This window comes from Pinus tabuliformis, chromosome 6 (assembly GCF_031772625.1).
Source record: "Pinus tabuliformis cultivar Carrire ecotype Pingquan chromosome 6, CPIR1, whole genome shotgun sequence".
Classification (NCBI taxonomy): domain Eukaryota; kingdom Viridiplantae; phylum Streptophyta; class Pinopsida; order Pinales; family Pinaceae; genus Pinus; species Pinus tabuliformis.
In genome coordinates this window covers 1,728,092,513-1,728,164,601 of record NC_142292.1, presented here as the reverse complement: position 1 = coordinate 1,728,164,601, position 72,089 = coordinate 1,728,092,513, and positions in this window count along the sequence as shown.

Below are 72,089 nucleotides of genomic sequence, written 5' to 3'. Positions count from 1 at the left end.
AAAGGTTCTCCAATGTTATAAAAGAAGGAAGTGGTTGATCTCCCTAAGTTAAAAAAGATCATGGATAGAAGAAAGAGTATATCTTCCCAGTTAAGAGGGAGGGCATATTATGAAAATGAATAATTTGAAGTAAGAAAAAGTACTATCGATAAATATTCATGAAGTTGCAAACCAAATACTTGAGAAAGATCTGAAGACGTATTTGGTGCTGTTGAAGAAATGAAAGAAGAAGAAAGATTCCGACAAATTGTATATAACTTGATGATGAAAGTAGCATCAAAACGATTGAGGATCCTAAAGGTTTGTATTTACTTGTATGTATATTTGAAAGTTTATTATTAATTTGGGTTTGTGTTTGTAGACGTAAATCTATCCATAAAAATCTTGAACACTGGAAGCATGCTTGGACAAATGGATATATCTAGTTTGATAGGGAGAGTTAAAGCATCTAATGGTGGATGATTAGGAGGATATCTGGTCGACCTATGTGTTGATGTCTAGATCCTGAAGAGGGAGGGTGGCGTTGGTAATGGAGCTCCAACCTTGGATACTCACCTGGATCCATGGGTTGATGGTTAGCAAGTAAGCCTGATGATACCTAGACTGGCTGAAACCTTGAGTGTATCTTAGTCCCACCCAAATAGATTAACCTAGTCAGGTATCTAGTCTGCAATGCTGAGTGTGCTAGAACTCTTCGTAGTTCATTTTGGAGATCTTTCATGTGCCTCTATATATTTGTAATTATGAATAATTCCCTAGTTAAGAGGGAGTGTTGAAGAATGTAACTAGTGTCGGTCTTCATAATTGTATCTGAGTCATGATGTAATGTATTTATCAAAAGAAAGAAAAATAAATTTATTATTAAAGAAATTGACTTATTAAAGCATGGATTTCATGCTTGGGTAAATTGTTTATAGGTAAAAGCCTCCATTGTAGGCTTCTATGGTTTATTTCAAGTTTCCTTATCCATGTCATAATGTAAAGAACCTTGCTTGGGGTTTATTTGTCAAGAAAGAAAATTATTTTATTGTAAAATAGGTCAATTAGGCCTCCTCCAACAAGTCAGCCTCCAAATAAGGATTTTGACCTCACAAACTCACTATATATTGGAACAACTCGACTTCATTTGGGGGAGTCACTCAACAAGTTCAAATTGCAGTAGCTGGGAGCAGAAAAGTGCAAAATTCAAGAAGGAAGAAAGAAAAGAGTAGCGAAGGAGAAGGAGGTCATTATTTAACCAAGAAAATATATTTTTTCTCTTTTGTCTCACACGTGAGAAGTTTCTAGAGTGTTGCAGGGGGGCCGAAATTATGTAGTTGCTGGGAAGCCGAAAATCTAAAGTTGGGCTGAAATTATAGGGAACCTGCAGTAGAAATTTCTGGGTTGATGCCGGATTGTAGCTGTTGAATAATAAGATACTATTGAAGGTTGCTATAAGGCTAAATTGGTGGAGGAGGAAGGTCTTTGGTCCAAGGTCTTTGTCTATCTCATTTTGAATTACGAAAGGAAGAGTTATTGACCGGGTTTTCCCCTATATAAGGGTTTTATGCATGGCTGAGTGCCTACATTTGGTGTCCTTGATCTTCTAATTTTACTCTTGGTAATTTATTAATGAAACAAAGATAAAAGAACATACAAAAGATAATAAGAGCTCAAAGAAATCACAAGTAATTATCAACAATAGAAAATATTTTTGCCTTTTCGATTTTCTAACATTATTTTGTTTAAATCATAAGGATTAAAAGGAGACATAGTTGATTATACTAACTATGATCTCCTTAGATTTTTTTGTGGAGCCTTAAATACCCCCACTTCCCTCTCCAAACAATTTTTTGTTTTGTTTGTGAAATAAAAGTTCATAATATTCGTGAAAATAAAAAACATTAATCCAAATGGAGTAGGATGATGCTCATATGGAAAGTATTTGAAGAAAGAATAAAATACAATAACAAATCAAACTTTAACACTCAAAAAGAACTTTGCAATGAGAGCTTGAATTATTGCTAAGTTAGAGGAATGTATAGACTACTTAGAGAAAATATTTTTACTTACTACGTTGGAAAAAGTATATCCTTATCTACTTGTTGGAGTCTCTTTAAACATTGAGCCTTTGGAAAAACCTTAATTGCTACAACTGCTTTTTTTATCTTTTAGAGTCATTTTGCATTAGTTATTCCTCGATATATTCTCATAATGATGCTACTATTATCTCATGCTTGACCCGAACAAAAAACAATTCCTCCTCAATGTCCTTTAGTTCAAAGCCCATCTAGTGAGTAATAATTTCTTGATATTCATTTTTGTTAACAAAAGTTAGAAGCCATTATTCAATTTATTTTCCAGAGAAGTCTAAATGTATCCATGTATGCTTTCTTTTGGCCCTTAGCAAATATGTAATTCATTATCAAAGGTGGGCCATCAAGCTCTTTTACCAAGTTAACTATTTTAACGAATAATTCACTTCTTTTTGTTGTACTAGTATCACACTTAAAATAATCTTTTTGTTCTAATGGTATCACACTTAATGGTATTGACTCTCTCTAGTCAACATGCTTGTAATTGCTTATGCCTTTTCTTGGATGGAAATTATTGTTCTTCCATGTTAAGATCATTCATATTCAAAGCTATGAAAACAAAAGTACTCACACCATCTTTATAAAATTCTCATCATTCTCCAAATCATTTTGTATTGTATGAAAGATCAAACTCTAGTGGCAATGATAGTTGAGTTAAGAAACAATTGTTAGGCTTCAAAAATCACGATGACCATTTGTTGATGTTTTTCTGCAACATATTTCCTTATCCTAGTTAATAAGCTCAAAGATATTTTTATTCTTGAATTTGATTTAGCTGTTTCTTCATGGAGCTCATTAGGTTTCATAATGGATAATGGTTTTGAAAATAATGGTATTGAAAACAAATCAACTTTTTAGCTCATTTATCCTCTTTTTCAGTCTTATATTGTCTTTTCTTGTTCACTTATTAAATGTGTTAAAGCATCTCCAATGCCTTGGTGAAACGTTAAGACTTTTGAAGGTTTGACCTCTTTGATTTCTATTTATGAGTTCCAATTTTTAGTCACCTTTTTTTTTTCACTTTTCAAATTTTATTTGATTCATGATTATATTTAGCATGATGCAAAGTGTTTGATTCTTCCTCAAAATACTTGGTCCATTATGAGCCAACTCTTTAACTATAGACTTGCTTTCAATCAATTGCATCACTCTCCATTCAGTGACTCCAATTACAAAACCAATCTCCATGCCTTAGAATTTATTTCACATTCTTGAAAATCTTGAACCTCATTCTCCACAATGTCTCTTTTTCATTTGGAACTTCCTGAGACATTATGTGATCCTTCAATTTCTTTTGAGGAGAATCTTTATTAACTTCATCACCAACACTTCCTACGCATCAATATTACTATAACTCCAGTGATAAATTGAAAAAATTATTTGAGAACAATGATGGAACTAACACTATTAATGGTCATAGATTTTCATCTCCATCTGTGTTGTTTATTTGAACTTTTCAGTGTTAATATCGTCTTGAAGGATTTTTTTATGAATTTCAACATCATGAGACAATTCTAGATTTTCTTGGAAGTTTCAACTGTCCCCTGGTCTTTCATTTAATTGGAGTGACTTACTAGAAATTAAACCATAACCAAATAGAAATCATGTAAGTTGAAAAGATATGTTTTGGCTTGAAATGCTTATAAGCTTAAACCTCCATTTTAAAACTCAATTTTGAAAGGCATTGAGATAAATTGTCTTTTCCTAATGTTATCAAAGAGATGAGCTCAGGATTTGTATTGATTGTATATTTTTTCTATTTTTTATTATCAAAAACAAAATAAGGAAGAATGAAAGGCTTCCCTTTAAATCCAAATGACCCAATGTAGGAGAATTTTTCTTGACATAAGATTCCCATCATGAGTAGGAAATTTTGAGCTCTTGAGGGAATCTATTTGCTATGGAACTAATAATCATGTTTTTCAATGTTGTGAAACAAATTTGAACTTGATAAAAATAAAATGGGCCGTTGCGCTTCTATAATGATGAACACCATAATTGGAGAAGTTCCTGATTATAGTCAATTTTGTGATCAAGGAAAATTCTTGAATGTGTTACAATATGCCAAGTCATAAACCAAATAAAAGGCCATGAAGAACCTCTTTGTTTGGTGAAATTTTCCAACTAGTAGGAAATTTCATTTTAAACAACATGAACCTAGTTAAACATGGCTCCTTGATGTTCAAAATAATGGAGGATATAAAAAATATATCTTGGTGTGTACACAGTGGAGTTTTGACCAATAATTCGTGCAAACAACCATGAAAACTACCTATATGGGTTTGTCAATGAACATACCTCAATTTGGATGAGATTTGTAGAACTAGTAGGTGACTAAATAAGAAATTACTTAAGGAGATAACTCCACCACCTTGAGCATTTAGGAAATCATCTTCTTTAGAAAACTCGCGTCTTATCTAGAGTAGGAAGTCACAACATTTTCTTGAAGATACTCAAAGTTAAAGGAATAGGGATTTTGCCTCTTTCTTTAAGTTGTAACCATCTTTACTTTGTATTAAAATTAGCTGTGCACTAGAAAACCAACAGTTAAAAAAGAAGAAGAAGGAATGTAATCAACTTTTGCTATGTTGAATGCACAAACTTTTTGTCTCCACAAAATGAATCCTTTCTCCTACTCACCATATTTTATTTACAAAAGACGATTATTGGTGGTCATTATACACTAATATCTCATTTAATGAGGACACCAATAGTGTTAAATGTTACTAGATCAACCATTAATTCCATAATGGTGTATGTTATACATTAAAATTGCTAGATGTCATTTATTAATAACAACTACCACTTCATGTGGAGTATGGATGGGAAATTTGCAAAAACTGTGCCTTATTTAATGACAATATCTTTTGAATGTGAAAAGAATGTGTCGGTATTAGAATTTTGTTTTGATTTAAAAATGATGCTTCATGCGAAATGCAGGACATGGAACCATTTCCTTGTTAAATTTAAGTTCTTTGCTTCCACAAGCAAAATGAGACTTCGAAGAGTTATGAGGATACAATTTGAGGAGTGCAAAGGGAAAAGTGAGGATTGTGGAAATGTGGAGTGAGACTTTGCGAGATATGGTGGATTGGTTTGGTGCATTATGTTCTGCATTCCACAAGCATTTTACAGAAGTGACTGTGTTATAACATTGCAACGGTAGAGTTTTTTGGAGCTTGGAGGATGCAGATCCTACACATTCTATATTGAAAATTTTCTAAGTGTTGAGGAGTGTTGCAGAAGTGTATCATGTGGATTTTTTTGCAGAGATGTTTCATATGTTAACTTTTCCACAATTTGGAAACAACTAAGGATGATATAAAGGATAATACTTAGTGAAAAATAAACAAAAGGATATACATATATTGATCAAGGAACATTGATCAACACACCTTAATTAATTAAACTATAAAAGTTAAGGTTTTCATTACTATTAAATTTTAGAGTTTTGGGCAAATAAGACCTCTAATTTTTATTATTAGAGAGGTGAATCTCACTGTAATAAATGAAAACATTAATTAAACTATAAAAGTTAAGGTTTTTGTTACTATTAACCTTTAGGGTTTTGGGAAAATAAGACCTCTAACTTTTTTTATTAGAGAGGTGAATCTCACTGTAATAAATGAAATGGTTATTCATAATATCAATTTGTATTATTGTGTAATCCTTCACGTGTTATGTGATGAAATCCTAAATATCTAACTTTTGCAAGACCTTTGACTATGAACTTTTTTGAACTTCAATTCCAACACCACAATTAAATATTAAACTATTTGTTTTTAACTTTTTGTACAAGGCATGAAAAAGTTGTTTCAACCTTTCTCATGCCTCCTAATAGTGTTTTTTATTATTTTAACATATTTAGAAGTGTCTTTCCACTAAAATTTAGTATACTTTTAGAATATTCTTTCCTTAGAATAATCTTGTGAGAAAATCTAGGGGATGCTTCTCCACATTTCTGGATCGCATCCTTAGTAGCTTGTCGATGTGGATCAATGTACCTTACTCGAGATAATATTAACTAAATGACCACTAACACAGACTAGCCAAATACCCAACAACATTAGTGACAATTAATTGAACTAATCCCTTAAATTCTATGCTTTGTAAAATACTTACATAAATATATTATTGAATTTCATCACTCTTACCTATTGCAAAATAGATTGGTTTTACATCATATAAAAAATGTTTTTTTGTTGTTGTGACCATTATATTCTGTTGCTTTTAAATTCATTTTAAATTTATGCATGTATTGACTTTTCACTTTATTAGTATCATATATCATAAATAGTTTATTTATTTATTTATTTTTATTTTTATTTTAATTAATTATATCTATAAAACTTTTTGTAAGTGGTTTAACAGGTTTTGTTCATACTAATCTCCATGAGTTTATTATTTTCTCTAACCCAACCAAATGATCAATGTGCTAGTAATTTTTTATACGCATAAATTTATTTTTACTGAAAACTTGAAAAAAAGTCAGATCTGAAATCTATGCACACAACTTTTACCTTGGAAAAAAACAATGTGGGGAAAAACTAGAAAATAGGGATTTTATTAGGCTTCAGAGAATAAATCATGAAAATATTACAACAACAGTTCTAGAGAATTTACAGCCAAGAACAACCCTAGAAAACAACCACTCTCCTATGCACAATACGACCTAGCTAACAACCCCTCTCTTTTGCACAATACAACCTAGAAAACAACCTCTCCCTTTGCAACGTATGACCCATTTCTATTTAGTGAACTTAGCTTGGGAATGACTCCTCTCTTCAACATATGATGGCCTAAACACAACCCCTCTTTGTGAACTTGGTCCCTTCTCCTCAACTGCTCGACCTTTCTCCATCTCACCCAAATCGACTCTCTTCTCTCCCACTTGATGTGATCTTCAAATCATTTCCTTCACCACTCATTCCAACAATTTATACCTTCTCTCATAACCCTATTTTATCCTTGATATCTTCAAAGAAAAGATCAAAGGCCAAAATTTTATCTTATCACATTCTTTTGATTTAGTAAAAAAATGAAATATTAATTTATAAAGTTATAAACTTTAGAAATTGAGTTACAAAGCCAATAATAACCAATCAAATTAGTTATCTTACTTTTCCTTATTTTAAACTTAGAAAAAAAAACTGTTGAACTTAAGATATCTTTTACATGTCTAGACACAAGGCCTATGCATAGACACTTGTCTGAGTTACAAAGGCCTATGCATAGACACTTGTCCAAAATTTTATCTTATCACATTCTTTTGATTTAGTAAAAAAATGAAATATTAATTTATAAAGTTATAAACTTTAGACATTTGAGTTACAAAGCCAATAATAACCAATCAAATTAGTTATCTTACTTTTCCTTATTTTAAACTTAGAAAAAAAACTGTTGAACTTAAGATATATTTTACATGTCTGGACACAAGGCCTATGCATAGACACCTGTCCGAGCGACAATCTTAAGACTCCCTCTTAGCAAGGAAGGTGTTCTACACCAACCTCAATTTGTCCTTGAGGCAAACGAACTTGCCTTTCATCAAGGCCTTCGTGGGGATGTTTGCAACCTGCTTATCTATAGGTACATATTGCAACTTCACCTTGCATTTCTGCCCACAATCCCAAATTAAGTGATACCTGATCTCTACATGTTTCGATATTTCATGAAACAATGGATTTTTTGAGAGCTTGATGTAGCTTTGATTGTCACAATGTATCATAGTCAACTCCAACTCTTGATCAAACAACCCCATTGTTATTTTTTGAAGCCAAATGGCCTCACATGTCTCCAAACTCGCTGTGATGTAGTCAACCTCAACCGAACTCAATGCAATTGAATTCTGTTTCCTGCTGAACCAAGAAACATCTCCAAACCCAAAAATGAAATAACAACTTAAAGTAATTTTCCTGTCAAATGAATTTCCTTCCCAGTCAACATCCTATTAACCACTAGCTTCCCTCGATCTCCCCTAGACATAACTTAACTCATACTCTGTTGTACCTCACAGATACTTGAGTATGTGTTTCATTTCCACTGAGTGCACTTGCTTTGGCTCCACCATAAATTAAATGAGTGTATTGAAAACAAAACATATATTCGGTTTGGCGTTGACTAAATACATAAGAGAGCTAATCAACTTCCTCTATAAAGTGGGGTCCACTATCTTTGACTTAGAAGCATTAATTTTATTCCAATTGGTCACCATTAGCATAGCCATAGGTTTGCAGTCTTGCATCTCGAATCACTTCAGGGCCTTCACAACTTATTTACCCTATCCATGGAATATTTTCCCATCTCTCTGTCACACATATAGCCCCAAAAAATAGTGCATCAAACCCATATCCTTCATCTCAAACTCTGAAGCAAGATCCCTCTTGCAATTTTCAATGAGCTTCTCTAAACCTGTAAGATACAATTAATATACATATAACACAATAATGAGTGGCTCTCCCTTGACCAATATGTAGTACAGATTTGATTTAATGTCACTCTTGGTGAAGCCCATCCCCAACAGATAACTGTTTATCTTGGAATACTACACAGATGGTGCTTGCTTGTGTCCATAAAATGATTTCTTCAATCTATATACATGATAATCCCTCCCATGCACTTAAAATCCCTCCAACTACTCTATATATACCTCCTCCTCAATCACACCATTAATAAATGTCATCTTGACATCCATCTAATGGATCTTCCAACCCATCTCTATAGTAATACAAATCACGACCTTGATGGAGGAATAATTGGCTACAAGGGCGAATGCCTCATCACATTCAACTTTCTCTCTCTGAGAGAAACCCATAGTCATGAAAAACGCTTTGGACTTCTCAACATTACTATCAAAAACACTTTGGACTTCTCAACACTACCAACAAAAATGTGTTTGATCTTATAGATCCACTCAGATCCCACCATTAATTTCCCTTTAGGCTATGGCACAAACTCCCATACATCATTCTTCATGATGGAAGAGTACTCTTCCACCATCGAATCCCTCCATAATTACTATCTAGATGCCTCCTAAAATATGGAAGGCTTGGCCTTAATCAACTCACTCATAAGAGCTATGTAACTAGAAAATATTTGTGGTGGCCTTCTCTCCTTGACTAAAGTCCTAGGAGCATCAATTTTCTTCCAATTGGTCACCATTGGCATAACCATAAGTTTGCAGTCCTGAATCCAAAATAACTTCCGGATCTTCACAACGTACTTCCCCTATCTAAGGAAGATATGCCCATCTCTTTGTCACACCTTTAGCCCCAAAAGTTAGTGCATCAACCCCATATCCTCCATCTCAAACTCCAAAGCAAGATCCCTATTGCAATCTACAATGAACTTATCTAAACCTCTAAGACACAAGTCATCTACATATAACATAAGAATGAGTGTCTCCCCCTTGAATAATATATCATACACGTTTGAGTCAACATCACTCTTGGTGAAACCCATCCCTGGCAGATAATGGTCTCTCTTGGAATACGATAAACATGGTGCTTACTTGAGTCCGTACAATGCTTTCCTTAATATGCATACATGAAAATCCTTCCCATTCACTTCAAAGCCCTCAATATTCTCTATATATACCTCCTACTCAATCACACCATTAAGAATTATGTATTGACATCCATCTAATGGATATTCCAACCCATCTTTGCAGCAATGGAAATCGCAATCTTGATGGAGGAATACCTAGCTACAGGGGTGAATGTCTCATCATAGTCAACTTTCTCTCTTTGAGAGAATCACTCATCATAGTATTTTTCTAGTTCCCCTATAAACACACCCCTCCTAACCCTAAAACCAAACCATAGTTAGAAGGTGTTGGTTACTTTGATAACCCAACTCTCAAAGGACAGTTATGGGAACAGGAGATGCAATTTTCGACTATTTTCAACTTTTCCAGAATTTTAAATAAACAAAAGCATTATCTTCATCTCGTCAATCCAATTACAAAAATATAAATTTCACCTCAATCTCACTTATGGATCTAAAGTTATGGCCTTTAAAAGATTGACCACAACCACCCCGCCACATCATCATGACCTCCACATGGTAGCCTCATAAAGCCCCACATGGTAGGTAGTGGGGTTGTACACCACCATGGTCAGCTCATGTATCACCTAATGCACCCAGTGGTAGACCCATATAGCAGGTTCACGTGCCAGGCACGAACCCCTAGGAAGATCAGGGTCAACCCTCTCCCCGTGATGTGTTTTTTTAACAACAAGTGGGCCCAACCCTTTACCTCCGACCTAGGTTAGGGTTGGCCCCAATCTCCCAACGCTGTAATGAAATGGTTTGGGGTAGGTATGACCCCCATCCTCCTGACATGTGGGCATGGAGAGTCAGGTCAAACCACCAGATGTCGAGCCTATAAGGTCGACCTCCCAACCTCTGACCTACCCGACTTGCTGAACAAAAAATTGGATTTTTAACTTTGAAAATTTTCAGCAGTTCCAATGTTTTAACAGAGGTTGATTTTTTATAACTTTGCAGGGTTTTCAAGCACTACTTCTAGCACCTGTTGGTCAATAAATTCATAAGTAATTTATTAAAAAACTTAAGAAACAATCAATCATAGACATGATATAAAATTAACAACATTTTCAAGTGCATTTCTTCATAAAACTATAGATAGCTGTAACAACTCATTATAGAATAGAAAACTTATTTTCTTGGTTTATGCATGAAATAATGCAACCACAGGGAATGTACTCAAGACTTACTTCCCTTCCATTTAATAATGTACCCAATAACATGCAATAAATATTCCATTACTTATACAACAAACTAAACATGAAATCAACACAATATTACAAATCCTTTCCAAACTATCCATTAACACTGCAGAGCACTCGTTCCTACCAGTGCAACCCAATATCATCATAATAAATGATCCCTACAACCAAGATTTTAGTGTACAACCATGCATTCTATGTATCTATGTTTTCAATTCTTCATATACCTTGAAATTTACACAGTAAAATGCATAGTTCTGTAATTTAAATAAAATCATATCACTGCAATAAGGAATATTGCATGCTAGTTACTGTAAGAACTAAATCAATTTTTCCACATGCTATTCCAACACTTTTTACATAGTAACAAAAACACATTGGTCAATTCATAAAGTTAAAGAAATCATGAACCATGCCATTAATGAACATCATTTTAGACCAATAATGAAAAATAATCATTCATATATATATATATATTATTGGTTTCTTGAGAACATAAGAGATACTTATCTCAAAACGAATAGGGAATTGAGTCTGGGACTATGACTCTCCACCTAACCATAGACAACTACAACCAAGTCTCACTAGTAGATGTTACCTCGAGCCAGATTCTAAAGGTTAAGGGATCTTTGCTTCAGGGATCAAACACATCCATCAAATAAAATAGGGACACCAAATATTCAACCATCTCCACCCACCAAATAAATTTGAAACCAACAAAACACACAGGGATTCTAGAGACCAACTGTCCCCACCCTTAAAAACTCAACAATGTGGTTCCACCCAATGCAGGGACTCTAGAACCCAAATTAAAATCAACATACAACAAAAAAACATTCAGAAAATCCTCCAGGAATTTTCTAGGATTGATTCTTCCACCCCAACCCTTAGGAATTTCCCGAGAAACACCATCTCCACCCTCCAAGATAGCGCGGACTCAAGAGGCAATTAATTCCTCACCTGATAATTTCTTCCAACTCCTTTACCAACCAAAACTTCATTCCTTTCTGTTGTTCAACCTCTCTTGGTATTCAAATTTCTCTAGTTTCCCTATGTTTCTCTTGAAGTTGTTCTCTCTCTCTCTCTCTCTCTTCTCCAACACCCCCTTGTCCTCTTTTTTTTTTTTGTTTTTTTTTTTGTTTTTGTTTTTTTTTTTTCTCTTGCTATTCTATTTTTTTTTCTAGAAATTTAGTTTTCCTCTTCTTGAGTTTTCAAATTCCCTCGACCTTTCAAACTCCTCATTTGAATTTTCTATACATTAATATTATTTTCAGTAAGTAATCACCCCATCCCTCTAGAATTCATGTCTCGTTACTCAACCCATTTTGATTTTTTATCAAATATTTACATTACATACATACTATAGATTGATTGGGGCTATCACAAACCCCTCCCCCTTAAGGGAAAAACGTCCTCAGTGTTCTCGTTCCATATGAAACACCAAAACATGCTTAAAGATAAACACATACTCTTTATGGAGCTTTACAAACAAAACTCTACACAATATTTATATTTATATACATTTGCTTCAACTAGAAAATAAATAAGGATATGTTGCCCTCATTGAATCAACCATTTCCCATGTGGCTTCCTCGATCCTAAATTGCCTCCACTACAACTTAACTTCCTCTATTGTTCGATTTTGAAGCATGAGGATCCTCTAGTCTAGAATGAAAAGTGGCTCTGTTTGGAATTCTCCCTCTAGTTTCACCTGTAGCACAGACGAATCAATCACATGTTTATAATACTGTACATATCTTTTATGCAAAGAAACATGAAAACATATATTTTAACTGATGGAGGTAAGACCGGCCTATAGGCCACTAGTCCTGTCCTTTCGAGTATCTCGAAAGGCCCACAAAACCATGGTGCCAACTTGGCACATGATCCAATCGTCAAGGATATTTTCTTGGGTTTAATTCTCAAGTAAACATGTTCCCCAACTTGAAATTCTTTATGCACCCTATGTTGATCCGCACAACCATTTTTCTTGTCCCATGCCACCTTTAAATTATACTTAATGATTTGCACTCACTGTTCCATTTCCTTTAGCATATTAGGCCCAATAAGGACCCTGCTTACTATATCACTCCACTTAATAGGAGTATTAGAACTCCTTCCATATAATCCCTCAAATGGGATCATTTTTAAAGATTCTTGATACCCATTGTTGTATGCAAAATCTATAAGTGGAAGATACTCTTCCCACTTCTTTTGCTGGTGCATCACATACATCCTCAACATGTCTTCCAAGATTCTATTTGTCCTCTCTATTTACCCATATGTCTGTGGATTATAAGCTATATTGAAAGCCAATTTTGTCCCCAATCCTGCAAATAATTCCTCCCAAAACTTGGAAGTGAACTTGGCATTTCTATCTGAAATTATTTTCTTAGGAACTCCATGCAAACTCACAATCTCCCTTATGAAGATTTGATCCACTTCACTTGTTGAGTTGGTGGATTTTGATGCAACCTTAGCCGCAAATACCCACATTATGCAAACAAAATTGCATACCATATACATGCCTTTGTCATGTCCCTAGATTAATCCCCTGATCCATGGTGAAAAACTTCTTAAACCAAGGTTTAATGTTCTTAACTAAGTTTTATGCGGAAAAGTTATATTTGACTATTCAATAGTCTAAACCTTCATTAACCTTTCCAACGGAATTTTACCCAACCTTCGTAACTTTGGTTAATGCTTCTAACTCAACCCGTCTATAATCCCCCGCACATATTAATCATACCCATACCACAGTATCAGACTTTGGTTAATTCGGCTTAACTTTTTAATTCATTTTTATTTCTATTATAACCTCATATAATAGAAATATACCATAAACCCATTTAACTTTACCTTTCCTTCCTTTCCACGACCTTTGCACATTTTCCGATGCTCACCTTTATTGAGTTTAGCCTCCACCATTGATTTCACTCCACCAGATCAATGACTGTTGCACGATCTCCATTCACCCTCCAGAACTCAAACAAACTTAACTCCAATCCATAACCATATTGGGTCCGCGCAACGTATTAACCTGTGCACACCTTCTCCACGCTATATCCGTCTGATCAGTCCTAATCACTGGATCTCAACAAGATTTAATATTGTTGAATGAAAGCTCATCGGGTCCGTTTTTCAAATATTCCTCCGAACTTGCTTAGCACGCGATATCTGTCCGATATCGGATTCAACGGATGGTCCTGATCACCTGTGGACTTCAACTAATTAAGATATGGTTCATAAACCTCATCGGGTCCGTTTTCTGGAAACCACTTACGGTTTTGATGCCGTGCGAAAACCATTTCCACCTAAGGAAACCGCTCTTCTATTCCACTAACACTTGGGTTTAATCTCCGTCGTTCATTTCTCATTACTTAATCTTGGTTGCCCATCGCCTTCAACCTCATTCATCGATCTCATAGATCCAACAGTTCCTGTGCATCGTCACTTCATTTCTTCGACCTTCCCTTTACCTTGTTTTTAGACCATTTCTCAGTGTTTTATGTGGTTTCGGGTTTACTTCAGGGTTTCGGGCCTTTAGTTGGTTTGCAATACAATTCCCTTTTGGCTTAACTCTGTGTACTTTTAAGCACTGTCATCCTTGAACTTCACTTGGATCCTTTGATCGCATTCAAAAGTCAAACCCTGATCCTACATACGCCACTTCTTCTCTGTGTTCTACTTGAACCTCACTTGCATACATATACTATGTAGCATTACACTAATTACATAAAACTCATAACTTCATACACACCATACAATTCAGAAATCGAATTCTTCGTATTGATAAATAAATATTTACACAGTTTCTTCTCTCAAGCATGATTTCCAATATTAGTGGCCTCCGTTTCACAATTTTCCCGTAGGCTTACAATCAACCTCTTCACACTCTAACTCCCTAACTAAATAAATCTTTCTAAGCCTTTTAGGCTTACATTTATACAAAAGGCTCTGTGAACCAATTCTGGTTAAGATCCTTAATAATTTTCAGCTAAAACCTAGGAATCTTCTCAATCCTATACATCATGAACTAATTCCTAATTCAAGATCTACAATTAATTTTCAAAGCTATCAATCCCTATGAACTCTTAACTATCCTGATTCTCTCCTGTTCCCCTTCATTCAAGAACATTTACAATATCCCTCACAATACTTAATTAATTCCTATTTTCATTAAAATCACTCAAAAGCCTAAATAATACATTAATTTAACACTTGGGAAACCAACTTCCTTAAAATACAAGACCCCCTATGTCTACTAAAATACAATGTTTTTTCTTGAGCTGAATGCTCCTGCATCAGACTTCCAAGGTAGAAAACATTCATGATCTCCTGATCATGTGTCTTCATACGTTGATAGAAAACTGCCAAGGTCCCAAACTTTAGTTTGTAATTGTCTGAAAGCTCTGCACCTTTGTTGCTGTTGTATGTATGATGTCTTCTATTTCATCTTCCTCTCTTCGATCAGTTTCAAATTCTGATTGATCACACTTCTTGCTATCATTTTCCTCACCCGGGATTGTTTCATCATCAACTGCCATAGTTCTTCAATCTCCATTTCCAACACATCCTTGGGCTGGTCCATACTCTGCCATTTTCTGCTATCTCTTTCTCTCTGCTTCAGGTTGTTGTTGCTGTCCACTAACTTCAGCACCTTCACATTCTGCATCTCACTACACATTGTCCATTCATATTTAAACTTCTGATTACTTTCCTCAGCTTTTTCTACTTCAGCTTCTACTATTACTCTTGATATTGCTCCAGGTACTGCTGTAGATATTGCTTCCACCCAAACTTCCTGAATATCCTTGAAGATATCTCCCTCTGCAACATCTAATTTCTGTTCCTTGTTTGCAACAAAACCTGTAATCATAAAACAATTGTTAAAATAAAAATCTTAAGGCTTCTGTGCCTTTTCTTCCTTTCGCAACAATTCGGCTTGCTGCTCTAATTCTTCCTCCTCTATCAACACATTAGTATGCTGATTTGAATTCTCAAAAGAATTCACGAGACTGTCAGCTAGTCTCTCCTCCACACCATTTGTTTCAACGATGTCTTCTTGTCCTTGTCTACTGTAGTGAACTTCTTCATTCTCATTCAGTTCTGATTTTACAACCTGAACACTTACTTTTAGGTTTTCTAGCCTTTCCTCCAAAAGACTTAAGTCATGCCATAAATTTTCCATCTCACTTGGAATTTCTCCTAAAATCTCTGTATAATCCTCACTATCTTCTTCTTTGTCACAAGTATAACTTCTTGTTGACACTACTTCTTCATTCTTGATTTGAATAAAATTCTGATCTCCCATCTTTGTGATAGTTTTAGATGTATGTCCATCACTCTCCCTTTGGCCAATTAAGAAAATCAATTCCTTGTTGTTCTTACCAATAGAAAATTTCTTATCATAATACATAACTGCCTCACCTCTACTGAAGATATTTCCTCCACTAAGCGAGGAATTTATGAACTTCTTCTACTGTAGTAACTTAAATTGATCTTCATTTGAAAGATAGTCATCATCATACTTTGCTTGGCAACTTTCAGCTTCATTCAAGACAGTTCCATAAGATGGTTTGTCTTCTGCAATACCTACATTCACACACAACTTGTTAGTTGTAAAACCACAAGACCTCATGATCTCATTTGATGATTCAATCACCAAGTCCTTCTGCCATTCCAAATTCTTTACATGACCCAAAAATATTTCAATGTTCTTCTCTTAAATCTCATTAAGTCCTTCACTTGATTGCTTGATATCCTTCCTACTTCTTCTTGCTTTTGGACATCCTCATGAGTCCAACTTCCTTTGCTTTCAGTCCTTGCAATATGATGAAAAGTAAAACCTTTTCCCAACTTTGTATGGGAATTTACATGAGACCTATCTATCTCATCTTCTTTCAGAATAGAATTTAGATTCTTCTTGTCTTCTTCCTCCTTTATGACAATTTTAGCAAGTTGTCCTTATTCACATGTTTCACCTACAAACATACACAAATTATTAGATTTAAAATCATGTGACCCTTTGGTCTCACTTGAAGTTTCAGTCTTCAAGTCTTCATCTTCACCTAGAACTTCACCCTGTTCTGCTTCACAAATGGAAACTTCCATTTCCAACTCAGCTTCTCTGAGTTCTTCCACTAGGCCCTTCACTTGCCTCCGCTATAGCCTTCTCTGTAACTTAGGCCACTTTACTGAATTTTTCCTCAAGACCCAATCTTTTCTCTGGCTTTCCTCTAGTATCATCCTCAATACACTGAGTTGTTCTTTTAACTCAACAATCTCTTTGTCACGCTCCTCTTTACTCATTCTCTTGCCATTTGCTTTGGTATTCTCTTTCTTCACTTTTCTTCTGCTGTGGTCTTCCTCAGAACCTCCACTATGACTATCAGTAGTCATCTTCTTCTCCATCTCTATGAGTTCTTCACTCACTCACTATGAGCTACATTAAGCCTCTGCAATAGTAAGTCCTCCCTGCTGCCACTTACCTCACCAAGCTCCCCTCTATACTTGGTCTTTTACCAAGCACTTGGTTCTTTGTCTCTGGAACCTCTTTGAGCACTTATCTCTGCTCCTTCTAGGCTTCAACTCATCTGCACCTTTTAAGAACACAACTGTCCTCTTTATCCAACCTCTGTTGGAATTCTTCAAGGTTCTGCCACATTCTGCTTTCATTCAGAAATTTTTACTAGCTTCCTTTATCCCTTAGCAATTCTACCCACATCCTCTGTGGAATTTCCTTTGTGAGCTGCAACAATACCTCTACAGTAACAAGTCTCCTTCTTGCTACATATGCCTCACTAAGCTTCTCTCCTCTAAGCTCAGTCTTTTGGCATCTCTCTAGTTCTTTCCTCTGGAACCAATTGAGCACTCCTTGCTCTAGGTTGCTGCAATCTTCTCACCTTCTTATGCTGCTATCTTCAAGATCTCTGCATGATCTTGTTCTACCATTCTCCTGCACTTTGAATGGATTGTTCTCTGTTTCTTGCATCTGTAAATTTTGCTGCACTTTATCCCTGTGTGCCTATTACTTGTTAGATTTAAATATGGTCTCTTCTTGCCTGCATACACATCTTAAAACATAACTCTATTCTAAATTTCTCAAAGACCTTTTACACAAAATTTCCTTATTCTGCTCTGATACCAAATGATGCAGCCTTAGCCACTAATACCCACATTATGTAAACAAAATTGCATACCATATACATGCCTTTGTCATGTCCCCAGATTAATCACCTGATCCATGGTGAAAACCTTCTTAAACCAAGGTTTAATGTTCTTAATTAAGTTTTATGCGGAAACGTTATATTTGACTATTCAATAGTCTAAACCTTCATTAACCTTTCCAGCGGAATTTTACCCAACCTTCGTAACTTCGGTTAATTCTTATAACTCAACCCATCTGTAATCACCCGCACATATTAATCATACCCATACCATGGTCTCAGACTTTGGTTAACTCGACTTAACTTTTTAATTCATTTTATTTCTATTATAACCTCATATAATATAAATATACCATAAACCCATTTAACTTTACCTTTCCAGCCTTTCCATGACCTTTGCAAATTTTTCGATGTTCACCTTTATCGCATTCAACCTGCATCGTTGATTTCACTCCATTAGATCAACGACTATTGCGCGATCTCCATTCATCCTCCAGAACTCAAACAAACTTAACTCCAATCCATAACCATATCGGGTCTGCTCAACGTATTTGTTGGAAATATTGGGGGGGTGAATCAATATTCATTTTCAATTGTTATTTGTACCAGTTAACTCATTTATATTTAGAACAAAAATTGAACAATAGGAATAAATGATTTTATTAATATAATTTTTACAATAAATCAAGTACAATATATATAAGGCTCCAATTTGTTGCCAAGCACCAACTTGGTCTTTTGTGAGGATCCAACCTCTAGGGCACAATCCTATCTTCTCAAGGAAGCAACCTTGCGTTTAGGAGCACCAACTCCAAGGACACCAATCCTTTCAATTCTGAGGCACCAACCCTATCTTGTTAAGACACCAAACTTGTTTTTTTGAGGCTCCAACCTTTAGGACACCAACTCTCCGGGCTCCAACCCACTGCTATATTTTGTCAAGATATGTTTGATAGTAATTCTCTGCTCCCAAAATCTTCTTCACTAAATTATGTCAATCTAGAGCTTCAATGTAGTCTCCATGCTACATCATCAATGACAACCTATCTTCATATGAAAGAGTCTTCACAACTCTTCATATTGCCCACACAGAGTCTGCAATGTTACCTCATGATGGTTTCAAATAGCCATCATGATCTACAATAGTCTTCACACAACTTCAATGTGTCTACAATGAACTACACTAAGCTCTGCACAAAAACAACTCTCTATTTCAAGCCTCTATTCTCTCTGTCACAGTAAATGCTTCAGGAGTGACTGCTTCAGAAGTAACTGCTTCAGGAGTGACTTCTTTAGAGGAGTGACTGTCGCAGTTTCATATTGTGCGTTCAATTAAGTACAACCCTGTTCATACTCAGATAATCTTCTTAGATCTGCAGAGCGTCCTTTTGAAATGTTATCTGAATCACTATGAAACATTGGTCTGAGCTTTTCAATAACTAACCCAATCAACAGAATTGCTTTATCCTTCGACTTCCTCCTGTCCTGTTGGACCTTTGGCTTCTTTCTGTCCTGTTGGACCTTTGGCTTCCTTCTGTCCTGCTGGTCCTTCATCTTCCTCATGTCCTGTTGGACCTTTGGCTTCCTTCTGTCCTGTTGAACCTTTGGCTTCCTTCTGTCCTGCCATACCTTTGGCTTCTCGACCTTTTGACTTCTTCTTTCATTCACTTGACCTTCTGGCTTCCTATATTCCTTCAAGTTCACGAGTTGTGAACTGTTACCTCTTCTCTGTGATAGATTCCTGGGATATGTTACCCATATGGAGGTCCCACATGCCACATGATCACCTTTAATCGTAATCGCAACTTCCAGAGGTCTTCTCATAACATTGTCGATCCCCTACGATCGATGGATTGGATGCGATATTCAATGAACTGTTTTTAATGAATCCATCAGGTCCATAACTCTATCGCAATCAGAGGTTTTAAGATCTACGGATGCGATATTACATTAAACAATTGTTAATAAATTCGTCGGGTCCACAACCTTATTGCAATTGATGGTTTATGGGACTTCGACTGGCACATGGATTAAAACCGGCCTTAACCCCGACAGTTGATCATGATCTAAGGGTTGACTATGAGATCGACATCTAGGATTGAGTGTGGGACTTCAACCACGTTCAAAGAAGTCCGTACTTTCCTACCCCCGCTCTTCCGATAGCTATTGCTCCTGTGTCTTCTCTTCACTCTTCCGCTCTTCTGATAGTTTTCTTCTTTACTCCTGTATTATCATTGTTCAATTGCTGTTTAATTGCTCTTGTTCAATTGCTGCTCAATTGCTGATCAATTGACCTCATGTGTTATTTGATGTTCAATTACTTTTCAATTGACCTCCTGCGTCATTTGCTGTTAAATTGACCTCCTTCTCATCATATCATCATATATCAAACTTTCATCACTATGAGCATTATGATCAATGGGCATCAATGGGCAATCATGTATCAAATAATTTTCCATTACAAACACTGCTATATTGACATCAATGACAACCTAGATTAACAATATCCCCCTTTGTCATTGATGGCAATATTCTTCTTCTCTCCCCCTTTGACATCAATGGCAAAGGAGTGCACAAGGACTCCCCCTATTGAACTGCTTCCCCTATCATGCAACATCTTTATGAATAGTATATTTTTATGGGTATGTTACTCCCCCTGTCGTGGTGCTCTTATTTTTACTCAAGATAGAAGGATTGCTACCTCATCATCAACTAGCACATCATCCCCTCTTCATGTCTCAAAACTTCTTCATAATGCTTTCAGCAATGCTTAAAGATGCTTCATTTCAATGCTTCCAAATAGGCTCCAAATAGCCATACACCAAATGTTCAAGTCCAAGTTTTTATGCTTTTGCAATCCGAATTTTATTGTCTTCACTGTCATAATTAAGGAGTCTTTATAGTTTGAATCAGGAGAAGACGCCATTGAAATTGTCATTCTTGCTATATTTCTTCAAATCAGGATTCCTTCAAAGCATCAAACCATATTTTCTTTCACATGTTCATGTAGTTTCAAGCTAGTACAACAATTTTGATAAAAAATCGAAAGAATCATCATCTAAATCACAGGGCTCCCATTGAGGAAAAGGATGCCAATAACTGAGTTGTGAAGGTCCCGGCCAAACTTCTTCATTTGGAGTTCCGAGCAAGCTGAAGATCGCATGAAGAATCTTGAAATCATTCCATCCCACAAAGAGAGGCTCCCTTCTATATAATTCAGCAAAAATGCAGCTGACATTCCACATGTCAACAGAAAGACAGTAGGTATCCTGACCCAAGAGCAGTTCGGGAGATACGTACGAGTGCACCCCTACCCTCTTCGTATAAACCTTGCTAGATAAATTGATAGCTCTTCCCAGACAAAACCTTGTGATTTTTAGTGACACAAATTCCCCATCCTCCATTTCTATCCATATAGCTTTAGGATTTAGGCTTCTGTGCATGACACCATGGCCCTGCATAGAAGCAACGCCTTTCACAAGCTCACACATAATTTTCTTGATAAACAGGGGTGGTATTATGAGCAACCGTGTCTGATATCTATTGATGAATAAAAAAAGATTCAACTTCATATCATTAAATACTATATGAAGGCGAAATTGGCTGTGTCGACTCTTTCGGCGTTCCACATCTCGCAACTTAACGATGTGCAGGCGCTATCGGACAACATCCATAAAATTGATATCTCTCTGATGGAAGTGGGGGGAATTCCTTCCATAAAATGTATGTAAGCAACCTTGAGAGTCACCTCCTCCCCTATTTCTGCCATTATGCGCTTATAAATCCTTCCTTCTAGATCTTCCTCTAACAACTGACACCTCATATACTTCAGAATCGTATCAAGATTCATGTTACTACTAAAAAATTGAAAACTATAAGCTGATTTTCCTTTCAAACAAGGTCTATATTACTGTCCTTGATTTACCTGTTCTCACATTATATCCCTGAGTCGAGACATTCAACTTCTGTAATACCAACAACATAGCTATTAGCCCTGTTTCTCTAGCATTGGATGGCCTTTTCTGCTGCTCCAATTTCTGCTTAGTGATCAAGTGGAAAACATCTTCAACAATAGTCCAAAGAATGGTTACAAGATCATGTTCTTCAATGTAGTGCTCCTGAGAAATGATCTTTATCAAAGGGTGATTGTTAATATAGCTCAACACGGATTTCATAAGGACCCTTTCATGAATAGATTCTGCAATAATGATCAAGAATCACAAGCTCCCCCTAACTGTATGCATGGTCTCTTTTTGGCAGAATCCCATTATCAAACACTCGAAATATCAAGAATATATTCATGAATTCAACAACATGTGTTGTTGGTTGGAGGGTTTAGGAGATTTTCAGATTGTATTCGATTTCTTCTCCATACTTGTGTAACTTTCTTTTCTAGCATGGTTCTAGCTTGAGAAGGTGCCCAAATAAAGTTACAATTACGTGCCATATGACCAATGTTATGACACTTGAAGCATTCTATGTTGTTCATGAATAAGAATTCATGAATTATTCTTGTGAAATTACTTCTCAGAGATTGACGGGGATCATTATAAGCCCTACAATCTTTTGCCATGTGTCCAAAGTTTTTACAAGAATAACAATAACCAAGAAATAAACTTTGGGGGAGATGGAGATTTCCTTGATATACTTCTGAAGCCTTTCTGCCTTGAGATCCTTTGATGATAATTATTTCTTCTCGCATTCTTGATAACATTTGCATTTCTTCTTGGAACAAGACTTCCATCATTAACACCTTGACTCTTATCTTTACCTTTGCTGAAACTGGGAGCACCAACATTTATTTCTGACTTCCTCATATCCTTGTTGTTTGAAGCATTATCATTCTTGCTTGAGGATTCACTTGCATACCCAAGACCTGATTTATCAGATGGAAATCTTTGATGGCTGAGCCTGTCATCTAAGGCTTGAGAGCTCTTCAAGGTTTTTTCCATCCCTTCAACCTTTTTCCTGAGGGAGACAATCTCTTCTTCCTATTTTTCGCAATCATTTTTCTTCTTAGCAAGTTGTTTCTCAATCTCTTCCTTAATACGTATTGCTTCATTTGCTTCTAATTTAAGGGAGATGATATCTGACTTCATTTTGAAGATTTCTTCATTTTCCTTTGCTAGACTGCTCTCCATTTCTTCCTTGATCCTTGTAGCTTTACATGTTTCGGCCTTGAGAAGGTTGATGTTGGGATTTAATTTGAAGATTTCTCCATCCTTTGCTTTTAGTTGACATATCATGGTGTTTCTCTCCTTTTCTGCTTCATCAACCTGTCCTTCTATGATTGCCAATGCTTCCATTGTCTTCTCAGCTCCTTGTGCTAACTTTCTTGCTTCTTGTAGTTAATATTTGAGAGAGGAGACCTTTACCTTGTACTGACCAATATCTTCTTCAAGTTTGTTCAGGCTCTTGTGCCTTTGTTCAAGTTGACTTGACAAGGTATCTTCCCGTTTCTTTGCTTTATCCAATTGATTTGTCATGGATATGACTTCTTCATGATGCTTTCTTTTGCTTTAATGAAATTTCTTCTTAAGCTTAGCAAGCTATTCATCCCTTTCTTGTACTTGAAGCTTGACAAGGTCAACTTTCTTCCTTGTTTGGTCTTCGTCACGAGCTAGTGCTTTCTTATTAAGTTTCTTGTTTTCCTTTTTCAAATTGATAATCTCTTCCATGGAAGCCATAAGTTTAGTGAGGATATCTTCTACAAAGTCTTTTTCATTCTCTTCATTTTCTAGGTCTTCTTTAGCCTTGATGTCATCAATCTTATCTTCAGCTTCCTTAACGGGATCTGGATTTTCTTCTTGTTTTCCATCATTTTCTTGACTATAGATCATTGTCAATGCTCATTTTGAGTGAATGTCATGAAGTTTTTCCCATATACCCTTCACTGACGAACATTTTCCTAAATTTTTGTTTATAGAATATGGTAGCTCATTCAAGATTGCCTTCATTGCTTTTGCATTGTACTCCTTGGATTCTCCATTCATCATGTTATCAGTAATTACTCATTCCCATACTTCAGTGCCTTGAGTCTTTAAGAAATTACTCATTCTTGCTTCGCATATATCAAAGTTTTCATTGAACCATGGAGCCTTCACAAATTGATTGACTTCTATTTCTGTGGTATAGGGAGACACATCTTTAGGAGGATTGGAGACTTTCTTCCTTGGCTTTGCCATTTGTGTTCTAATGATCAACCTTCAATCTGTTAGGCCTTTGAGTGAAGGAACTTGACTTTGATACCAATTATTGGAAATACTGAGAGGGGGGTGAATCAGTATTCCTTTTCAATTTTTATTTTTACCAGTTAACTGATTTATATTTATAACACAAAACGAACAATAGGAATAAATGATTTTATTAATATAATCTTTACAATAAATCAAATACAATATATATAAGGCTCCAATCTATTTCCAAGAACCAACTTGGTCTTTTGTGAGGATTCAACCTCTAGGGCATAACCCTATCTTCTCAAGGAAGCAGCCTTGTGTTTAGGAGCACCAACTCCAAGGACACCAATCCTTTCAATTCTGAGGTACCAACCCTATCTTGTCAAGGCACCAAACTTGTTTGTTTGAGGCTCCAACCTTTAGGGCACCAACCCTCCGGGCTCCAACCCACTGCTATATTTTGTCAAGATATGTTTGATAGTAATTCTCTGCTCCCAAAATCTTCTTCACTAAATTCTGTCAATCTACAACTTCACTGTAGTCTCCATGCTACATCATCAATGACAACCTGTCTTCATATGAAGGAGTCTTCAAAACTATTCATATTGCCCACACAAAGTCTGCAATGTTACCTCATGATGATTTCAAATATCCATCATGATCTACAATAGTCTTCACACAACTTCAATGTGTCTACAATGAACTGCACTTAGCTTTGCACAAAAACAACCCTCTGTTTCAAGCCTATGTTCTCGCTATCACGGTAAATGCTTCAGGAGTGACTGCTTCAGGAGTAACTACTTTAGGAGTGACTTCTTTAGAGGAGTGACTGTCGCAGTTTCATATTGTGTGTTCAATTAAGAACAACCCTGTTCATACTTAGATAATATTCTTAAATCTGTAGAGCATCCTTTTGAACTGTTATCTGAATCACTATGAAACACAGGTTTGAGCTTTTCAATAACTAACCCAATCAATAGAATTGCTTCGTCCTTTGGCTTCCTCCTGTCCTGTTGGACCTTAGAATTCCTTCTTTCCTGCTGGACCTTTGGCTTCCTTCTATCCTGCTGGACCTTCAGCTTCCTTCTGTCCTGCTGGATCTTCGGCTTCCTTTTGTCCTACTGGACCTATGACTTACTTCTGTCCTTCTGCTTTCTTAACTCTCACTCGATCTTCGGCTTCTTTTGTACCTTCATCATCTGCTAGACCTTTGGATTCTCGACCTTTCGACTTCTTCTTTTGTTTGCTTGACCTTTTGGCTTCCTCTGTTCCTTTAAGTTGACAAGTTGTGAACCGTTACCTCTTTTCTGTGATAGATGCTTGGGATACATTACACATATGGAGGTCCCACATGCCACAACATTACCTTTAATCACAATTGCAACTTCCGGAGGTCTTCTCATAACATAGTCAATCCCCTATGGCCGACGGAGCGGATGCGATATTCAATGAACTGTTTTAATGAATCCATCGGGTCCACAACTCTATCGCAATCAAAGGTTTTAAAATCCCTTTGAAACTTGCGATACTGCAGATGCGATATTACATTAAACAATTGTTAATAAATTCGTCAGGTCCACAGCCTTATCGCAATCGACGGTTTGTGGGACTTCGACTGGCACATGGATTAAAACCAGCCTTAACCCTCATAGTTGACCATGATCTAAGGGTTGACTATGAGATCGACGACTAGGATTGAGTGTGGGACTTTAGCCACGATCAGGGAAGTCCGTACTTTCCTACCCCCATTCTTCCGATAGTTGTTTCTCCTGTGACTTCTCTTCACTCTTCCGCTCTTCTGATAGGTTTCTTCTTTACTCCTTTCTTATCACTGTTCAATTGCTGTTCAATTGCTCCTGTTCAATTACTGTTCAATTGCTGATCAATTGACCTCCTGTGTCATTTGCTGTTCAATTGACCTCCTGCGTCATTTGCTGTTCAATTAACCTCCTGCATCATTTGTTGTTCAATTGACCTCCTTCTCATCATATCAACATATATCAAAATTTCATCACTGTGAGCATTATTAAGCATGTGCATCAATGGGAAATCATGTATAAAAGAATTTTCCATCACAAATGCTGCTATATTGACATCAATGACAACCTAGATTAACAGTGTTAACCTGTGCACACCTTATCCACGCGATATCGATTCGATCAGTCCAACCAACGGACGGTCCTGATCACCTACGGACTTCAACTAATTAAGATATGGTTCATAAACCTCATCGGGTCCGTTTTCTAGGAACCACTTACAGTTTTGATGCCGCGTGAAAGCCACTTTTTCCTAAGGAAACCACTCTTCTATTCTGCTAGTACTTACGTTTAATCTCCGCCGTTCATTTCTCATTCACTATATGCTACGCAACTTAATCTTGGTCGCCCATCACCTTCAACCTCATTCGTTGATCTCATAGATCCAACGACTCCTGTGCATCATCACTTCATTTCTTTGACCTTCCCTTTACCTCGTTTTTAGGCCATTTCTCAGTGTTTTCTATGGTTTTGGGTTTACTTCAAGGTTTCGGGTCTTTAGTTGTTTTGCAATACAACTCCCTCTTGGCTTAACTCCGTGTACTCTTAATCACTGTCATCCCTGAACTTCACTTGGATCCTTTGATCGGATTCAACGATCAAACCCTGATCCTACATACTCCACTTCTTCTCTGTGTTCTGCTCGAACCTCACCTGCATACATATACTATGCAGAATTACACTAATTACATAAAACTCATAACTCCATACACACCATACAATTTAGAAATTGAATTCTCTGTATTGATAAATAAATATTTACATAGTTTCTTCTCTTAGGCCTGATTTCCAATATCAGTGGCCTTTGTTTGACAATCTGCCCGTAAGCTTACAATCAACCTCTTCACTCTCTAACTCCCTAACTAACTAACTCTTTCTAAGCCTTTTAGGATTACATTTATACAAAAGGCTCTATGAACCAATTCTGGTTCAGATCTTTAATAATTTCAATTAAAACCTAGGAATCCTCTCAATCCTATAAATCATGAACTAATTCCTAATTCAAGATCTACAATTAAGTTCCAAAGCTATCAATCCCTATGAACTCTTAACTATCCCGATTCTCTCATTTGCTCCATTCGAGAACATTTACAATATGCCTCACAATACTTAATTAATTCATATTTTCATTAAAATCACTCAAAGTCCTAAATAATTACATTAATTTAACACTTGGGAAACCAACTTCCTTAAAATACAAGACCCCCTATGTCTACTAAAATACAATGATTTTTCTTGAGCTGAATGCTGCTGCATCATATTTAATTGCCACAAAGTGAGCTACCTTGATCAACTTGTCAATCACCACCATAATTGCATCATGTTTTTTTGAGGTTGTTGGCAACCCGATGATGAAGTCCATGGAGATTACTTCCAATTTCCATTTCGGAATGGGAATGGGCCAAAATAAACTTGTTGGATGTTTATATTCAACCTTCACATGCTAGCATTTTATGCATTTTGCAACAAAATCAACCACCTCCTTTTTCAAATTAGGCCAATAATAAAACATCTTGATGGTTGTGAAAGTCTTTTGGTAACCTGGATGGACGAAATATGGTTTTACATGAAACTCATTCATTATAAGCCTCTTCAAATCATCATTATCTAGTGTATAGATTCTGTTTTTGAATCTGATTAGACCCTCATTTGTGAGATGATATTCCTCATCTTCACCATCTTGTTGTAGCTTTTCCTTGTTGATATTTATCATATGTTGTCTTGCATGGTTGATCTGTTCCACTAGATCTGTTCCATAAGAACTCATGATTACTGTGTGATTCAATTGGATTCTTCTACTAAGTGCATCAACAACTTTGTCTTGTTTTCCTTTGATGTACTTGAACTCAAACTCGAATTCATTAAGTACAGCTAGCCATCTAGCTTGTCTTGCATTCAACTTAGTTTGATCAAATAAATATTTAATTCCACCATGATCTAAGACTTTTGTGATCCATATTGTAGAGAGCAGTCTTTCAGATTAATCACATTGTAAGGATTGGGTCAATGTTTCAAACCAACTAATTGGTTCATCCTTGTCCTGAGGATGAACCACATTAGTGGTTCGAAACGTCGACCCAATCCTTACAATGTGATTAATCCAAAAGAATGCTCTCTCCACCATGAGTTGTCATGAGCGTGAACTTTCTACCGAGGAGGTAATGTCTTCACATTTTCAATGCATGCATGATGGTTTCTAACTCTAATTCATGTCTCATGCTCATTTAATTTCTGTGACTGATAGAAGACTACCTCCCCTTCCCGCATCAAGACTCCACTAAGCCCTTCTTTGCAGGCATCTATACAAACCATAAAATATTTGTTCGGATCTGCAATCTTCAACATAGGTACATTGGTGAGAAACTATTTCAACTTCTCAAAGCTTGCTGCACATTCAACTGTTCATTCAAACTTCTTTCCCTTCCTCTACAAAGATGTGATAAGATGGTCTATCTTGGAGAATTTTATGATGAACCTGCTATAGTATCTTGCCAATCCCATGAATGATTTATTCTCATTCAAAATTTTCATTGTTGGCCATTCCATAATGGATTTGACCTTTTCCGGATCAACTGATATCCCTCCCTTGGAGGAAATATGCCCCAAATAGTGTATCCGTGTCTTAAACAAATCATACTTTATGAGGTTTGCGTAAAGCTTGTGCTCCCTCAGCAATTTTAGTACTGCAACTAGGTGCTTCTCATGTTATTCTTTAGTATTTGAATACACCAATATGTGTTCAACAAAGATAATCACGAACTTGTCCAAGTAAGGGCACAACACATTGTTCATTAAACACATGAAAGTGGTAGGGGAATTAGTAAGCCCAATGGGTACCACTACAAACTCATAGTGCCCATATCTTGTTCAAAAAACAATCTTATGGATGTCTTCTTCTTTTATGCACACTTGATGATATCCAAACCTCAAATCAACTTGGAGAAGACCAATGCTCCTCTCAACTGGTCAAATAGATCATCAATCCATAGCAACAAATACCAGTTATTGATTGTCACTTTGTTCAACTGCCTATAAATAATGTGAAATTTGACTGTGCCATCATTTTTCTTCAAAAACAATATTGGAGCTCCCCATGGTGACACACTTGTTCGTATGCAAACTTGATCAAACATATCTTTTAGCTGTAGATTTAATTCAACTAGCTCAGGTGCACTCATCTGGTAAGGTGCATTGGACACTGGTGTTGCTTCGGGCACTAATTGAATAGATAAATTAACTTCTCTATGAGGAGGTAGTCCCAAAATATCAGTTAGAAACACATCTCTAAATTTCTATAACCCGAGATACTTCTCCAACACTTTAATTTCTTCTTGCCCAATGTTGTCATTGGATTTTCATTGTTGAGAATTTGCACAACAAATAATTTGCAGTCTTTTCAACACCTACTCTTAGCTTACATGTCTATAATTAGTCTCACTAAAGTTTTATTTCACTTACCCTACAAAACGTTTCTTTCTCTAGCATCATCCAAGAATTTAATTTACTTTTCATACCATTGAACTTTAATTTTGTGCATGTACAACTAGTACATGCCCAATAACATGTTGTACACATCCAATGGAAATAAATGTAAATGTGTTGTTGTGGGCATATCATTGAGCTCAAATGCGCACAATTTTACCCACTAACTGATTCTTCTTTTTGTTTCTATTTCCAACTGAACTAACCATGGTTCTGCATGCAATTATTAGGCCAACTTGCACCTTTCCATGAGCTCTAGGATAACATAACTGTATTTAGAGCCAAGATTAATTAAATAGAAATAATTTTATTACACAACTTACCTTCCATCTCAATGATGGATGCCTGGTGGTCTGCGTGGTGATTATCCACAACTGCATAAATTATGGGCAGACGCTGTGCCACATCCCCCACAGTTTGAGCTTCTTGGGTGCTGTAAATTTTTGAACCTGCTTTTTTCTAGTGTGGGCAGTCCCTCTTTTAGTATTTCCCCCACAATTCAAACATTTCAACTACTCTTTACTTTCAAATTTGCGTTGTTCTCCTTCTTGCTGATGTGCACCAGTTTTGGCAATTTGACTAGATTTATGCTGAAATCAATTTGCATTGGCTGAAGGAATTCCCTCGTTGTCCACATTTTTCTTGGGCCATTTCTTCTTATCCTTACTTTTGTTCCTTGCTTTCGAATCACTTTTAAATTATGTCCTACGCTTTTCTTGTTCATAATAATGTTTTAACTTCTTTATGGCATCATCCAGAGTTTTTGGTTCATAAAACTCTATGCAGTCTTTAAATGATATGGGAAACACATTGATAAATCACTAAAAATTTTCCTTCTCTTCCTTGAGATATGGTTGTTAATCAAGGTTGTCATTGATGTCAATATGGTAGTGTTTGTGGTGGCAAATTCTTGTGATACGTGATGTTTCCCATTACCATAATGTTGCCCATGAAGGACTGAATACAACATATGAATTGAATATGAATATATATATATATATATATATATATATATATATATATACAGACATAGTAGAAGCAGTGGACCCAAGGAGCGTCCCAAGGAGAGAAATATACAGGAGCATTAAAAGTTGAAAAATGAATAAAGTAGAGACTGACTGTGCATAGGGTCATTCATACAGCTCGGACCTGTGTTTGACAGTGATTCAGATAACAGTTCAAAAATGAAGTTTTGATGGTCTAAGAAGATTATCTGAGTGTGAACATGGTTTTCTCTATTGAACGCACAACCTGAAGTCGCAGCAGTCACTCCTTTGAAGCAGTTACTCCTGAAGCGTCACTCCTAAAGCAGTTACTAGAATAAAAGGATTGAAACAGAGGGTCGTTTTTGTGTAGAGCTTTGTGTAGTTCATTGTAGACACATTGAAGTTGTGTGAGACTATTGAAGACCATGATGTATTAGTGATCATGATGTGACTTGAAGATTTTTCTTGGGTATAATGAAGAGAAACAGTGACACCTTTTATGAGACAAGGTTGTCATTGATTATGTAGCATGGAGACTACAATGAAACTGTAGATTGATAGAATTCAATGAAGAAGATTTTGGGAGAAGAGAATTACTATCAAACATATCTAGACAAAATATAGCAGTGGGTTGGAGCCTAGAGGGTTGGTGCCCTGAAGGTTGGATCCTCAAACAAACAAGGCAGGTGCCTTGGAGGATAGGGTTGGAGCCCTAGAAGATCGATATCCTCAAGAAACTAGGTCGAAGCTTGTACCAGAGAAGAGTTGGAGCCTCTAAACACAAGGTTGGTGCCTTTAAAAGATAGGCTTGGTGCCCTAGAGGTTGGAGCCTCACAAAATACCAAGTTGGTGCTTGGAAACATGTTAGAACTTGGGGGATTGAAGATTAATGTCTTCATCAAGGGTTGGAGCCCTATATATTGTACTTGATTCATTATAAATATTATATTAATAAAATCATTTATTACTATTTCTCATTTTGTGTTTTAAATATAATTGATTTAACTGGTAAGAGTAACAATTGAAAAGGAATACTGATTCACCCCCTCTCTCCGTATTTCCAACCATTGGTATCAGAGCCATTACCTTCACACAAAGCCTAATAGCTTGAAGGTTGATCAATTAGAATAAAAATGGTGAATCCAAGGAAGAAAGTGTCCAATCCTCCTAAAGATGTGTCTCCCTCAACCATCGAAGTTGAAATCAATCAATTTGTGAAAGCTCCATTGTTCAATGGAAGCTTTGATATACGGGAAGCAAGAATGAGGAATTTATTAAAGACTCAAGTCATTGAAGTCTGGAAATTAGTGATTGATGATAGCATGATGGATGGAGAATCAAAGGAATACAATGCAAAAGCAAGGAAGGCAATCCTGGATGGGCTACTAGATTCTATAAAGGACAATTTAGAAAAGTATTCATCAGCAAAGGGTACATGGGAAAAACTTCATGACCTTCACTCAAAAGGAGATTTGACCATGACCACTAGTCAAGAAGATGATGGAAAGCAAGAAGGAAATCCAAAACCCATCATGGAAACTGAAAATAAGAATGATAACATCAAGGCTAGAGAAGACCTAGAAGATGAAGAGAATGAAAAAGATTTTTGAAGAAGATCTCCTCACTAAACTTATGTCTGCCATGGAAGAGATTATCAGTTTGAAAAAGGAAAGTGAGGAACTTAAGAAGAAAGCACTAGATAGTGACCAAGACCAAACAAGGAAGGAAGTTTACCTTTTCAAGCTTCAAGTACAAGGAAGGGATGAAGAGCTTGCCAAGATTAAGGAGGAATTTCATCAATACAAAAGAAAGCAACACAAAGAAGTCATATCCATGACAAATCAATTGGATAAGGAAAAGAAACAGGAAGATACCTTGTCAAGCCACCCTGAACAAAAGTACAAAATCTTGAACAAACTTGAAGCAGAGATTGGTCAATACAAGTAAGAGGTCTCCTCTCTTAAATCACAACTAGAAGAAGCAAGAAAGCTAGTACAAGGAGCTGAGAAGAAAATGGAATCATTTGAAATCATAGAAGGATAGGTTGATGAAGCAAAAAAGGAAAGAAACACCATCATATGTCAACTAAAAGCAAAGGATGAAGAAATCTTCAAACTATAATCTAACATCAACCTTCTCAAGGCTGAAACATGTAAAGCTACAAGGATCAAGGAATAAATGGAAAGCAGTATAGCAAAAGAAAATGAAGAAATATTCAAAATGAAGTTAGATATCATCTCCCTTAAAATAGAAGCAAATGAAGCAATACGTATTAAGGAAGAGTTTGAGAAATAACTTGCTAAGAAGAATAATGATTGCGAAAGATTGGAAGAAGAAATTGTCTCCCTCAGGAAAAAGGTTGAAGGAATGTACAAAATCTTAAAGAGCTCTCAAGCCTTGGATGACATGCTCAACCATCAAAGATCTCCAATTGATAAATCAGGTCTTGGCTATATAGGTGAGTCCTCAAGAAAGAAAGAAAATGCTTCAAACAACAAGGATGTGAGGAAGCTAGAAAGAAATGTTGATGCTCCCAGTTCCAGCAAAGGCAAGGATAAGAGTCAAGGAAAAAATGAAGAAAGTCTTGTTACAAGAAGAAATTCAGATGGTATCAAGGATGCAAGAAGCAATGGTTATCATTAAAGGATCTCAAGGTATAAATACTTCATAAGTACATCAAGGAAATCTCCATCTCCCAGGTACCAAAGTATATTTCTTGGTTATTGTTATTCTTGTACAAACTTTGGGCACATGGAAAAATAGTGCAGGGGATATCACAAATATAATTATAATGGTCCCCGTCATTCTCCAAGAAGCAATTTTGCAATAAGAATTCATGAACAACATAGAGTGCTTCAAGTGTCATAACATTGGTCATATGGCATGTGATTGTAACTTGACTTGGGCTCCTACACAAGCTAGAACCATGCCAGAGAAGAAATTTACATAAGTATGGAGAAGAAACAAAATACAATCCAAAAATCTCTTGAACTCTCTAGCTGACAACACATGTTGACTTGATGAATATATCCTTGATATTCCGAGTTTTTGATGATGGGATTATGACAAAAAGAGACCACGCATACAATTAGGGGGAGCTTCTGATTCTTGATCATTATTGCAGAAGCTATTTGTGAAAGGGTCCTTATGAAATCCTTGATGAGCTATATTAACAATTATTCTTTGATAGATAATTTCTCAAGAACACTCCATTGAAGAACATGATCTCTTATCTATCCAATGGACTGTTGTTGAAGATGTTTTTTCTACTTGATTACTAAGTAGAAATTGGAGGAGCATAGAAGGTCATCTAATGCTAAATAAATGGGGCAAAGAACTATGTTGTTGTTATTACAGAAGTTGAATATCTCGACTCAGGGAAATGATGTGAGAATTATGGACACAAATAGATGTAACCTTCAAACAAATAAATACATATGGAAATGGAGCTTGAATTTTTTGCTCACTACACAAGAAAGAGAAATTGGCAGCATTTAACATAATTGAAGCATTACAAAAAGTTGTCAGTCAGTAGAAAGAATTTAAAAGACAGTCACATATTGATATCAAAATCTGCTAATGGAGATAACTTGCAAAGAACATAAGGAAAATATGAATCATCAAAATTACTATAGAAAAAATAATGTTGTGCAATCGAACATAGCTCAGGTTGATGCTGGTCACTTAGAAAAATAGCAATAGTAAGGCAAAACCTCTCACCATTTCATCCGAATGCAATGATGTTGAAATATTGGATGGTCGTGACTTAAGGAGAAGCACAAAGATACAGAGGAACTATGATTTGAAGAAAGATAGAGAGAAGGACAATTTCAATGGCATTTTCACTTGATTCAAACTATGAAGGCCTCTTAATTCTGACTGTGGATACAACATAATATGGAGACATGTAGAGGGGATAATGTGCTAGTTGATGATAAGGCAACAATCTTTCTATCTTGTCAAAAAAGAAGAGCACCATGATAGGGGGAGTAACATACCTATGAATATCTACTATTCATGAAAAAGAGAAGTAGCTTGATAGGGGGAGTACTTGGGCACCCCGTTTGCCATTGATGTCAAATGGGGAGAGAATATTGAAAGGAAAAGAATATTGCCATCAAGACAAAGGGGGATATTGTTAATCAAGGTTGTCATTGATGTCAATATGGCAGTGTTTGTGATGGAAAATTCTTGTGATACGTGATGTTGCCCATTAACATAATGTTTCCCATGGAGGACCCAAGGACTGAATACAACATATGAATATATATATATATATATATATAAACAAAGTAGAATTAGTGGACCCAAGGAGCGTCCCAAGGAGGAAAGCTATTGGAAGTCGAGGAAAGCCATCAGAATCCATCAGAAAGTGATCAGAAGCCATCGGAAAGACATTGAAGCCATTGGAAGTCAAAATCAGAGCAAGAGAAGCATATCAGAGCAAGGGAAGCATATCGTAGCAAGAGTAACCATCATGAAGCCAAAGAGTAAGAGGAAGAAGTCATTGGAAGCCATCAAGAATCAAAGAGTAGCTATCAGAAGTCATAGGAGCGACAAGCTAAGAAAAAACATATGCCCAAGAATAAGAGCCATATCAGAGGAACTAAGGAGAAATATCAGAGGAAGGAATAAACCATGGAAACCCTTTAAAATTTCACAGCGCATGGAATAAAACAAACCGGAGGAGTTAACATATCAACATATATAATATTGGTGGGTTCTATTATATGCCACCACACAAAACCCCTGATTGTGATATGTAATACAGACCTGAACTGTTTATGGTAACAACTCTATTGAAATATATCACATCCGCTGCATCACGAACTTTAAAGCCTTGCCACCGCTCAAAACCCTCGACTGCGATATGAGTTACGAACCCGTTGGACCATTATAATACACCTTTATGAAATATCGCATCTGCTGTATTGGAATTGTCATATCGCAAGTCTTAAAGGATGTCATGTTAAAACACCGATTGCGATATTACTGTGGACCTGACTGCACCACTATAATATGAATCAATATGATATCACATCTGTTGAATCATACGTTTCAAAGAAATGTCAAAACCGCCGATTGGATAAAGGTGTGGACCCAACAGACTGCTGATTGGCGATAGACCCAACGGGTCGCCGATTGCGATAAATTTTTGGATGCTACGGGCTTATCAAAAATAGTTTATTGTATACCACATCCGCTCTGTCGACAATAGGGGAATTGACTATGTTATGAGCAGACCTCCGGAAGTTGAAATTGCGATTAAGGTGATGATGTGGTAGGTGGGACCACCCATTATGTGGTTTTAGCTATGTTGATATATGATTTTCGAAAAATAAACAAGTTTATGATAAAAGTAACATAAAGGCCCCTCTGATATATATTTTTAATATACAAGTCAACCTCCCTCCAATAGACGTGTATTTTTGGTCATTGGTGGAACATATATAAATACAAGTTAAACGTTTCACCTTAAGTATTGATCTCAGGCATTGAACACAGAAAGGAAGTAACAATTCACAACTCGTGAACTCAAAGGAAGTTGAAGGATGAGTGAAAATAAGAAACAGAGGAAAGGAAGTCGAAGGTCGATCAGAAGAGAAATACACAGGAGCATTAAAAGTTGAATAATGAAGAAAGAAAAGACTGACTGTGCATAGGGTCATTCATATAGCTCGAACTTGTTTGACAGTGATTCATATAACAATTCAAAAAGGATGTTTTGCAAATATAATAAGATTATCTGAGTGTGAACAAGGTTGTCTCTAATTGAATGCACAACCTGAAGTCGTGACAGTCACTACTCTGAAGTAGTTACTCCTGAAGCATCACTCCAGAAGCAGTTACTAGAACAGAGGATTGAAATAGAGAGTTATTTTTGTGCAGATCTTAGTGCAGTTCATTGTAGACACATTGAGGTTGTGTGAAGACTATTGATCCGGATTTAAACAGGAACACAATAAAATACAGAGATAACCATAAAGACAGAGATGCAGTGGAAATAATACCTCAATTCATTACTGTAAAATACTGAAATATGCTTACAAACAGAAATGGAAATAAACCAACTAGGGCAATGGTAGCTTATCTCTGAGAAGAGATGTGGTGGCTACATGCCTCTGAACTGTTTCGAACTATCATTACAATGAGGCTCGAAGGCCTATTTATTATTGAGAAACAATGGAAAACCCTTCACATTCCAAAACCTAACCCTAGAAGATGAAACGCCAAATTGTGGGCCCCGTTTTGGGGTGAGTTGGACAGCCAACTTCCCGGGGTCGCGAATTGGTCGTATTATCTCCGTTTGACGCGTATGATAGCCCGTTGGAAAGATCTCTCCGAGGACTACGACAGAAAAGACGGTTTTTAATAGAAAAATCGTTGGCGGAAGATTTCCCAAAAAACGTCGTTTAGGGCCTCAAAACGGCTCTGGAAGTTTAGGACCCGAAAAACTGCTAAAAATAGTAAATTGTGCTATAATTAAGGAAACAGAAAAACTGAAAGAGTTAGTTGTGGGGATCCAAATGGGATAGGTGGGTGGCCACCAACATCCACTTGGATCATTCCTCCCCCCTTAGGAAGCAATGGTCCCCATTGCGTTGAGTTCCTCCCTGAGATGAGGGAGCTTCTGCTGAGCTGGGTTTCTGGTGAGCTGTTCTGCAATCTCTGATGTGTCCAGAAATGGTGGGGAGCATGGTCAGCGACAGTCCACATTGAACACTCGGTGCAAGCGAAGGGATGGAGGAATGCTGTGTTTCAAAGAATTGTTTCCCGTAGTCTTGTTACTGGTGTAAGGACCATGTCGAAGTGGTCTGAGTTTCTGATGGGTTCTGGTAAGGTGCTCCCTCTGCAAATGTAACCAAACTTTGTCGCCCACCTGAAACTTGTGTGGTACCCCTCTAGGTAAGGAGAAGTTGTTCCTGTGTTCTGTCATGACTGTATCCCTCTGTTGCTGCTGCTGTGTGGAAGAACCCTTCGCGGGGGTCATGGATGTAGCAACGATCTTCCCCTTACTTTGGGAGCGAACCAGACAGAAAATAAATTTCCTAGTCTGTGAGATGAGCTTGCTGCCTTTCTTAGCAGTGATCAAAGAGGTGGCGATAGGTGGGGCTACCTCCGGTATCCTGTATAATGAATTATCCAAAGAAATGATGACAGCGCGAGGCCTTGACTCATACACAGCATGTCGCCTCCACAAGTATGGCTAGCCTAATAGTACATCACAAACATCCAGAGGTGTAACATCACACAATACCTCGTCTGTGAAGGGCTTGATGCTGTAGGGAAGGCGACGCTGCTGGCGAACTTTGAGATCTCGTCCTTCGTGAAGCCAACTGATACTGTACGGCTGTGGGTGTGGTGTAGTTGGTAGGCCCAACCGCTTCACGACCTTTGCTGAAATGAGGTTCTTTTGGCTGCCGCTGTCGACAATGAATTGCAGCGACGAACCCTTCACCCACATCTGTGAGTGGAAAAGACGTTCCCCCTCCTCTGGATCTTCAGGCTCATTTTTCTGGATCTTGGCAGTAGCAACAGTGGCGCTGGGATCTGCATCAATGATTTGCTTCCCTTTGTCATTCCCCTTGTCGGGTTCTGACTCAGAGTCGGAACATGCATCTGATTCGGAAGCCTTCAACTCGGCCACCAGCGACTGCTTGGTCCGACACTCACTTGTGTTATGAGTGGGACTCTTGTGGAACTCACACCACTTTCCTGTGTCCTTCTTCGGCTTCATGGTGTTGTTATTTTCTTGCAGCTTCGACGGGTTGTCTTGGGTCACCCCGCCTTGGCTTTGTCCTTTGGGATTTGGATTTGCAGATCCAAAGTCTCGCTTCTTCTGTTTGAACTTTTGCTCGATTTTGACAGCGTATCGGTATGCTGTGCCGAGTGAGGAGATGTTCTAGAACTCCATCTCTTCCTGGATGTATCTGTGTAGGCAGCCGCGGTATTTGAGTACTGCTCCTTGATGGCATCCCGGAAGTCTTTTCCCGACTTGAAAATTCATGAACAAAAAAATACCCATCGAGCAGATTTAACCATTTATCTACGGCATCTGCGTCTATTTGACCCTCGAAGATGGGGATTTCAAAATTAACTTGTACCTTAAACGGTGTGGCATTTCCAGAGTAGCTGTTGGAAGCCGATGCGTTGCCTCTAGGTAGCCGCTGAAGGATTTGGGCAAAGCTATCCATCATTGCGTTCCTTTGTCGCTCAAGGGCTTCTTCGAGCAAGATTTTGATAGGATCTCCCGCCCCCTCGTTTTTCTTCTCATCCGCCATGGGAGGTCGTCGAAATTTGCAAGGCTGGTCTTGCAAAGGTTCGACCAGTTCCAGACCTAACTCCTTATATCTCGACCTCGTTGGGGACATGCAAAGAAAAACAGAGAAAAAACAGACCGCTCTGATACCACTGATCCAGATTTAAATAGGAACGCAATAAAATACAGAGATAACCATAAAGACAGAGATGCAGCGGAAATAATACCTCAATTCATTACTGTAAAATACTGAAATATGCTTACAAACAGAAATGGAAATAAACCAGCTAGGGCGATGGTAGCTTATCTCTGAGAAGAGATGTGGTGGCTACATGCCTCTGAACTGTTTCAAACTGTCATTACAATGAGGCTCGAAGGCCTTTTATTATTGAGAAACAACGGAAAACCCTTCACATTCCAAAACCTAACCCTAGAAGATGAAACGCCAAATTGTGGGCCCCGTTTTGGGGTGAGTTGGACAGCCAACTTCCCAGGGTCGTGAATTGGTCGTATTATCTCCGTTTGACGCGTATGATAGCCCGTTGGAAAGATCTCTTCGAGGACTACGACGGAAAAGACGATTTTTATCAAAAAATCGTTGGCGGAAGATTTCCCAAAAAACGTCGTTTAGGGCCTCAAAACGGCTCCGGAAGTTTAGGACCCGAAAAACTGCTAAAAATAGTAAACTGTGCTATAATTAAGGAAATAGAAAAACTGAAAGAGACAGTTGTGGGGGTCCAAATGGGATAGGTGGTTGGCCACCAACATCCACTTGGATCAACTATTGAGGACCATGATGTATTAGATATCATGATGTGACTTGGAGATTTTTCTTGGATATAATGAAGAGAAATGGTGACACCTTCTATGAGACAAGGTTGCCATTGATTATGTAGCATGGAGACTACAGTGAAACTGTAGATTGGGAGAAATCAGGGAAGAAGATTTTAGGAGTAGATAATTACTATTAAACATATCTAGAAAAAATATAGCATTGGGTTGGAGCCCAGAGGGTTGGTGCCCTAAAGGTTGGAGCCTCGAACAAACAAGGTAGGTGCCTTGAAGGATAGGGTTAGATCCCTAGAGGATTGGTGTCCTCAAGAAACTAGGTCGGAACCTGTACCAGAGAAGGGTTGGAGCCTCTAAACACAAGGTTGGTGCCTTGAGAAGATAGGGTCGATGCCCTAGAGGTTGGAGCCTCACAAAAGACCAAGTTGGTTCTTGGAAATAGGTTGAAGCTTGGGGTTTTTAAGATCAGTGTCTTCATCAAGGGTTGGAGCCCTATACATTGTACTTGATTCATTATAAAAATTATATTAATAAAATCATTTATTCCTATTTCTCATTTTATGTTCTAAATATAATTAATTTAAATGGTAAAAGTAACAATTGAAAAGAATACTGATTCACTCCCCTTCCAACAATGCCATATATCTCAACAATTCCAGAAATCTGGTAATATATTATTAATCTATCAATTTTCCCATTTTCAACTCATAAAACTCCTTTTCCTTGTTGTCATAATATCTTTATGATAAGTGTTTGTCTCCGAATAACCCATAAAACTCACTCTATGTCATCTCTCTTCAATTACTCCTTTAACATTCTTAAAGAACTCCCTCCATATTTCTATTTTTCCTTTCAAACTATAGGTGGCCACTTTTGCTTTCATGTTTTCAAAATAATCATGGATTCTGAATAATTTCTTCACGCCAAGCAACCATGCTTCTACATATTTAGATTTCTTCATCTCTGTGTCAAATGTAGGTGGTTTTGACTTCGTAAATTCTTTAGGCATATAGTCCCTTTCTCTTCTTCCCTGATGATAGAAATGATGAGAATGATGATGATATCTACTGGTAGTAGAGATAGAATGTGTACCAAAGTGATGCCCATGAGTGTTGGTTTTTCTTTATGGTGTGCTAAATGGTGCATCTCTTCTCATAGTGTCCTCACTTTCACCTTTGTGCCTCTTCCTAGACCTTCCACCATTTGCCCCATTTTTTTTCTCTTCTGACCCCACAGAGCGTTGCTTGCCTCTATGACTAGTTCCTTGCTCATGCTGCCTTTCTTTCTGTAACTATGAGAGGCTTTGCAGTATTCTGCATTCACCTCCACCCACTTTTATTGAGCCTTGATCAACCTTTCATTATATACTTTTCAACTTCGAATCTCAGCCTTAAGGCTTCTCAAGATATCCATCCAATCAAGAGAGTTTACCCCTCCTCCTTGGCCAACTAATCATTATTCTTCATTCATCCTTACTTCTTCATACACATGTTGTGACTTATCAAATTTGTATTGTACCATTCCTATATTTTTGTTGCTTGAGATGTGTCATTCACATGCAATTGTTAGGTACATGACAATATAAATAAACAACAAGAAATCTTGCCATGAACTTGATTTTGCAGAGTTGTCATAATAAGGAAAGATGTAACAAACAACCATGTTAGCACACACACACACACACACACACACACACACACACACACACACACACACACACACACACACACACACACACATATATATATATATATGCATTTCCAACAACATATTTCTATCAATACAGATTTTTAGTGCCTCCATAATAGTAAAACATATCAATCGTGCATGCATGCATTCAATTATTCACAAAATAAGTAATACATGCTATTTTTTTCTCATAGGAGAGCTCATCTAGTCTAAGTGCTAAACCTGGATGTTCTCATACAACCTGTAAACACACCCCTCCTAACCCATAAAATAAACCAAAGTTAGAAGTTGGTGGTTACTTTATTGACCCAGTTTCCAAAGTATAGTTACGAGAATGAGAGTTATTTTTTTTTGCTTTTCCAAAATTTTAAGTAAACAACATCTTTTTTTTTCATCTCATCGAACCGATCACAATGACATAAATTTTTCCTCAATCTGACTTATAGATCAAAAGTCATGTCCCTTTAAATATTGACCACAACCACCCCACCATGTCATCATGAACTCCACATGGCAGCCTCATAGATGCCCACAAGATAAGTGGTGGGGCCATACACCACCATGGTGGACCCATGTTGCAACACAAACCTCAAGGTAGGTCAGGGTAAACGCCTTCGTCGTGACGTGTTTGTTTAACAACAAGAGGGCCTGACCCTCGACCTCCGACCTCGGTTGGGATTAGCCCCCAATCTCCCAACGATATAATGAAATGGGTCGGGGTGGGTCTGATCCTTGAGCACCCTGACAAACTTGACCCCCGACCTCCCAACCTATGGGTGAAGAGAGTCAGGTCAACTCGCTAAAGTTTGGGCCTTTCAGGACAACCTCTCGACCTCCGACTTTCCTGAACTGTGGAATAAAAATTTGAATTTTATCAACAGTTTCAACATTTTAACAAATCCTAAATTTTTTCGGTTTTAATCATGTGAAAAAACTATCTACAAACAAATTCTTAAAATAGAAAGATATACACTGGCGAGAACATAAAAAAAAAATATTCACAAATATTTTCCCCTGGATCCCAAAACCAGGAATACCGTATTGATTTTTTATTATCTCCTTTAAATGTTACAATACATATATATACATGCCTAAGCATTCGTAAACCCCAATCCACTAACCTAGGATTAGAACATAACCATAGTTCCCTTGACCAGATCTACAAAATACCATGGGAAAAAAACCATCATGCCCAAAACCATGTGCAAAAACCAAGCAAAAAATCATGGGTAGGTCCAGCCACCATATTTGGGTCTACCCCCCATCTTTGGGCCTGCTCACCATCTTTGGGTTCGCCCAATTATTATTGTATCCGCATAAAAAAATAAAAATAAATTATGATGTTGCCCCTAACCCCATGTCACATGGAAAGAATATAACACACACCCAACTTTCTCCCACTTGTTATTTTCTTTTCAGATAGAGGGATGCAGGGGAATTTAGTCATTGGTCCAAGGCTACAATGGCCATTGTTTCTCTACACCAAGAAAAATTCTCAGTGCTCACAAACTTTGTCAATGCATCTGCAACATTATTTAAAGTGTCCACCTTTACCAACAACACCTTTTTGTCTTCAACCATATCCCTCACAAAATGATACTAAACACTAATGTGCTTTGTCTTCGAATGATAAGCAGGGTTATTTTCCAAGAAAATTGCACTTTGGCTATCATAATCTATCCTTATAGCTTGTTTTATAATCCCCATACTTGAACACAATCTCTGCAACTAAATTTATTACTTGCTTGCATGAGTGGTTGCCATGTATTCAACCTCTGTAGTTGAAAGTGCCACTACAAACTGTCTCTTGCTTATCCAACTGACTGCTCCTCCAAATAGGTTAAACACATACCCACTTGTAGATCTTCTCTGGTCTAGATCTCCAACCAAGTCTGCATCAACAAAGTCATGGATGTCCAAAAATCTGTCCAATCCTGGCCTTCCTTGGTAGCACAAACCATAATCACTAGTGCCACACAAATACCTTAAAACCCACTTCATTGTTGTCTAATGCTCCTTCCATGGTTTTGACATAAACCTTATCAATACTTCCACTGCATGTACAATGTATGGTATAGTACATACCATTGCATACATTAGGATACCAGCTACACTCGAATATGGAACACATGACATGCCCTATTCCTCTTCTTGTGCCTTGGGACATTGTTCAACATATAAATTTACACCTACAGGAATAGGAACCTTGACCAATTTACTATCCTGCATATTAAAACTCTACAATACTGCCTCGACATACTTTATTTGGTTTAACAAGAGCTTCCTCTTTCCCTGATCTCATTTAATTTCCATGCCCAAAATATAGTTTGCAGCACTGAGATCCTTCATGTCAAATTTGAAGGACAATTGGGTCTTCAAATCCCGGATAGTTTCTTTGTCATTTCCAATCAACAACATATTATTGACATACAAGAATGAATAAACAAAACGATCACCAATTAATTTAAAATACACACAGTGATCTGCTTTTCTTCTTATGAAGCTAATTTCACGTATATATGTATCAAATTTCTGAGACCACATCCTTGGTGACTGTTTTAACCCATACATAGACTTTTTTAACATGCATACTATTGAGAAATATATAGGGAAACAGTTAGGATGATTTCTCTATTCTTGATAACTGCATGTGATGTATTTTTATTTTTTCTTACTTATTAGCTTCTTCACGTGTTAATATGTTTGTTTATCATCAAACAACTACCAAAACAAGAAGAACACTCTTACACAATATCATATGATGTAGGCTACAAGCCAGGGCCAAAACCTCTCCACTTGAGAGGAAAACCTGCAAATATCTTACCTTCTTAGAGATTCTTCAATTGACAAATTCCAAGACCTCTATACCAACACCAATACCCTCCAAGACTAAGTCCAACCCTTCTGTATGATGTTCTTCCTTTGTTCAAGTAAAACCTAGTCAAATCTCTTCCAACAACACAACTTCAACCCCAAGCTTCAAAATTTCGGCCTCTACTATAGGTTTGAAATTTTTGGCCTTCCCAGCAGCCACTGCTGCTAGATGTGTGAGCTTATTCTTGCCTCCCATGGCTTCTTTAGACCTTTAGTTGGATTTCTCCTTATTCTGGTGCTTGAGAATGACCTAATGTGACAACTGACCTTCTTTCTCTTCTTTCTTTAAGATCAAAACAACATCAGAAAAACCCTAGTCCAATAGCAAAAATCCTAGACTTCCTTCAGACATGTGAGAGAGAAATAGCCCAAAAATAAGCTTCTTCATCCTCTTCCTTCTCTTTATATTCTTCTTTACTTGAATGAGTGAGTGAATGAATGTCTTTCAAGGAGGTCTATTTCCTTCCTTTATATAGAATTCTAAAGGTGGACGCGACTCCTCAAAATAGGCCGACTTGGTCTTGAAGGCTATTTTGAGACTTAATGACAAAAGTGATTTTCTTTACAAATTACAATGTGACTGATGGGGTCTTCAACTTATGATAATGAATCTTTTTACTTCTTGACCTAGAACAAATCCTAGAAGCACTTAATGGGTGTTTGACCTCTAAAATAAAAGACCTTGAGCATGAAACCCATGCTCCAAAAATAATAATAATAATTTTTCTTTCATTTTACAATATACAAGAATCAAAAGTACATTTCATATTTATGATGATTGAACCTAGTTACACATTTTTCAACGCTCCCTATTAAATAGGGAGGTATTCATAAATGGTACATGGACATTCTCAATTTGAAGAGATATCATAAGAAGAGTCAGATTGGTAACCCATCTATTTAGCATCATAACAATGAGCATTGTCAGATAGAAAGGCCTTGACTAACAACTCTATCTTTCCACAATATTAGAACACAATGATGGAAAGGCCAATGATTTATAAACACCATCATCATTGTCTCTCAAGGCACATACCCCACCCAGTTGTTCACAAAGTATGTCATTCCTTAGACTATTCTTACCTTGGATTGCTAGTCCTCAAATAATGTTGGTCCTTGAATAATTTTATCTTGGATGCCCTACCTCATCCTCAAAGAGTATCAAACTCCAGATGCTTACCCAATCCTCCATTCTGTCTTCCCAAGTGAAGACAAGAATTATGTGCCTATCTCTCCCTCTCAACCAAGGAGGATATATCAACCAAACCAAGATTGTCTCTCAAATACACAAGCTTCTTATTAGGAAGAGATTATGTCAATATGTCAGCTACCTATTCATTGATGGAGATATACTGTCGCTGCAACACACCATCTTGTACTAGCTTCTGAATATAGTGATACTTGTTGTTTATATGCTTTGAACAGCCATGAAACACTGGGCCTTTAGAAGATCTTATACAACTAGTGTTATCACAATGTATCACTGTAGGGTCCATTGGTCCTGTTATCACTCCAGGAAACTCTCCTAGGTTGTAGCTCGGAGATGCCTGGTAACATATAATCTTCATTATTGTTCTCTGAACTATTGGAATGGATGATGGTTTGGATCAAGTCAGATGACTGTTTCAACTCTACTTTTACTCAAGACATGCATGAACACCCTTAGCTTTACAAGGCTTTAGACCACTAATGCTCAATAGTATATAGATTCAATGGATAGATGCAGAATACTGATTGTACCAGCAGATGCATACATAAACACATATGAATGGCTAACTACAGAAAGCAAATGAAGCTTGCAAATATAATTTATCAATACATAGATAAGATGACAGTTATCTGGCATTAGACACAAAAGAAAACATGAATAACCTAGTCAAGTGCAAGCATAGAATAGAAGATAAAATGGGAATTGAACATGTAACAACAAAATAAGCTTATATTGCTGGAATGAAGATGAGAAGCTAGAGGAGTAGAGTCTCCACAGTCTCCAAAAGTTGAATCCCTGTTACTCTGAACTTTCACATACTTATAAGCCTTTTACAATGCTCTCGAGCCTTCTGAGGCTAGAGAGGTCTTAATATATCCTTTCTGTCTTTTTAACTGTTTTATGCCATGACTAGACATGCATGATCTCGGAGGTTTCTTTTTCTAACAGCATAGTAACCAAATTTTGGTAAATTTGTTGCGCTGTCAGGTGGCTCGCTCGTGCCAGCGATGCTCCATGATCATTTGTTGGTTTGGCTGTGTTGCACTATTGCCTTTCCCCTTCTGGCCTTTTGTCTCCCAGTCTCTATCTCCTGGCCTTTGTTATGTGATGGAATGGGTCTGTGGGCCTTTTGAAATCCTTTCAAATGATAACAATGACTGTTTTTTGTTTTACATAGAAAATACTACAACACTGTGAAATCTCGCCAAGCTCTGTTTATTTTGGACTTTGAAAGTCCTTAAACACTGTCTATTCCTCTATCAGGTCTGCCCTCATTCACTATCGCAAGTCGCTTCAACCTTGTTTCCAAGTTTCCCTTTGTATTTTGAAATATGTTAAAAACACTAAAAATCATGAAAAATTGGCTTTGGCGGACTTGAAATATGATATATTTTCATTCCCAAACCCTTCGGGTCCGGGTTTGATCGCATCGGCTCTGACCCTTTGTATTTCTTTAAATAACTAAAATATGCAAAATACATAGGAAAATGCCTTTCGGCGAATTTCAAATTTTATGCAATACTATGTATATAACCGTCGGGTCCGGTTAATCGCATCACACATATACATGTATAAAGGCCCCGCTCCATAATGTTTCCCCAATTGCGATTCGCTAATGCAATTGATTGCAATCGCTTATCGCTCAGCCTCGGGCCCACGGTGAGCGCTTTGTTGTGTTCTCTGATAGCGATCCTGTGCTGCAATGTGGGCCATTGATCTGCATGCTTGATCGACAGTCCTACTTCACTCTGTTGATCGCCATTGCAAGTCCCACACAGTCTGCGCCGATATCCGCCGGTTTCCACGCCGATTGCGATCCACCAACTGGATCTGGACCATTGATCGGCTAGATCTGACGGCTGTTGTGCATTCATTTCTCAAGCCTCCGCTGCTATGTTTTTTACTGCTTCCTTGGGTTTTTGCCTCCCAATAGTGTTTTTTTCACCTGTCTAAAGGTTCTTCTCTTGTGATTATTTCGATCGATTAAATGATTTTCAAAGACTCAGAGAGTGTTTTCGATCTTTTTGGCACTGCACCTCAAGGGCTAACACTAGCTCCTTCTGGGAATGAAAGCCTCCATGTGAGGTTTCAAGAATCACAGACCGATGCCTTTCCTGTAAAACCAAAATCAAGTCTATCTTCTACTGTTCCATTGGTCATGGAGTTTATTTTACATAGAAAATAAAAAACTGAAAAACATATTTACAATGTCAAGGCTTTGAAGCCTTAAATGAATAAAGTTTCAAGAACTGCCCATTGACTGGGCGACCAAAAAAATATTCTCCTTCTAGACTGTGTAGAATAAAGGCATCGTTCTGCTGAATTTGAGTGATGACAAACAGACCTGTCCATAAGGAGACAAACTTACCATGATTACCTTCCTTTTCCTTCAATGCATCCCATTTGAGAACCCAGTCACCAACTTGGAAATTTTCCACTTTTGCCTTCCTGTCAAAGGTTTCTTTGATTTTCCTCTGATGAACTTTTGAATTCTCAACCAGGTACTCTCTGATTTGCTGTAATTAAACTAGGTTATTCATTCTCCTTACCATGTCATTCATTTCATCCTGTTCTTCTTGAAAGAATTTGGCCACAGGGAGAATCAGCTGGATAGGAAAAACAACATCAGCGCCATAAACTAGCTTAAATGGAGAATTTCCTATGGACTTCTTGGTAACTCTGTCAACCCATAGTGCAAAGTTCAACTTGGAATCCCAGCTCTTTTTGTTGTCCTCTAATAGTTTTTTATTATCCTTACAAGACTCTTGTTAGATGATTCTGCTATGCCATTGCCTTGAGGATAATATGAGGTAGAATGCACCAACTGAATGCCCATGGATTCATTCATGTCCACCAATTCTTTTGCCTTGAAAGTTGCTGCATTGTCAGTGACTAGTTTGGTTGGGCAACCAAATCTAGTGAAAATATTCTCATTCAAGAACTTTATGATAACCTGATGATTAGCATTTTTAGTGGGTACGGCCTCAATGCATTTGGTGAAATAATCAGTGGCTACCAAGATCCATTTGTGCTGGCCATTGGAATGTGGATTAATCTCACCTATGAAGTCCAAGCCCCACTACTAGAAGGGACCATTGACGTGTACTGGCTTCAAGGGCAGAGATTTTAGCTGCTGTCTTCCTGCAAACCTCTGACATTTGTCACAAGATTTCACAAAAGAAAACACATCAGAGAATAGAGTAGGAAAATAATACCCAACTCTTAGGATTTTGTGGGTTGTGGTTTTCCAATAATGATGCCCTCCACAGATCCTAGAATGGAACTGGTGCATGGCTTCCACAGATTGTTATTTATCTAGACATCTCAAGAGGATTCTTGATGGGTCTTTCCAATAAAGCAGGTTTTTATTAATGAAGAATTTAGCTGATCTGAGCTTAATGGCCCGGGCTTGACTTGAGCTAAGCCCTGGAGGGACCCCTAGCTTCTACAAAAAATTAACTATACTATAATACCATTCACAGGTGGCTAGATTTTTAGCCAAAGGCTGATTCTGCTCTTGCTCTTCTACTGCTTCCTCTGTCTGCTCATCACCTGAATTTGAACCCATGCAATTGATGTCTAACAAACTGCAAATTTCCTCAGCCACAAGTTTAGCCAAGCCCTGGCCTTTGACAAGCTTAGTGGGCTTCATCTCTATGTTAAACTTTATGAATTTTTTAATCCATTTAGCTCTCTTTCCATCAATATTTGGATGATTTAAGACATCTTTTACTGAGGCTGAAGGTACATATGCAACCACTTTGGAATGAAAAATATAAATTATGAATGCCTTTAAATATTTTATGAGAGCATAATCTTGTTTTTCAATAAGGTCATACCTTAGTTCAACATCCCTCAGAGTTTTATTGAAAAAGGCCACGGGGTGCTCTACGTCTTCATCATTTTTCTGCAACAGAATTGCCGCAAGTGTATCATAAGAGGCAAAAGAGAAGATATCGAACTCCTTGGTGTAATATGGGCTGATTAGAGTGGGAGCTTCCATGATAGCTTGTTTGATGGCTTCAAAAGAGCTTCTTGTAGCATTTGTCCATTTTATTTCTGATCCTTTCTTTAGCGTGGAAGTGATGTGCTTCACTAGTTCTGCAAAGTTTGGAATGAAACTCCTTACAAATTTAATCTTACCCAGGAAGGATTGAATGTCCCTTTTTGACCTTGGGATGGACAATGTCTGAATTGCTTGAACTCTTGTTGGATCAATCTTCACACCTTCAGCAGAAACAATATGTCCCAGAAGTTTGCCTTCTTCTAGAGAAAACTATGACTTCTTTGGGTTCACAAAAATTATGAATTGTCTGCACTTTAGAAACACCTTGTTCAAATGCTATGAATGGTCCTTGTGAGTGCTGGAGAAACTATTATTTCATCAAGGTAAATAAGGACAACTTTGTCATTCTCTCCCACAAAGGCTATGTCCATGGCCCTCTGAAAAGTAGCCCCAACATTCATCAATCCAAAAGGCATCTTGGAGTACATGAAAGTGCCCCAAGGAGTAGTGAAGGCAGTCTTTTCTTGATCTTTTGGATGCACAACAATCTGATTGTAACCTGAAAATCCATCTAAGAAAGACATGACTCTAGCCCCTGAAACTTTTTGCAGCAAGCGATCCATCTTAGGCAAGGGGTAGTTGTCTTTTTTAGGGCGTTTATTTAGGTTCCTAAATTCAACGCAAAGCATGATTTCTCCATTCTTCTTTCTTAATACCATAAGGTTAGCTATCCACTTTGAATACCTTAGGGGAACTATGATCTTGGCATCCAACAACTTCTTGATTTCTTTCTCAATCAAAGGAAATAGGAGAGGGCTGATAGGTCTTAATTTTTGCTTAAAAGGGATGGTGTTCTTTTCCAGTGGAATCTTATGTTGAATCATTGTATTCCCAAGAAAAAATATTAGCAAATTGCTTCATCAGGGTGCAATACTCGGAACTTTGGGTAGAAGACAAGTGAGTGGACAAATTTATGTATTTTGGATGGGCTGGACTCCCTACATTATGTTTATGAACAACATACTCATTTTCCTTTTTGGCAGGCTTATAAGGTACATCGTTATGATCAAACAACTTCTCTGGGGGCAACAATCCTTTGGGTATATAGTTACTAGGCAGCTGGACAATGCTTTCACGGCTAATCTTGTCCTTTAGCTTGGACTGGTTGCATTCTTCCATGGTTTCGTTTTCTTGGTCGATGTCCATTTCATAAAATTCATCAACGACTTGTAAAAACCTATTAATTTCATCATCATCTTCAAAACATTTCCAGTATTTGAAATTGTCAGGTAGATATGGTCTATATTTCACCTGAACTTCATAAGTCAATTTAGGAGGCAAAGGAGGAAAAAACGTGCTAGCAGACACAACAAGGGAATCAACGAGTTGGTTCTTCATTCTTGGGATGTAAGAAATGATAAAAATATTAAAAGAGTCCTTAAGCTTCCATACCTCATCTCTGTATGCTTTCAGCCTTGGATACTTTGCTTGGAAAGTTTTGTTGACCTGCTGAATGATAAGGTCTGCGTCTCCAAACACTTTCAGACCTTTGATGCCCATTTCTTTAGCAACGTTTAAGCCCGATATCAAGGCTTCGTATCTGCTATGTTATTTGTGACTTCAAAAGTTAATTTGAAAGATAAATGAATGCATTCTTGTGTGGGGGACACAAGGACTACACCTGCCCTTGCAGCTTCCTTAGAGCAAGCTCCATCAAAGAACATGTCCCAAATTTGTGGGCCTTCTTCCTCTGCGATTTGGTAAACTGGTTTTTTAAGCTGCATTGAGGCCAACTGGGATTCTTCAATCTGAAGAATAAAAGCTCCAAAATCATTGTCAACAGCATAAATGGGATGATTAGTGGGATTCCTTTCATCACTGATTATATAAGCCAACTGATCTTCTCTTTATAATCTCTTGCTCTCACCTCCAAAAACTGGGACAGTAGTGTAGGACAAATCATTTTGTAATGTTCCACCTAATCTCTTGATCCAACCTCTGGAAAGCAACATGAAAAACTTGGGGGGTACATCTGCTACCACAATATCCATCATCATGCTCTTCATGGGAAACTGAGACAAAGTGATGGCTAGGTCCTTGATTAATCCCAGACATTTCACTTTTCTAGAGTCAAAATAAAATAGGTCATGATAAGGCTTGGTAATGTCAAGACTCAACTCATCCATGACAGCCTTGGGCATTAGATTATGGATGGCTGCAGTGTCCAGAAGGCAGTTATGAAGGATTTTGTCATGAATAGTCAGTGAGACATAGAATGACGGGGAGCTGTCTTCACAATTTTAAATCATTGGGCTGAGAATAATAGCTGGTTTGTCATCTTGCAGATTTACATAGTCAGTGGAGGCTTAGATGGATTTAGGCTCAAGGGTCTCGAGGATGGATCTTTTGAAGGACTCATTCTTCACTAGTTCAATCAGAGGTATAGGTATTCTTAGCTTCTGAATTTCTGATTGAAAACTAAAAGGAGAAGGAGACCTGTCAAGGCCTCTTACCTCGTGAGCTGGAGCTTTGAGGATGATGGGATTAATTTTCGGTCACTTCTCCTTATTAGCTTGCTGTACTGCAAGGACAACAACTCTTTGAACATGGGTTTCCTTGGAATTACTCATCTTCGACCTCAGATTATATCTGTGCTCATATTCAGTTTGCAGAACAGCTTCACCATCCCATTCTTGGTTGATCTGGTCATTGTATAATGATTTTTTATAGGCATCTGAGGTAAAAAAGGAGGCACTGCCTTTGTCTTCTAGACAATGGATCGCATCATCTTCTTCAAACTTCTCTTCTTCCATGACTACATTTTGGAAAGGGGTCTTCACCCTTTGGTCTTCATTGGCATCTTTGCTTCTTTGCAAAATCTGCAACTGCTCATTAGCTCTTCTACATGGATTTAGATTTCTAGGAGTAAAGGTATTAGGAACTCTTCCTTTCCCAAGGTGGTGCTCAACCTTTAACTTGGATATTTCAGAGGCTAATGACTCTATCATCTTGGTCATTTTATCTATCTTGGGATCTGAAGATGATGAAGACTCACCCCTCTGTCTCCTTCTATCAACATTTCCCTTGAGCTTCTCTGCAGCCATGATGTTTGATTCTACTTCCAAGGCTGCATCCTGCATATCAGCCAAAGTAGCACATCTCCTCTCCCTCAATAGTAGACAAAAGTCAAAATCAAAAGCACTGGAATAGGTGATTTTAGCAGAGGTAGTGGTGGGTTTTACTTTAGCTGGTATTTTGTTGTACATGCGGTTAAATCTCTTATTGAAATCAGACAACAACTCACCATTTTCCCTCTTTAAGTTCCCAAACTCGGTGTGGTAGTAGAGTAGATCCTTCTTATCCCCCCAATGCTTTAGGAATGCATCATCTAAAGCCTCAATATCTGCTATAGATCTTGGGGTCAGTTCTCTGAACCATTTTCTAGCCTCTCCATCTAGGCTTTGGACAAAGAATCTCATCCACTTCACTAATGTCCAGGTTATCATCATAGCTATAGAATGATTCAAATGTTCTTCAGCTGTAACACCTTCAGTCCCAATGAACTTAGGCCTATACTTCTGATATTCTCCAGTAGGCATCGAATTTAAGGAGTGGGAAATACTAGAGGCCCATACCTAGCAGCTATGATTCTTTCCATTTTGGTAGGTGCTTGTGGTCCAGCTATAGCTGTGGTGGCTATAAGGGTATTGGAAATCTGAATGACAGGGGGCTGAGGAGTGACTGATAGGACTAAAGGGGTATGATGGATAGGAGGTGAGGTTTCCTTTGGGCTTGCAATAAAAGGAGAACCTACAGAATAAGGAGCTTTATGAATCTCTGAGATTTTTTCTTCACTGCTAGTATTAGATGCTATACTCTCAACATGTATTTGTTCTATTACAGGATTTTCTTGAAGAGATATAGAATATTGTTTAGAGCTACCTGAACCTAATGCTCCTTTCTGCAATGCCTTTCTTTATTTGATGATTTTTTCAGGGTCAGATACTAGGTCAACTTGTGGCTTCTGAGGATTTCTTCGAGTATGCCTCACAAACTGAGCCAGAACTATGAAGTGGAGTCGCCAAGAGGTTCATCCTCCAGTAGAGTCTCTAGATAGATGACTACAACCAAAAAAGTGCCCAGACTTTATCTGTCATCAAAGTTGGATCTGTGTCGTCTCCCAAGGAAGCTTAGCTTCAGTCTCCTCTCCCCTGCAACGACACCAATTATGTTATCACTCTAGGAAACTCTCCTAGGTTGTAGCTCGGAGATGCCTGGTAACATATAATCTTCAATATTGTTCTTTGAACTATTGGAATGGATGATTGTTTGGATCAAGTCAGATGACTGTTTCAACTCTACTTTTACTCAAGACATACATGAACACCCTCAGCTTTATAATGCTTTAGACCACTAATGCTCAATAGTTTATAGATTCAATCGATAGATGCAGAATACTGATTGTACCAACAGATGCATACATAAACACATACGAATGGCTAACTACAAAAAGCAAATGAAGCTTGCAAATCTAATTTATCAATGCAGAGATAAGATGACAATTATCTTGCATTAGACACAAAATAAAACATGAATAACCTATTCAAGTGCAAGCATAGAACATAAGAGAAAATGGGAATTGAACATGTAACAACAAAATAAGCTTATATTGCTAGAATGAAGATTAGAAGCTAGAGGAGTAGAGTCTCCATAGTCTCCAAAAGTTGAACCCTTGTTACTCTGAAATTTCATATATTTATAGGCCTTTTACAATTCTCTCGAGCCTTCTGAGGCTCGAGAGGTCTTAATCTATCCTTTTTGTCTTTTTAACTGTTTGATGCCATGACTAGAAACGCATGAGCTCAAAGGTTTCTTTTTCTAACAGCATAGTAACCAAATTCTGGTAAATGTCCTACGTTGTCAGGTGGATTGCTCGTGCCAGCGATGCTCCATGATCATTTGTTGGTTTGGCTGTGTTGCGCTGTTGCCTTTCCCCTTCCGGCCTTTTGTCTCCTAGCCTCTGTTATGTGATGGAATGGGTCGAGGGGCCTTTTGAAATCCTTTCAAATGTTAACAGTGACTGTTTTCTGTTTTACACAGAAAACGTTGCAACACTGTGAAATCCCACCAAGATCTATTTATTTCGGACTTAAAAACTCCTTAAACACTATCTATTCCTCTATCGGGTTTGCCCTTAACCACTATCACAAGTCGCTTCGGCCTTGTTTCCAAGCTTCCCTTTGTATTTTGAAATATGTTAAAAACACTAAAAATCATGAAACTTTGGCTTTGGCGGACTTGAAATATTATATATTTTCGTTCCCGAACCCCTTCGAGTCCGGGTTTTATCGCATCAGTGCTGCCCCTTTGTATTTTGTTAAATAACAAAAATACGCAAAATACACACGAAAATTCCTTTCGGTGGATTTCAAATTTTATGAAATACTATGTATATAATCGTCAGGTCTAGTTAATCGCATTGCACATATACATGTATAAAGGCCTCGCTCCATAATGTTTCCCCGATTGCGATCCGCCAATGCGATTGATCGTAATCACATATCGCTCATGCCGCGGGCCCATGGTGAGCGGTTTGTTGTGTTCTCCAATAGCGATCCTGCGATGCAACGTGGGTCGTCGATCTATTCACTTGATCAATGGTCCTAGTTCACTCCACCGATCGCCATCGTAAGTCCCACACAGTCTGCCCCTATATCCGTCGGTTGCCATCGCCGTTGTAATCCACCGACTGGATCTAGACCGTTGATCAGCCAAATCTGACGGCTACTGTGCATTCATTTCTCAAGCCTTTGCTGCTTTCTTTTTTACTGCTTCCTTGGGTTTTTGCCTCCCGATAGTGTTTTCTTCGCCTTTCTAAAGGTTTTTCTCTTGCGATTATTTCGATCTTTTAAACTATTTTCAAAGACTCAAAGAGTGTTTTGGATCTATTTGGCACTGCACCTTAGGGGCTAATAGGTCCTTCGAATAAGTCGGACAAAAAATTCCTCAACCAGGCAACTTCTTTGCTTACTTCACAGGCTGTAATATATTCAGGCTCAACACTACACAAAGCAACCATATATTGTTTTCTTCTCATCCATGAGATCATTGAGGATCCCAAAATGAAACATCCTCATGTAGTGCTCCTTCCATCTTTCTCATTGCCTCCCCAGTCAGAATATGTGTATCCAATAAAGTGGACATCATTCCTCCTATCATATTTCAGGAAGTAGTGGATTGTTCCTTGCATATATCTTAGTATGTGCTTGGATGCTATCCAATGATCATGCTTCAGCTCCACTTGGAACTGACTAACAACATTTACTGCAAAACCTCTGTCTAGTTGAGTATTCACCAAGTACATTAGTGTTCCAATAAATCATCTATACCAGGTAGGATCCAATGGGATAGATTCAGAACTCCTTAGTCTCTTCAAGTTTGTGATCATCGAGGTTGTCATTGGTTTGCAATCCATCATGTCAAACTTCTTCAACATCTCGATCACATAATTTCCTTGACCTAAGTAGATCTCATCAGGTCCCTTCTAGAGTTCTAGTCTCAAATAATAATGCATCAACCCAAGATCCTTCATGTCGAATTATGCTGCTAGTTTCTTCTTCCATTCTTCAATTCAAACTTCCACACCTGTCAAAGAAAGATCATCCACATGATTACATGCTCACCCTTTACAACCTTGAAGTAAAGGTTTGGATCAACACAAATTTTTGAGAAGCCCAATCTTTGAAGATATGCATCCATCCTTGCATACCATTCCCTTGGTGCTTTCTTAAGGCCATATAGTGCCTTCTTCAATATTCAAACACATGCCTCTCTATATGTTAAATTGGAAACTAGGGCCAAACTCCATGTGGGTCAGCTTATTTATGACAACTGATATTTTTATTGGATCCCTCTCGTCCAGAGGTGTAGGATTGATCTAAATATCATCCGATTCCGATAAGTATTTATGGAGATATGAATTTATTTTGATTATGAAATTATTATCAAGCCGACCAGCTCTTGCGTAGGCTCAAGAAGACCAAACATCATGTCTATTCAACCTATGAGTTTTAGTATAAATTGGCAAGGACTTGAATTCATTTGAACACACATTCTCCATGTGAACTCCTACTCTCCACGTCTTGGGTTTTTGGAGAAGGAGAAGACACAAAAGAGAATACGTTGGATGCCCTAGCTGCAGATATAGTTGTAGTAGAAATAGCCGTAGTCCATATGCTATAATGAAAGAAATCCGCATGTTGTAATGGTGACCTTATCCATGCAACCATACACCGAGATGAACAATATATATACATAGCAGATAAGGGCATATCCACGCAGGCATACGAGGATTCCATGCATAAGCAAAGTATGATCCACGTAGGCATATCCACGCAGCAGATGAGGCTATAATAATCTCGGATCTGGCAGCGTACTTATAACGCAATCAAAGTATATGGAACTATGCTACTCGTTGAAGACCTAGCTGCAATCAAAGTATATGGAACTACGCTGCTCGTTGAAGACCTAGCCGCAATCAAAGTATATGGAACTATGCTGCTCGTTGAAGATCTAGCTGCAGTCATAACCACATCCACAGTTATCTAAGGACCTATCTACGATCTTCATGAAGCACCCATACGCAGATCAAATGGGACATAAATACTCTACACTGGTCAATGAACTAGTGATACCCTATGTATTTAGTAAAACATATATATACACAATAAATATAGCAATGGAAATGACTATATATACACAAGAAATGAACGCAACAATGAAATATATATACGCTGGTCATTGAGATATCTTACACAACAAGACCCACATATATATGCACAGGTAAATGAAACATATATATGCTGACCTGTAGCCTAATACGCAGATCATAAACAACATGAAAGTGAAGCCGCAGTAATACAAAGTTGTGGGTGACAGTGTGGTAAATCCAAGGATGTCTATGAAAGAAGTAGTCTTTCTAAGCATATTGGACAGTGTAATACAATAGTGATCTGAAGATGAAAATCTTGGACGAAGGGACTATGTTATACACAACATCCTGAGATATAGAACTTAGTGTATTATGACAAGGGCAACATGATAATCATTATGATGGCAAGGGAAGCATGATAATCATGATGATGGCAAGGGCAACATGATAATCATTGATGATTCACAGGCAGCATAATGATGATGATGTATGGGCAGCATTGTATGATGCAACATGATGGTGCTACACGGTAAGGTGCAGCAAATGGACAAGGTGCAACACTATGATAGGTGAAGAAGTCACCTTAGAGAATCAGTTGAAGCAATATGTCTTCAACTAATCTCTGTAGATATCATAAGTGTAACTATTGACTTCTATTGTAAATGTACTCTCTCTCTCTTTCTCTGTTGAACTTTGAAGAACATAAAAGAAGAATTGATCAAGGGTTTCCCCACACATTGTGGGGTTTGTCCCTGGCTAGTGCCACATCTTGTGTCCTCTTATCTTGGCATGTCTTCTGCGATTTATATTATGTTCTATCTGCAGTTTATCTTAATACTTATGTGATTGCTAATTGTGAAAATTTAAATAAATTGCTCTAGCATAGAACATACCTAATCTTAACATGGTATCAAAGCTGAGGCGAAGACAATGCCCAAGAAAGAGTGAAAGAGAAATAACTGAAGACAGTTGGGACAAGACAAAAGGATCAATGGGTTCCTCATAATTCACCCAGGGTGAATTCGAAGCAGAGAATGTTATCCGAATGGCACAGCGGAAGTTTCTGATGGCCTACCTAAAGATCACTTCAATGGGAAGTTCGAATCTAAGGGTGGAAGGAAAGGTAGATGCCTTGGTTGCAATAAGTTCGGCCCTTATATGAAGGAGTGTCCAAAGGGCAAAGAATGCAGGTCATCAAGGACACGACTGACTCTTCAAGGAAGCAATGAACCCTAGGAATGGAAGTCGAAGGTTTTAAGGTGGCATTCGTCGAGGGAAAGGTACGCGTTTGAAAATAGAATTTTCAAAGATGCTTTTTAGTTCAAGGTTTTATTAAGTTGCAGGAAGTCCACTGAAGATCATGTCCATTGACACATAGCACCGGAGGTTTGTGAGTCAGATGGTGACTGGGAAGTCTAAATTCAAAAGGAGCATGAAAGTACATCTCTGAGATGTACCAAAAGAAAAATATTAAAAGGAGACCATTCCCCTCATGTAGTTAGTCCATAGGTTTGAAACAACCCGTGGAGCTTGAGATTCATAAATGGGAATCTCATATATACAAGTGGAAGAAAACCCTCTATGGCTTGAAGCAAAACACCCTGGGCATAGTATGAGAGGGCTGATAGCTGTTTGGTGACGCTGAGAAACCAATCCAAACCATTACCCGAAGGTTGTGGATGATAGACCTCTCATACCGGCACCTTATGCGGACGAAATATTTATGACAGTTGCAGACCCTCTCATTTGCAAAAGTAAGAGGGAGCTGGATTCCGGATGTGAAATGATAAACTGAAAGCTTGTGACTACCTCGAGGAAGTTATCTAGTAGTGATGTTGGACTAGACTTGGGAAAGTTCTTGGTGAACTTCCGTCCAAACATATGTTTTGCAGTTAGCAAGGGGAGCTCATATTTGGTTGAGCCTCACTGGATTGGTGCCAAGAATATTCTAAGATGTCTTAACGGAACAATCTCTCATGGATTGAGATACACTACCGGAAATATGAAATAACATGATTACTCAAATGCTGATTGGGCAGGCAATGTGGAGGATCACTGGAGCACTTCTTAGTGTTGTTCCTCTTTGGATTCTGCTTCTAGGAAGGAAGCAGAAGTCGGCTGTTATAAGAACCATCGAGATCGGATACATATCTACGACTATGATCTTGTATGAAGCTACCTGGTTGGGGAAGCTCTTCAATGAGCTGTTTGTACACATGATGAATACCACTGAGATTCTCTGTAACAACCAGAGGTGGGATTTGATTATTGAGGAATCCCGTATTCGACGATTGCTCCAGTAGATAGACACCAGATACTACCTTATCTAGTATATGTTAAGTCGATGAGAAAGGAGGCTCCATCACACTGAGATGATGTACAGGTCGCTAAAGCCTCGGGGGAAAGATCAAATCTATGATTTTCCCGAACGACTTGGAGTCGTCAAGAGACCCTTGTACAAGGGTCTTGCATATTGCATACATTGAGCTCTGGGAGCTCTGGGGGCTTGTAGTTCTTATTGGATCAACGTACAACCATAGGGTGACTCACCATCCCCTAGTGGTGCGCACTGGGACAAGATGATTCGCTCTCTTGTGAGACAAGATGATTCGCTCTCTTATGGAACAGGATGATTCGCTCTCTTGTGTAGCAGGATTGATGTGTTCTCCTGTGAGGCCTGGATTGATGTGTTCTCCATGGCGATTGTAGCAGGATTGATGTGTTCTCTTGTGAGGCCTGGATTGATGTGTTCTCCATGGAGATTATAACAGGATTTATGTGTTCTCCTGTGAGGCCTGGATTGATGTGTTCTCCATGGAGATTGTAGCAGGATTGATGTGTTCTCCTGTGAGGATGGGATTGATTAAGTTCTCCTGTCGAGGCATCCTACCCATGCAGTCCGGGACTCATGGGAAGTACCTCTCATTTGATCAATGAGAAAGGAAATGAAGTTAGGGACCATAGTAGTACCAATGGATGCATCATTGTATCTATCGTACTCCCTACGCTAGGATGACCTCCATTGATCTGGGATCAATGATACTGCTTTGGGACCAGTGGTAGGAGTTGTACCATACTATGACGCTAACTTCAGGTCGGTTGAGACTGGTCTGGGACCAGTGAGAGTGGTACATACTATGACGCTAACTCCGGGTCGGCTAAGGCTGGTCTGGGACCAATGGTACACTCTTTGAGATTGCGATATTGGTCTGGGACCAGTGGTAATAGTTGTACCATACTATGACGCTAACTTCAGGTCGGTTGAGACTGGTCTGGTACCAGTGGTACACACTTTGAGACTGACTTTGGGTCAATGGAGAATGGTATGAGACATTCTCAATCAATTCTTCTTCTTCACAGTTCAGCAGAGCAGAGTTGAGCTGAGAAGAGTAGAGCAGAGCCAACAGAGCTGAGTAGAGCAGAGTAGAGCCAGCAGAGCTGAGTTGAGTTGAGTAGAGCCAACTAAGACAATAGAGTTGAGAAGAGCAGAGCAGATCCAACAAAGTTGAATAGAGCCAGTAGAGCTGAGCTGAACAGAGTAGAGCAGAGCAAGCAGAGTTGAGTACAACTGGGCAGAGCAGTGCAGGGCACTGATGGCAGAGATAGTACAGTCGGACTTATGGATCAACGGATGGAGTTCTCCCTAGTTGAGATGGAGTGTTAAATTGGCAACTAGGGCCAAACTCCATGTGAGTCAGTGTATTTATGACAACTGATATTCTTATTGGATCCCTCTCGTCGAGAGGTATAGGATTGATCTAAAGATCACCCGATTCCGATAAGTATTTATGGAGATATGAATTTATTTTGATTATGAAATTATTATCAAGCTGACGAGCTCTTGTGTAGGCTCAAGAAGACCAAATGTCATGTCTATTAAACCTATACATTTTAGTATAAATTGGTAAGGACTTGAAGTCATTTTAACACACATTCTCCATGTGAAGTCCTCCTCTCCATGTCTTGGGTTTTTGGAGAAGGAGAAGACAAAAAAGAGAATATGTTGGATGCCCTAGTTGCAGATATAGCTGTAGTAGAAATAGCCGCAGTCCATACGCTATAATGAAGGCAATCCACACGCTATAATGGTGACCTTATCCACGCAACCATACACTGAGATGAACAATATATATATACGTAGCAGATAAGGGCATATCCACTCAGGCATACGAGGATTCCACACAGCAGTAAAGTATGATCCACGTAGGCATATCCATGCAGTAGATGAGGCTGTAATAATATTGGATCTGGCAATGTACTTATAACGCAGTCAAAGTATATGGAACTACGTTGGTCGTTGAAGACCTAGCCACAATCAAAGTATATGGAACTACGCTGCTCGTTGAAGACCTAGCCGCAGTCATAACCACAACCATAGTTATCTAAGGACCTAGCTACGATCTTCATGAAGCACCCATACGTAGATCAAATGGGACATAGATACTATACGTTGGTCAATGAACCAGTGATACCCTGTGTATTTAGTAAAACATAGATACGCTGTCATGAATATCACGCAGTCATGAAGGCAATGGAAATAGCTATATATACACAGGAAATGAACACAACAATGAAATATATATACACTGGTCATTGAGATAGCTTACGCAACAAGATTCACATATATATGCACAGGTAAATGAAACATATATACGTTGACCTGTAGCCTAATACACAGATCATAAACAGCATGAAAGTGAAGCTGCAATAATACAAAGCTGTGGGTGACAACATGGTAAATCCAAGGATGTCTTTGAAAGAAGTAGTCTTTCTAAGCATATTGGATAGTGTAATACAATAGTGATCTGAAGATGAAAATCTTGGATGAAGGGACTATGTTACACACAACATCCTGAGATATAGAACTCAATGTATTATGACAAGGGCAACATGATAATCATTATGATGGAAAGGGTAGCATGATAATCATGATGATGGAAAGTGTAGCATGATAATCATTGATGATGCACAGGCAACATAATGATGATGATGTATGGGCAACATAGTATGATGCATCATGATGGTGCTACACGGTAAGGTGCAGCAAATGGACAAGGTGCAACACTATGATAGGTGAAGAAGTCATCTTAGATAATCAATTGAAGCAATATGACTTCAAATGATCTCTGTAGATATCATAAGTCTAAGTATTGACTTCTATTGTAAATGTACTCTCTCTCTCTTTCTCTGCTGAACTTTGAAGAACATAAAATAAGAATTTATCAAGGGTTTCCCCACAAATTGTGGGGTTTGTCCCTGGCTAGTGCCACATCTTGTTTCCTCTTGTCTTGGCATGTATTATGCAATTTATATTATGTTCTATTTGCAGTTTATCTTAGTACTGATGTGATTGCTAATTGTGAAAATTTAAATAAATTTCTCTAGCATAGAACATACCTAATCTTAACACTTTATTTGAATTTAAATTCCAAGGTTTTCTCTATATAGAATTCCTCATCAATTGTGCCATTCAGGAATGCAGTCTTAACATCCATTTTATTTATATTCCATCCCATCAATGTTGCCAAAGAGACCAATGATCAAATTGTTGTATACCTTGTTGTTGGAGCAAATGCGTCTTCATAATCAATGGCTTCTTGTTTAGAGAAGCCCCTAGCCACAAATATTTCCTTATACTTTTCAATACTTCCATCTATCACATGTTTAATCTTGTACAACCATTTAGAAGTTACTACAAACTTGTCTTTAGGCCTAGGTACGATCTCCTATAACCCATTCTTCATTATCGATTGGTATGCTTCATTCATAACATCTTTCCATTCTTGATGATTGATAACTTCTTCAAGATTGGATGGATTTTCTTTTATTAACTTTGACATATATGCTACATACCTTGAATACCTTTTTGGTTTCTTTATTTTCTTGAATGTGACCTTAGTAGCTTCATGCCCCTCTACAGATAATATAGTAGATTTTAATGAATTAGGTCTCTTTCTAGTCTCATGGATTACCACAGGTTGTATAGGTTCACTGGGACCTTCATATTCATAGTTTCATTCTTCTTCCTCCGTAGTGAATTATTCTTCAAATATCAGAATTTTTTCATCATCATAGTCCACAGGGAGATCCTTTGATTTCTTTATTGCAATACTTTTGTCAAATATTACATTTTGATTGACTTATATTTAGTGTCCTTTTATTTAGATCTTATAGGCCTTAAAAGAATTACTGTAGCCAACGAAATTTCGATTCATGTGTATCCAACTTATTTCTCTTATCCTTTGGTATATGAATATAAACAAGACAACCAAAAATTCAGAGATGATCTATGATTGGTTTCTTCCCAGTGAATACTTTTCCAGGAGTAAAGCTATCTAGTGACCTGTGGGGACTTAGATTTTGCATGTATATAGTTGTTTTTGTTGCTTCACCCCACAAGAATTTCGGAAAATCTTGATCATGTATAATTGCTTTCACACTTTATTCAATGGACCAAATATTTCATTTTACAACTCCATTTTTCTTGGGATTATATGGGACTATCAACTCCCTCTTAATCCCAGAATCCTTACAGAAGGTTATAAGTTCCTTTGAAGTATATTATCCTCCATTATTAGATCTTAATATCTTGATTCTCCTTTATGTAAGGCTCTCTACTTCAGTTTTGAATTCTTGAAATTTGGTAAAGACTTCATCCTTGGATTTCATTAACTAAACCCAAGTTTTCCTTGAATGGTCATTATGCATGTGACATGGCATAGATGGCCTTCAAGTGATTTTGGAGTCAGAGGAACACAAACATTGGAATGGATAAGATACAATATTTCTTTTAACCTTGAAGCATTGCTTCCAAATGATCTCTTGGTGTTCTTACCCAATGCAAATCCCTTGCAAACTCCTTCATGATATTCTTTCTATTCAGGGATGCCATTTAATATGGTATTTAGGGTTGGTAAGATTTTGTAGTGTAGATGACAAACTCTTCTATGCCAAAGTTCACATGAGCTAACTTCAATGTGAACTAAAGCTTGAGCAAGGGTAGTAATCAATCTATAAAGTCTTCACAAATCCCAGTCATTCTAGCATCTTCTATACTTGAGTTTTTACCCCATACTACAACCTTTCTATTAATGAATGCAATTCGATCACCCTTGTCTTCTAAGCATGAAATGGAAAGTAAATTTTTGTGCAAACCTAGAACAAATAAGATATTGTTGAGATGAATGCTTCCTCCATTTTCTATCTCAATTGAAGTTGATCCAATTCCTCTCACATGGTAGTTTTTATATCACCAAGTTCTATAGAGTAAGAGGAATTCCATTTTGATAATGTATTCAATTTCTTATGTTGACCAATCATGTTCCTTGATGATCCACTATCGATCAACCAATTATTCTCATCTTGAAATGTGCTAGTGAGTTATGAGAATAATCCTTCATTCTTTGTAGATGTCTTGGTCACTTCCTTCTTAAAGAAAAATAGGAGATCCCATACTTGTTTGATGCCCTTCTTGAGTTGAATTGGAATTTTTGAACACTTCTTTAGGAACTTCTTCAGTGTATTAGAGATCTTCATTATGCCCTTAGCTAACCATAGCTCTGATACCATGTTGATAAATCTATAGGGCAATAGTTAGAATGATTTCTCTATTATTGATAACTTCTTGTGATGCATTTTAACTTTTTCTTACTTATTAACTTCTTCACTTATTATTATGTTTGTGTATCATCAAACAATTACCAAGACAAGAAGAATAATAGTACACAAGAACACATGACGTAGGTTGCAATCAAGGGCAAAATCCTCTCCACTTGAGAGGAAAACCCGCAAATCTCTTCTCTTCTTATAGATTCAATTGATGAATTCCAATACATCTAGATTAAGAACAATATCCTCCAATACTAAATCCAACCCTTCCAAATGATGTGATTCTTTTGTTCAAGTAAAACCTAGTCAAATATTTTCTAGCAACACAACTTTGACCCACAGCTTTAGAATTTCAGCCTCTATTGTAGGTCTAAAATTTTTGGCCCTCCCAACAACCACCGTTGCCACACATGTGAACCTATTTTGGCCTCTGAAGGCTTCTTTATACCTTTTATTAGCTTTCTCTTTCTTCTGGTGCTTGAGGATTACCTAATGTGACCTTCACTAACCTTCTTTCTCTTCTTTCTTGAAGATTGAACCAAGAGTAGAAAAACCCTAGTCTTCCTTCACATGTGTGAGAGAGAAATAACCCAGAAACAAGTCTTCTTTATTCTCTTCCTTCTTTTCTTCCTTCTCTCTTCTTCTTCACTTGAATGAGTGAGTGAATGAATGTCTTCTGAGGAGGTCAAGTTCCTTCCTTTATATAGGCTTCAAAAGGTGGACGTGGCTCCTCAAAATAGGTTGACTTCCCAACTGCTAGGCCAACTTGGTCTTGAAGGGTATTTTGACACTTTTAATGAAAAAATAATTTTATTTACAAGTTACAATGTGCCTGATGGGGTCTTCAACTTATGACAATGACTCTTTTGACTTATTGACCTAAGACAAATCCTAGAAGCACTCAATGGGTTCTTGAACTCTAAAATAAAATACCTTGAGCATGAAACCCATGCTCCAATAATAATAATAATAATTTTTATTTCATTTTATAATATAAAAGAATCAAAATTACATTTCATATTTATGAAGACCGAACCTAGTTACACATTTTTCAACACATACCAATTCTTTCTTACCATTCAATGCAAAGTTGTCTGGTTGCTTCATGTAGATTACTTGTTCCAGATCCCCATGAAGAAATGTTGTATTCACATCCATTTTTTATTCCTCAAAATAAAAAGCAACGATAGCAGATAAAATTAATCTAATAGAAGCTAACTTGGAAACATGAGAAAAAATATAACCAAAATCAATTCCTGACACTTAGGAATAACCTTTTGCTACCAACTGAGCTTTGTATTGCTCCACCTTGCCTTCTGCACTCATCTTCTTTTTAAACACCCATTTGCTACCAATGGGTTTCCTTCTATTCGACAACTCCACCAGATCCCTTGTCTCATTTTTGTCAAAATATGTCATTTCTTCAACCATGGCCTCCTTCCAGTGTTTTCCATCCTCTGAATCCACTGCCTTCCTAACAGTTCTAGGATCATCATTAGTAATAGATGAAGAAAAAATTGAACATAAAGTAGATGGACTAGACCTCTTTGGCTACCTTCTCTCTCGAACTGATCTCCTCAAAACTAAAGTGTGCGGCTCTTCCTCTTTTGATTCCTGTTCTACTGTAGAGGTTGATTCTTCCTCCTTCAACTCAAACTCTATATTCTCAGGTTCCTTTGGTAGGAATTCACAGTTAATAACATCTTTCACTTATTTAAACACAACATCTCGGTTATAGATAACCTTCCTTATTTATGGGTTCCAAAGCTTATAACCTTTTAAACCATCCTTATACCCAATAAAGATGCACCTTTCATATTTACTATCCAACTTAGTTATTTTCTCCTTTGTAACATGTACATATGCATCACAATGAAATACTCTCAAATGTAAAAGAGAGGGTTTCTTACTAGTCCATGCCTCATGTGGAGTCTTATCCTCCAACACTAATGAGGGTGATCTATTAACCAGGTAACATGCAGTTATCCACTACCTCTTCCTAGAATTCTTGCCCTAATCCAACGCCACTGAGCATGCTTCTTCCTTTTCCATCAACATCCTATTCATTCTTTCTGCATCTCCATTTTTCTGAGATGTGTATGGAGTATTATTCTACTAGGCTATACCACACTTCTTACAGAACTCTTCAAATTCCTTCTTGCAAAACTTTCCACCATTATCTGTTCTCAACACCTTAATCTTCTTCTCTGTCTAATTTTCCACCAGAGCCTTAAATTCTTTAAATATGCCAAAGACTTTAGATTTCTTCCTGAGGAAATATATCCATGTATTCCTTGAGAAGTCATCTATAAATGAGACATAGTACACATACTTACCCAGATATGGAATTGAAATAGGTCCAAACACGTCACTATGCACAAGCTCTAATATCCCTTTCACTCCCTTAGCACTTGAGGGGAAACTCACCTGATTTTGCTTCTCATATACACAATTTTCACCAAAATTGAAATCCATAGAGAAATTAGACATACCTTCTGTCATACCATTACCATGAAGTATTTGAAGGCCTTAACTCCAATATGTCCATGTCTTTGATGCCATAACATGGTATTTTCTCTACAGACCACTAGATTTTCAAATCCACTTTCAGGAACCATAGAACTATTACATCCATCAATAACATTGCTACCCAAAAGCTTGTAAAGAGTTCTAATCCAAAATCCCCACATTAATACCAGTGCTCCCTTAACCATCTTGTAGGTATCTTTCTCAAACGTTGTTTTTACACATGTATCATCCATATTACTTACAAAAATCAGATTTTTCTTGCCAATGCAGGAATATGCAGAACACGAGGAAGTGTTCTAGTCCTTCCACCTTGCAACTTCAGCTTGAATTTTCTATGTACCATGATTTTGGCCTTTCTGTCATCACCTAGGAAGAAATCACCACCATCATATTTCTCGTACTTGAAAAACCACTCCCTATGGGGAGTAATGTGAAAGGATGCACCTGAGTCAATAAACCATGGCTCATGATCTACATGTGTACTTGAAGAAGATTCCAAGTACATATCCCCACCTTCATTTTAGGTGGTTTTCACCTCTACAGAAGGAGCATCATCAGATCCCTTTCCTTTCTCAGGAAATTTAGATCTACATTCCTTTTTGTAGTGCCCTTGCTTCAGGCATTTCCAACATACCTTCATATATTTTCCTAGATATTTAGATCTCCCTCTAGATTTAGATCGCCCACTTGAGGACTTATTTTTGTCTATGTTCTGGGATTGTCCTCTCACATACAAGGCATCTCCATTATGTATCTCCATATTTTTCCATGTTATCTCCTCTAACAACAAGGATGAGTCTATTTCATCAAACTTCAAGTTAGTTGTATTGCTACCTATAGTAACAACTAGACTATCCCACGAAGTTGGTAGAGAAAAAAACAAGCTGATGCACTTATCTTCATCTGAAATTTTAATATCAATAGATCAAAACTAACTTACCATAGTATTAAAGGCGTTCAAATGCTCTATCACCGAGTTTTCATCTTTCATTCTTAGTTTATACAACTTTTTCCGCAGGAACAATTTGTTTACCAGAGACTTATATTGATACAAAAACCATAAATTGTCCCAAGAAGCCTTTGTTGTAGCTTCTCTTGAAACATTCAACAATAATGATTCAGAGATACACAACTCTGTTGTTCTTTTTTCATTCCGATCCAACTTCACCTAGTCTTCTGTTGACATTATCGATGGTTTAGTACCTGGATCTATCAATACCCACTGATCTTTATCCACCAACAAATCCTCCCTATTGAGCTTCCATAACTTAAAACTCTGTCCATTGAATTTCTCGATCTCTATATTTCCACTATTCACCATATCATTTCACCACAAGAATCAATCCAACAGATCTCCCACTATAACAGGGTCTACCATAGGCCTGAGCAAAAAATCCCACTATAACAGGGTCTACCATAGGCCTGAGCAAAAAATCCCTCTACAACATAGGCATCCCTTGAAGTTGAAACTGCTTTGATACCAAATGTAGGTTTTAACCTTGTACAAAAATTACCTGCAAATGAATTCTTAAAACAAAAAAATATACAATGGCAAGAACTGAAAATAAACATGCACAAATATTTTCCCCTGGATCTCAAAACCGGGAATACTAGTTTGTTTTTCCATTATTTCCTTTCAATGTTATAATACATATACATACATGCTGAAGAATTCATAAACCCCATTCCACTAACCTTGTATTAGAACATAATCATGGTTCCCTTGACCATATATACAAAATACCATGGGCGGAAAACCATCATGCCCAAAAACATGTGCAAAAACCATGCACAAAACCATGGGTAGGTCCTTCCAACTTTTATTGGGTCTGCACAATTTTTTTTTTTTTTGGGGCGTTTCCCTGGACCTCATGACGCGTGGAAATAATATAACACACACCCAAATTTTTTTTCTAACTTTATAGGATTTTCAAGCACTGCTTCCAGCACTTGGTGGTCAATAAATTCATAAGGATTTCATGAAAAAACTTAAGAAACAATCAATCATAGGCATGATAGAAAATTAACAAAATTTTCAAGTGCATTTCTTCACAAAATTATAGAAAGTTGTAACAACTCATTAACAGAGAAGAAAAAATATTTTCTTGGTTCATGCAAGAAATAATGCAACCACATGTAATCGAATCAATACTTCCTTCCCTTCAATTTAATAATGCGCCCAATAACATGCAATAAATCTTCCATTACTTATACAACAAACTAAATATGAAATCAACACAACATTACAAATCCTTTCTAGACTATCCATTAACATTGTCGACTAGTTATTCCTACCAGTGAAACCCAACGTCATCATAATAAATAATCCTTGGAACTAGAGTGTTAGTGTAAAACCATGTATTCTATGCATCCATGCTTTCACATCTTCATATGCTTGAAATTTACATAGTAAAAATACACAGTCTTGTAATTTAAATAAAATCATAATACTGTAATAAGGAATATTACATGTTAGTTACTACAAGAAATAACTCAATTCTTCCACACGTTGTTCCAACACCTTTCACACAGTTACAACAACACATTGGTCAATTCATAAATTTAAAGAAATAATGAACCATGCCATCAATGAACATCATTTTAGACCAACAATGAAAAATAGGTGTGTATATATATATATATATATATATATATATATATATATATATATATATATATATATATATATATATATATATATATATAGTTTCTTGAGAACATGAGAGATACTTATCTCAAAACAATGGGCAACTGAGTTTGGGACTATGAATCTCCACCCAACCATAGACAATTACAACCAAGTCTCACTTGTAGTTGTCACCCCTGAGCCAAATTCCAAAGGTTGAGGGATCTTTGTTTTAGGGAGAAAACACATCCATAAGCTAAAATAGGTACTCCAAGGATTCACCCATCTCCACTCACCAACAAAAGACACAGGGATTCTAGAGACCAAATGGCTCCATCCTTCAAGACTCAAGATTATGGTTCCACCCAATGAAGGGATCCCTTAACCCATAGTAAAATAAACATACAACAAAGAAACATCCATAAATCCTCTAGGAATTTTCTAGGATCTATTACTCCAGCCAACCCTTAGGGATTTCCTAAGAAACACTTCTCCACCCTCCAAGCCAACAGGACCTCAAGAGGCAGTCAATTCCTCACCTGGTGATTTCTTCTAACTCCTTTTCCAACCAAAAAGTTCATTCCTTTCTATTTTCAACCTTTATTAATATTAAGATTTCTCTATTTTCCCTGTGTTTCTCTTGTTGTTTTTCTCTATCTCTTTTTTTTTCCAACTCCCATTCCTTCTCCTCTTTTTTTTTTCTCTTGTTGTACTAATATATTTTTCTAGAAATTCATTTTTTCTCTTCTTGAATTTTCAAATTCCATTGACCTTTCAAATTCCTCATTTAAATTTTTTGTACATTAATATTATTTTCAGCAAGTAATCACCCCATCCCTCTGGAATCCCTGTCCCATTACTCAACCAATTTTTTTTTATTATCAAATGTTTACATTGCATATATAATATAGATTGATTGGGGTTGTCACAACACCATTACGAAATTCTGTCTTTATGTCCATCTAATGGATCTTCCAACCCATCTCTGCAACAATAGAAATAACGGCCTTGATAAAGGAATACCTAGCTACATAGGTGAATGTCTCATCACAATCAGGTCTCTCTCTCTCTCTCTCTCTCTCTCTCTCTCTCGAAGAGAACCCCTTAGCCATGAAACAAGATTTATACTTCTCAACACTTCCATCAACAATGCATTTGATCTTATAGATCCACTTAGATCCCACCATTGATTTCCCTTTAAGCTATGGCACAACCTCCCATACATCATTCTTCATGATGGAAGAGTACTCTTCCACCATGGCATCCCTCCACACCTACTTCCTAGATTCCTCCTAAAAATTGGAAGTCTTAGCCTCAATCAACTCACTCATAAGAGCCATGTAACTGGGAAATATCCATGTTGGTCTACTCGCCTTGACTGAAGTACTAGGTGTTGGAAAATGTAACTAGGTTCGATATTCATTTAATGTCTTTGAGTCATCATGTAATTTACTTGTTAAAAGAATAAAGAGAAGAATTATTATTGTTATTGTGACTTATTAAATCATGTATTTCATGCTTGGGTCACCGTGTTTTAGGTCAAAGTCCCCATTTAGGACTTCTAGGATTTCTTGTGAGTCAATAGAGTCACTGTACTTTTAAGGAGACCCTTCTTGGGCTTTTGAATCATGTAAAAAGGTTAAGTATTGAGTAAAATAAAATTTATGTATCATCCACATCAAGTCAACCTAGAAGAAGATCAAGTTGGCCTAAGGACACTTATTCAACCCATAAGAAGCCTATAAATACAAGCTATTCGAAATCATTTGTGACATCACTCTCTCATAAGAAGTTCAATATCTCTTGTAGCTGGGAAAAGTGCGAAGTTTGTTGCTGGGAATTCGAAAGAAGTGCGAGTTTGGGGAAGTCTAAGGAGAAAGGAAAAATTGAAATTTTGGTGCCTCTCTCTCTCTGTTTCATGTCTTGGATTGGGAGATCAAAGTCTTCCAAGTTTCACTGTTTTTGGAAGCTTCGAGTTGTCGGAAGTTGCTGCCAAGTCAAAGTTGTTGGAAAGGGGTCAAAATTCTGGTAGGATGACTTGGTGTGGAGGGAAGGTGTGGTCTTGGTCTAGGGTGAAGAGTCTCAAAGAATACTATTGAAAGGAATAAT